This window comes from Pristis pectinata, chromosome 28, assembly GCF_009764475.1.
Source record: "Pristis pectinata isolate sPriPec2 chromosome 28, sPriPec2.1.pri, whole genome shotgun sequence".
NCBI lineage: Eukaryota > Metazoa > Chordata > Chondrichthyes > Rhinopristiformes > Pristidae > Pristis > Pristis pectinata.
Window position 1 is genome coordinate 11,066,560 of NC_067432.1, and position 71,938 is coordinate 11,138,497.

Sequence of the window (71,938 nt, forward strand, 5' to 3'; positions counted from 1 at the left end):
CTCTCTGGGTAAAGCTTTTCTGTACCTGATAATCAAAGGCAGCCTCTCATCTAAACAATTTGTAGGCTTAATTCTTCTTAGCTTCTGATGTTAGACAGCATGTCCCGACTAATACCAAAAGGCAACTCTCCCACTTCTGGGAAATGTTATTCTTATAGATTTCCAATGAAGCTCTCAAATAATCAAAGACCCCACCCATCCGGGTCATTCTCTCTTCTCTCCTCTTCCATCGGGTAGAAGATACAGGAGCCTGAGGGCACGTACCACCAGACTTATGGACAGCTTCTACCCCATCGTGATAAGACTATTGAATGGTTCTCTTATATGATGAGATGGACTATGACCTCACGATCTACCTTGTTGTGACCTTGCACCTTGGTGCACTGCACTTTCACTGTAGCTGTGACAATTTACTCTGAAATGTTATTGTTTTTACCTGTACTACCCCAATGCACTCTGTACTAACCCAATATAACTGCACTGTGTAATGAATTGACCTGTACGATTGGTATGAAAGACAAGTTTTTCACTGTACCTCGGTACAAGTGACAATAATAAACCAATACCAATACCAATACCAAATGCTCCTCCTTTAAAATAACCTTTTAAAAAACATTTTACAGGGTAACTTACGCAAAGTTCATTACATTTCTCAGTGGGAAGCCAGAGACTGAGCCTTGAAGGTGAAGAAAAACAAATGTTTTTGGTGCAATGGTTATTGAAGTTAATTAAAACCTGTATTGTGTTCCTTGGTGTCTGAGCCTGGCTCAGGTAGTAACTCTCACCTCCATATCAGAAGGCAGTCATCTAAACTGGCTCCTCACTGTAATACTGGGAATGCCGCATTGCATTGCCTTTTGGAAGACTAATTAAAATGCATTCCCTCCTGCCTGCTTAGGTGAGCTGCAAACTGTAAAGGCTAAGACACAAATAAGAACTTCAATTTATATAGTGTAGCGGCTAGCTACACTACTATAGAATAAAGACACGGAGTCTGTTGCTTGGAGCCAGAAGTCGATTGATCAACAGGGGCGCGGAGCGCCTTTTAATACCGAAACTCTTCCCGCGCTTCAGTTCCCACGCTGACATCACGCACAGGTCACCTGACCTTCCTGCGCGCGGGCTTTCCTAGCCCAACGATGGAGAAGAAGGAGGGCCCCGCGCCATCTTGGGTCGGGGCCTCCGACGACGCTCGCGATCTCGGGAGCTGGCTTGATACCGGTAAGGTGAGTCGCCACAATAGCATTCTCGATGTGAAAGATGCTTCACAGGGGCAGGGGAAAAAAAGTCAATCAAAGAAAAATTTGGGTGAGTAAGGGCAAGTATTTGGTCAAAGAGATAAGGTCTAAGGAGATCCTTTAAAGGGGAAAGTTGGAGTGGCCAAGGGTTTATCCAAGTAATTCCAGGGCAATGGGTTGAAGATGGGTGGATGTAAGAATGATGGAGCTTGCAGGACTGGAGGGATTGAAACAAATGGACAATTTTAAATTAACGACTTTGGGAGATCAGAAGCCAAAGTTAGCCCAGGAGGACTGAGGAGCTGGGTTAACTGGTGTGGTGGCATCCGTTCGTGGTCCAGATCAGTTTTGTGATATCTTCATTTATGAGCCCGACTTTGAATCATATTAAAATATTTTGCTGTGGAACAGGACAGCCAAGTCAAATTTTGTCCTCATTGTGATAGGCAAATGTACATGTTGTCTGTACTAACTGGGTTGCTTCAAACAGTCACAGATGGGGAAATGGACATGTTACGTTATAGTCTTACATTATGGTTTAGTGGCTTTATCAGTTGAATAGCTGAGAGGTTAGGGTGATTGGTATTGGTTTATTATTGTCACTTGTACTGAGGTACAGTGAAAAACTTGTCTTGTGTACTGATCGTACAGGTCAATTCATTACACAGTGCAGTTATATTGGGTTAGTACAGAGTGCATTGATGTAGTACAGGTAAAAACAATAACAGTACAGAGTAAATTGTCACAGCTACAGAGAAAGTGCAGTGCAATAAGGTGCAAGGTCACAACAAGGTAGATCGTGAGGTCATAGTCCATCTCATCGTATAAGGGAACCGTTCAATAGTCTTATCACAGTGGGGTAGAAGCTGTCCTTAAGTCTGGTGGTACGTGTCCTCAGGCTCTTGTATCTTCTACCCGATGGAAGAGGAGAGAAGAGAGAATGACCCAGGTGGGTGGGGTCTTTGATTATGCTGGATGCTTCGCCAAGACAGTGAGAGGTGAAGACAGAATCCAAGGAGGGGAGGCTGGTGTCCGTGATGCGCTGGGCTGTGTCCACAACTCTCTGCAGTTTCTTGCGGTCCTGGGCAGAGCAGTTGCTGTATATTACTCTTGATGGGAGACTAGCCTGAGCCCATCTAAAAGTAGAGGTTTCCTTACTTCCAGGGATTCTCTTCTGTTACTTACCCAGTTACTGTATTTCCAGTCAGGAAGGGGAAGGAGGGTGAACATGTGCCAGTCTACATTGGGGGATCGGCAGTGGAGAGAGTCAGCAGCTTTAAATTCCTGGGCGTTATTGTATCGGTTGACCTGTCCTGGGCCTAGCACTTGGATGCAATCACAAGAAAGGCGTGCCAGTACCTTTACTTTCTTAGAAAGTTAAGGAGGTTCGGCATGTCAGCAAATGGTCTAACAAACTTCTACAGATGTATTGCTGAAAGTACCCTTACTGGTTGCATATGGTGTGGTACGGCAATTCAAATGCCCAGGAATGTAAGAAGCTGCAGAGAGTAGTGGACTCAGCCCAATATATCACGGGCACATCCTTCCCCACTATTGGTAGTATGTACATGAGGCGCTGCCTCAAGAAGGCAACATCTATCATCAAAGATCCCCAACATCTGGGCCACGCCACCTTCTCGCAGCTACTGTCGGGCAGGAGGTACAGAAGCCTGAAGTCCCACACCATCAGGTTCAAGAAGATCTAGTTTCTTTCAGCCATCCAGTTCTTGAACCAACCTTCACAACCCTAATCACTACCTCAGTATAGCAACACTATGACCACTTTTCACTACAATGCACTTTGCTTTTTTTGTTCTAAGTTCTTTCTTGTATAATTTATGTTTTTCTTGTGAATGTGTATCTGATGCTATGTGCCTGTGATGTTGCTGCAAGTAAGTTTTTCATTGCACCTGTGCACACATGGACTTGTGCATATGACAATAAACTCGACTTCAACTTTGAGTTAAAGACAACAAGTGATTTATCCTGGTTCAACTTACCAAAATGCAACACTTTGTACCTGTCCAAGTCTGCCATTGCTTGACCCACTTTCCCAGTTGCTCTCGATTCTGCTGTAACCTTCTTCACTCTCCACTATACCAATTTTGGTGTCCTCTGCAAACTTACTAGCTATGCTAACTACATTCTCATCCATATTGTTAATATAGATGACATACAACAATGAACCAGCACTGATCCCTGTGGCACGCTGCTGGTGACAGGCCTCCAAGCTGAAAAAACCTCCACTGCCGGCCTCTGATTCCTACCATCAAGCTCATTTCATATCCAAATGGCTAGATCACTCTGGATCCCATGTGACATTATCTTCTGGACCAGTCTACAATGCGGACCTTATCAAAGGCTTTGCTAAAGTCCATGTAGATGTCTACTGCCCAGCCCTCATCACTCCCCTTCATCACCTCTTCAAGAAACTCTTATCAAATTTGTGAGACACGATTTTCCACGCACAAAACCATGCTCTCTATCCCAAATCAGTCCTTGCCTTTCCAAATGCAGTTAGATCCTGTCTCTCAGAATCTCCTCCAATAACTTTCCCACCACTTATGTTAGGTTCAGTGGCCTGTCCTTCCAGACCTTCTTAAATAAGGGCACTCAATGTATTTTGTTTAAATGATGAGAGACCGGGAAAGGTTGATGTTATGTAATGGACTTGTAATAGACATTGTCCGCGAATCCGTTCCTGAGATGGAGATGTAGTTGAGGAAGGGACCATTTGGAAGTGAGAGCAGGGCAGAAGTCGGCAGTAAAGGCCACTCGCTGGCCCTTAAATGTGTTTGATTTCTGACTCCTTCTCTGTTGGTGTCATCAACCTGAAACACCGACTCATCTTCACCAACCAGCTCCCCAGTTCTGAAGTAACGCTCCCCCTACAGGGAGAGAGGGGGTAGTGCAGGTAACGCTCCCCCTACAGGGAGAGAGGGGGTAGTGCAGGTAACGCTCCCCCTACAGGGAGAGAGGGGGTAGTGCAGGTAACGCTCCCCCTACAGGGAGAGAGGGGGTAGTGCAGGTTAAGCTCCCCCTACAGGGAGAGAGGGGGTAGTGCAGGTAAAGCTCCCCCTACAGGGAGGGAGGGGGTAGTGCAGGTAAAGCTCCCCCTACGGGGAGAGAGGGGGTAGTGCAGGTAACGCTCCCCCTACAGGGAGAGAGGGGGTAGTGCAGGTAAAGCTCCCCCTACAGGGAGAGAGGGGGTAGTGCAGGTAAAGCTCCCCCTACGGGGAGAGAGGGGGTAGTGCAGGTAAAGCTCCCCCTACAGGGAGAGAGGGGGTAGTGCAGGTAAAGCTCCCCCTACAGGGAGAGAGGGGGCAGTGCAAGTAGAGCTCCCCCTAAAGGCAGAGAGGGAATAGTGCAGGTAAAGTCCCCCTACAGGCAGAGTGGGGGTGGTGCAGGGTAACGCTTCCTCTCCGGGCAGAATTACAGGGAATGCGGCTGAAAACCTGGCTTTCCAGAAGTTCACAAGATCTTTGCGCGTTAAATGACGGGGAGGAGGCAGCACCGACCGACCAGCTCTCAGCATTACCATTGCACACAGAGCAGTGGGGGACAGGCCGCCGGTCCGCCGGCTGAGCGCCGGGAGCGGTGCAGTGTGGGATAGGCCGCCGGTCCGCCGGCTGAGCGCCGGGAGCGGTGCAGTGTGGGATAGGCCGCCGGTCCGCCGGCTGAGCGCCGGGAGCGGTGCAGTGTGGGATAGGCCGCCGGTCCGCCGGCTGAGCACCGGCCCACGGATGAGCCCCGGCTGCCGGGTCGCGGTTGCGCCGGACATGGAGCGCACGGATGCCCCTGGCAACGGCCCCGGGTTGCTCCTGTGAACAGGCCGAAGGGGTCTGGCATTAGGGACCGTTGTCCGGGACCACAGTGACAGCCGGATCTGCAGCGGTGTTTGGGCATCATTGTGAACGCTGACATACAGGTACTGAGGAAGGCAGACGATAGAAAACAGACAACGCTGGAAACATTCAGCAGCAGCTGTGATTTTTCTGGTTAATGCTATTATGTTGCTTTTATTGCAAAGAAAGTGGTATTGGTTTATTATTGTCACTTGTACCAAGGTACAGTGAAAAACTTGTCTTCCAAACTGATCGCACAGGTCAATTCATAACACAGTGCAGTTACATTGGGTTAGTACAGAGTGCACTGAGGTAGTGCAGGTAAAAACAATAACAGTACAAAGTGTCACAGCTACAGAGAAAGTGAATTGTAATAAGGTGCAAGGAATTGGGAGTGCAATTTCGTGAGGCCTTGCTGAGACCACATCTGGACCATTAGGCATCACTTTGCACTCCTTTATCTAAAGTTACGGAGGGAGTGCAGTGAAGATTCATTAGACTGGTTTGTGAGATGGCGGGTCAGTCATATGAGGAGAGATTGAGTTGGTTCGGCCTCTGTTATCTGGACTGCGAAAGAATGAAAGGTGACTTCATAGAGTTATACGGCACGGAAAGAGTCCCTTTGGCCCAACTCGTCCATGCCAACCAAGCTAGTTCTATTTGCCTGCATTTGGCCCATATTCCTTTGAACCTTGCCTATCCATGAATCTGTTCAAATGTCTTTCAAATGTAATTGTACCTGCCTCGACCACTTCTTCTAGCAAGTCGTTCCATATACCCACCACCATCTGTGTGAAAAACTTGCCTTTCAGGTCACCTTTCAATCTTTCCCCTCTTGCCTTAAAAGCATACAAAATTCTTGGGAGGGCTTGACATGATAGATGACGGGAGGGTTGCCTGGCTGAGGAGTCTAGAAATAGGCATCACAATCTCAAAATAAAGGGTAGGTGATTTAAGACTGAAATGAGAAATTTGTTCACTGAGGGTCGTGGACCTTTGGAATTTTCCATCTCCTACGACTGTGGAGATTCAGTCATTGATTACACTCAAAGCAAAGATCAATAGATTTCTGGATATTAAAGGAATCAAGAAGTATGGGATATAGGGATAGGCCAGGAAAATATTGTGTGTGGTAAATAATCAGTCACGTTATTGATGCATGGCAGAACATTCTTCAGGGGCCAAATGCCTTACTGTAGCTTTTATCCCTTTCGTCCTGATTGATTTTTATGTTATCCATTAGGACAGAATTAAAGAATGTTTATATAGTATGCTACAGTTTGCCATTTCTCAATGATCATGTTTCCATAGTGCTACAGTAGACAGTATAAAGTAGCTGTCTCATTAATTCCCTTACAATGACATAATGAGCCATACGTTGTTCCTATAGCTCCATTCCGCAGCACAGAATAAAATGTACTTCAATAGTGAGATCCATATGTCACAAAATAATGTCATTATTTGGCGTCACCTGCTGTCTTTCATGAGTAGTCTCAGTGTTTGGGTGTCTGCCTGAATGTTCATTGCCATCTGATTCACATATTTCCTTCAGCTGATCTTAGCTTTAGTCTAATTTTTCAGCAAAACAGAAAATGCTGCAATGTATCCATCATGGAAATTCAATTGAATGTGTGGTTTGAAGGAGGTACTAAACAAAAATAAAATGTAATATCAGGTTGTAAGTCTTTGGTCAGGATGATAAGTTGTCAGGCCTACATGAACACAACCGAGGGCTATCATCAGAAACAAGAACAGCATTTATGGATGGGAAAGCACTTCATATGACACCAATTCCCTAGAAAGATATTGGCCTGAACACCCCTGATTTGTGCCTATGAGCTGACAATTGATGTGCTGAAAATGTGGATGATTTTACCAACCCATCTGTCATTAAACTGACAGGAATGGGAAATGCTGGCTTTATGCTTCATCTGCATTCTCCTACTGTTACAAGAAATGGAAAGTAATACTACACAGGGTATAAAACCAGAGATTCACCTGAACTTGTGGACTTCCTCTCTTATTCTGTCTACGGTTAATTTAAACACATGAGATAAAAATAAAACAAAAGGAGAAAATTCATTAGAGTCTCAAGTCTTTATTCATAACTATATAATTTCTTGTTTCTCAGATCATACTAATAATTTATGCTTTAAACTCTTATAGTTTGTTGTGCTTGTTATTAATGTGGGTCAGGGGAAACCTCTTACAAGTAGTGTAATATTGTGTGAGATGCTGCATATGCAATATTCTTAGCCAGTCCTCCAGTTGCATTTCTAGAGAATGCAACATGATGTGGTCATTTGGTGTGCCTGGTGAGGCTCCTGATAGGACAATTTAAGCTGGGTAGGTGCAAGAGTAGGAGCCAAACAGAAGACAATTCCCTTATTTGTCTTGGAGAGGTTTTTGAGTCAGGCAAATGTATTGTCAATGATGAATTGTTTTTCTTTTTGGAAACCAGTCCACTACACGTGTGGGAAGATATCACCTTTACCATTTGGGTTTACAACTTTTAACTCCATTTAAATCTTCTGTGCAAGTCTACAGTTTAGCTGGATGTGGAGCAAGAGGTTAAAATTATGTCAAATGTCCTTCTCTGGACAGGTGGCAGTGAATGGAAATGGTTTGCACCATGGGTCAGTCAGCACAGGATTGCTTCCATTACTGCTGCCTTAAGTGTTAGATCTTGTTTTACAATTCAGTGTGCAATGTTCAGAAATTTGCAATATCCATATATAACTTCATTCAATTCCAGCAATAACATTAAGCATGAAGTTTGTATGTTAGGCCATTGTAAGTCTGGCCATCATTCACGTAAGCATCTAGCTTATGATGTTGTAGTGTCCTCCTCCACTGCCAAATTGAGGCTAAATGCAAATTAGAAGAACAGCACCTCATATTCCACCTGGGCAGTCTCCTGCCCACTGGCATGAACATTGAAATTCTCAAACCTCCAGTAACTGCTCCCCCTCTGTCTTTTTTCTCTTTTCTCTCTCCTCCTGATGGACCTAGCCACCATCACCCTATCTCTTTCCCCTTCCCACCTTCTCCATCTCCATCTGCCCATCACTCCCCCATGGGTTCCCCTCTCCACCTCCCTCCCTTTATTCCATGCTACACCTTCCTCTCCTACCAGATTCCATCATCTTCAGCCCTTTGTCACTTCTACCTGTCACCTCCCAGCTTCTCACATCGTTCCCACTCTCTCCCCTCCCTCATCCGGATCCACCTATCACCTACCGGCCCTTGCTCCATCTGTCCCCTCTATCTTTTAATACCGGCTACCTCCCCTCTTTCAGTCCAGATGAAGGGTCTCAACCCGAACCATTGTCCATTTCCCTCCATAGATGCTGCCTGACCTGCTCAGTTCCTCCAGCTTTCTGTGTGTTGCTCCAGATTCCAGCAATCTGCAATCTCTTGTGTCTCTAGCTTGTAATGTTTTTGACATTTCTGTCAGGATTCTCGACCCAGTGAAGGACTGACCTTGACTGCTTTTCGATGTTCTATGTGCAGTTGCAGAGACAACACGTGATGGCTGAGAATGGATGATGACGACCCGACCATCAAACCTCGTCGAATTGAGAATCAGAATGTGGTTTACCGTCTGGAGCGGCGGAGAATCCATTCGGGCAGGCCAGGCGCTCACTGGTACATGGTGCGATGTCTGCACCAGAACGTATTTCCCAACTTCACTGTTGTCAATGTGGAAAAGCCACCATGTTTCCTGCGCAAGTTTTCTCCTGATGGACGCTACTTCATTGCATTTTCCCTGGACCAGACCTCGCTGGAGATCTACGAGTATCAGGGCTGCCAAGCAGCTGAGGATCTCCTCCAGGGGCACGATGGGGAGATCATGTTGAATGGCACCAGTGACCTGCAGTCCGTCAATATCCGCGGCAAGCTGTTTGAGCGCTTCTTCGTTCTGCTGCACGTGACAAGTGTGGCATCAAACGGAGAGCACCTGAACCGTGAGTGCAGTTTGTTCACTGATGACTGCCGATATGTCATCGTTGGGTCTGCTGCTTACCTTCCCGATGAACCTCATCCCCTCTTTTTCGAGGTTTATCGAAACAATGAGTCGGTTACGCCAAACCCTCGTTCTCCGTTAGAAGATTATTCTCTGCATATCATTGACTTGCACACAGGGAGTCTCTGTGATACGAGGTCCTTCAAGTGCGACAAGATCATTCTCTCACACAACCAAGGGCTCTACCTGTATAAAAACATCTTGGCTATTCTCTCTGTACAGCATCAGACTATCCACGTGTTTCAGGTTACGCCTGAAGGAACCTTCATTGATGTTCGAACCATTGGACGCTTCTGCTACGAAGATGACCTCCTGACCATCTCAGCTGTGTATCCTGAGGTGCAGGGTGACGTGCAGACCGCCACCTCGCGTCCCTTTAAGGAGAAGACCCTGAACTCGTTGAAGCACCGGTTGCTGGTGTACCTGTGGCAAAGGGCAGAGCATGACGGTAGTGCAGCAGCTAAGCGTCGTTTCTTTCAGTATTTTGACCAGTTGCAGCAGCTGCGTATGTGGAAGATGCAGCTTCTGGACGAAAACCATCTCCTGATAAAGTACACGAGTGAGGACGTGGTGACACTCCGGGTCACAGATCCTTCTCAGGTACGGAGCCAAATGTATTGATGAACAGGTTACAGCCCCCCACTTCAAAGCCTCTCCCCTTCCACCCAAACCAATAATGGGAATCGCAATGATCATTGGAAGGACTTGTTGAATTTTTTAATGCTGATCTCCTGAAGTACCACAATAAGATTAAGGTTTTGTGGTGAAATGTTTGCATTGTTGGACTAGAGAGCAGGGAATGGAGGCCAGTTCCTGCTTCAAAGACCATTTTGTCCTTTATAAGTAAATCCTCTCCAGATATATGTAGGTGCATTGTAAAACATACAGCTTTAGCAGCATTGGGCAATAGGGACATCTTGGACTCCAGCACTTAGTGTTGGGATTAAGGGTCTGATTTTTCAACAATGCCCCAATGGCTTCTGTTGGAGGTTATAAATTTAGAAGAATAAGATACTGCTCAAGAGTGAGGTAACTTAGAGTTGAACAGCTGGCCAACGCTTAACTGTTGTGGCTCACTTGAAGAACAGATGTACCAGTCACAGTAGGTTTTCTCTCTCCCAGACTTAATAACTGAGTAATAGAGGGATCTGCAAGATATGCTCAGAACTCAACAAGAGAGAATAAAGTTCCTCTGAAAATATTTTCCAGAGTTCATCTTTCACATGCTATGTGCTGGAAAATTAACATCTAATGATATCTCTTGGTACAATTGGCAGATTCAGAAGAGAATAGTTTTTAAACAAATGGAGATAGAAACATTTCCTAACCATAAAATAAAGCTTGCTTGCTGTAACAACATCTGTGATCATGAATTAAAATCTCTGCATTGAATTGCCTCTTCCTCCTCTTCCAGGCTTATATTCCTCTGAGATATCTGTGCTGCTTTAATTCTGGCATCAGATTTAATTATTCCAACATTCGGAATCATACCTGCAGCTGCCAAGTCCTAAACTCAGGAGTTTCACTCCTAAACCTCCCTCCCACCTTTTAACTTCTCTTTCTATTTAAAATGTATCTTAAAATTTAGCTTTTTAATCAAGCTACTTTTTTTTCCTTAACCTCTCCTTATGGGGCTTGGTTTGATAACACTTCCTTTGAGGTCCTTTGGGATGTTTTCCTATGGTAAATGGAAGTTGTTGTTGATTTGAATTATGAAAGATTGGGATCAATATTTTTCATTTAATGTTCACCAGTGTGTACCCTTGTAGTTAAATATTCAGAATAATTCAGCCAAATGCTCCTCCATTTGATAGAGAAAGCATTTTTTTATGTTGAATTCTAAAGGAAAGCATGGAATGCTGGAGGTGCAAAGTAGCTCAGTCAAAATCTTATGGGGGGGACGATTTAAGATTTGTTGCATTGGATGTTAGCTTTCCCCTGGATCTGCCTGGAAACACCCCAGATGGGCTGCACAGTGGCATAGCTCCAGAGACCCAGGTTCAGACACAGCTGTCTGTGTGGAGTTGGCACATTCTGCCTGTGACTGTGTGTTTCCTCCAAGTGCTCCTGTTTTCTTCTATGTCCCAATGACATGCAGGTTGGTAGGTTAATTGGCCACTGTAAATTGCTCCTAATGTGCAGGTGAGTGTAGAATTTGGGGGGAGTTGATGATAATGTGGGGAGAATAAAAAATGGGGTTGATGTAGGATTAATGCTAATGAGTGATTGATGGTTGGCATGGACTCGGTGGGCCAAAGGGCCTGTTTGCATGCTATATCTCTCTACGATTCTAACTGTGCTGAGTTAGTTAGTCCCAGTCAGGTTAGAACATAAACTACTTAAATCAAGATAAGATATCTTTATTAGTCACATGTACATCGAAACACACAGTGAAATGCATCTTTTGTGTAGAGTGTTCTGGGGGCAGCCCACAAGTGTCGCCACACTTCTGGTGCCAACATAGCATGCCCACAAATTCCTAACCCATATGTCTTTTGGAATGTGGGAGGAAACCGGAGCACCCGGAGGAAACCCACACAGACACGGGGAGAATGTACAAATTCCTTACAGTCAGCGGCTGGAATTGAACCTGGGTCCCCATGGCTCCCAGAGTTGAAAAGTTTGATTGATGTCAGATTAGTAACATCAATCAAAAGATGTAGATTTTCTTGAAACATTTCATGACTGGAGTCTTAACGTGATATTCAATTCTGACATTAACCTAGCAATTTAGACCTCACCAGAACTGTCATCACACACGGTTTCTTGAAGTGAATCCTTGCACTTCCAAGACTTGAGCATTGAAAACTAGCCTGACACTGCAGTGCAATACCAAGGTAGTGCTGAGTTCTTAGAGGTATTATCTTTAGGGCAAGATGTTAAATTGAGGCGGATTCTGCTCTTTTGTGCAGATGTAAAAATGCCATAGCTCTATTTTAAAGGACGGTGTAGTTATTCCTTTGCGCCTTACCAATATTTATCCCTTGGTCATCATCACTAAGTGAGATTGTCTTATTATTACCACATTGCCATTTGTGGGAACTTGCTGTGCACAAATTGACTGCTGTAAAGCCATTTGTGACATTCTGTGGTCATGAAAGGCTTCAGATGAATGGAAACATTTTTGCTACTTGTGGTTTACCATCTTCATGGCTGTTATCAGAAGCCCCAGAATTGTCCAAAACTCTTAACATTTATCTTGTGTCCCATGTTAATTTTCAGGTAACCATCACCTTGTTGCCTAATGCAGTAAGTTTAAAATTCATGGCTTTCTTTCAAATGCACCATCTTACTTGTGCAAATTACCTGTTCCGCTGACTCAAGCTTTTCTTTGAACACCTCTGGTCTTGGAGGCTTCAGTTATGTTCGTCCTAATTTCTGTTTTTATTTTGTGTATTTCCAGCATTCTTTCTGTCACTAAAAATCTTTTCCAAAGTTATCTCTGCACCTACACTTTCCACGCTCTTTCTGGGTCCTTCAAACATTCATCTGTTCTTTGCTCATTTTCTTTGTAGTTTGTACATTCTGTTGAGAGGTCATCAACCTGAAACAATAAGACTGTTTCCCTCTTCACAGATGTTACCTAAACTGCTGAGTATTTCCAGAATCTTGTGTTTTTCTTGTACAAATTGAGTTTATTATAGTTCTTTTGACATAAAAGGAGACCATTCACCAAATTGCATTCATGTCTGTTCTCAGAGGACTCCGATTAATCCCATTCCCCCAATTATTTTCCAGTAACCTATTCTCTCTCACAAGCCCAGCAACATGCCACCCCCCCCCACCCCAAATTCTCATCCCACTCACCATGTGAGGGGCAATTTACATTACGCACTGACTGGGCCAACTTTAGGATGTGGGAGGAAACTGGAGCACCCAGGGGAAGGCCACATGGTAATGGGGAGACACTAGAGACTGCAGATGCTGGAATCTGGAGCAGCAGGCAATCTGCTGGAGGAACTCAATGGGTCGGGCAGCATCTGTGGGAGGAAAGATACTGCTCGACCAGCTGGGTTGCCCCAGCAGATTGTTTGTTGCTGGTAATGGTGAGAATGTGCAAACTCCAAGAGATTGTACCCAAGGTCGAGATTGAACCCAGCTCCCTAGAGCTGCGAGGCAGCAGCATTAATGACTCTTCTACCACATCACCCTTGTTGGTATCCTATTGACAGTGATTTTCATATTTGTACCAGATGGGTTCCTAGGGGAGGAAAACAACTTAGGCCAGGGAAGGCGGAGAAACAGTTTTTAAAATAGCATTTGAAAATAGTTTCAAATGATTGAGACCCTTCCCCACCATCCTGCTTCCTCTCAGTCTATCATACACACAATTCATTAAGAGGCAAATGTTGTTGAGCTGTTTCCCTGCCCCCAGATGCTGAAGTTTCCTTCAGACAGTGACCTACATAAATCATTGATTGTGAATGCTCATGAATTAGTATCTCAAATTAATCTTTCCTTTTTGTGCATTGTTTCCTCTGCTGTCCGCAGCCGTCATTCTTTGTTGTTTACAACATGGTTACCACTCGGGTTCTGGCTGTGTTTGAGAACACTTGTGACGAACTTTTACAACTGTTTGAAAATTTCTGTGACCTCTATCGAAATGCCACACTGCACAGTGAGGCAGTCCAGTTTCCCTGCTCTGCATCTAGTAATAACTTTGCCAGACAAATCCAGCGAAGGTGAGTGTTCCTTCTGTTACCCAGAATATTTTATCTTCTATTTCACTTCCTGGCTGCATTTTTTGGCTAAAGAAAATCTAACAGAATGAATTGATGTGTTGAAGGCTTAGGGTTGAAAATGTTCCATGTCATTGCAGGGTGATTTGCCAGATGAGTCCAGGTAAGAAGTGAAAACTGAAAATGTAAGAAATCTGAAGCAGAGATAAAAAATGCTAGAACCTTTGATTGGTCAGCATGACTAAAGGGTTAACACAAAAACAGGTCATCTTTATGTGTTACCTATTCTTTAACTTTTTTTGAGGATGTTTGCAACAGGGTAGAAAAAAAGAGAGCCAGTAGATCTAGTATATTTGTATTGTCAAAAGGCCTTTGATAAGATGCCACATAAAAGCTTGTTACATAAAACAAGGGCCTGTAGAGCTGATGTAATGAATTGGCAAGGATTAGTTAAAGAACAGAAAATAAAGAGGAGGAATTAATAGGTCTTTTACAAGTTGGCAGACTTAATGGAATTGCCCAGGCAAGCAAGGAAAGACTCATAGTACAGTATAACCAGAACAGGCAACCATATAGTCCTTCAAACCTGCTGCAACATTCATTTGTCATTTTCCTATCTAGCTTTGTATCATTAGAAGACCTCGATATAGATTACATTTTGTTTTTTCCATTAACAAGACTTGTGAAAAGCTGAGGGATTAATACTGAACCCTGTGGCACCTCTCCAGTCACAGTTGTGAGGGGTTGGCCAGAGTCAAAGTGAGACATGAGGCCAACGGTAATTGAAATCTATGGTTCCAAATTGAAAGCTGTCAGAAAGCACCATGTTTGTGTGAGCAATTGTTATCAGTGCTGAGTACCACCTCATTGAAGAGCTGCACGCATCAATCTGGAGGTAGATGGGATTAGAGAGAGAGGGATAATATGTCCCATTGGTTGAGGAAGTCTTAGTCATCAGAGAACAGGAAATTCTTATGATGTCTTGGCCAACATGCAAAATAAATGGTTGGATAAAAGGGCTGGTCCTGTGATATTATTTTATTTAACTTTGCTTTTTTTTTAAATTTCCATTATATTTCTTGTCTTATTTATGGTCTGGTAATCAGAAATTGTCTCCTGTTCATTAGAAGCAATTACATATATCACTAATGTTTACCTTTAAGATGAATTATTCTTGATGCTTGCATATGACATATTTATGTGACAGTAAAGACTGATTCATAGTTTATGGTTGTGAACCTTTGTTACGTTAAATGGCTACCTGTCTTGGACATATATTGCTTTGGGTTATAACCCCTGAAGACCACATCCATGCTGAATCAGCTTGCTTTATGATCATGAGCATATATTACAGGACAGAATATTGAAGAATACTTTGTTTTTAAGTTGAGTTTGGCCACTAAAGCAGCAAACATAAATATGGGAATATTTTCTTACTGGTAGCATTCTTGAGGGCAATCATCTATTGTAGGAGGGTTGGCAGCCCTGTTAACTGATCATTAATCTCTTGTTTGTGCAGTCCTGCTGTCATAAAATGGCTGAAGCATTTGCTACCAAACAGTCATTTCTAAATGATTCACATTATGAGGGCATTTGAAATGTAACGAGGAGCTGTTTTTCTCATTCCCACCCTTCGTATTATTATTGTAAACTGCAGTCCTGCTTGTGACTTTAATTGGCCTTTCTGTGTCTAGTGGTAAACCTGAGGATGTGCCACTATCAGCTTCTCAGCAACAGAGAGTTCACATACACACTTTCAGAGTTTTGTGCTCAGTGCAGTTTAAAATCAGTTCGGAGAGGAACTGAGAAGTTCATCACCCAGTGCAGACTTTGTTCGAACTGTAGCCCCAATTCCAATCTGTGAAACCTTGTCCTTTATTTTCAGGTTTAAAGACACTATTGTGAACGCCAAATATGGGGGTCACACTGAAGCGGTGAGGCGACTTCTTGGGCAGCTACCCATCAGCGCACAGTCCTACAGCAGCAGCCCGTACCTTGATCTCTCACTCTTCAGCTATGATGACAAGTGGGTCTCAGTCATGGAGAGGCCTAAGACTTGTGGGGATCACCCTATCAGGTAATGTCATTGGTTACCTCAGGTTAAGGGGTAAACAGGCAGCTTAATTGATACTTACTGATTCAAATTTTTTTGTCAAGGGTACTAATTGAAGTCCATAAGCTGTGGGCGGTTGATAGGAGAAAAGCCTGTGCCTCCCTCTCTGAAGGAGCATTTGAGGCCTGGGGCAGATCAGCTATCATATTGGATAGTGGGACAGGCTTTAGGGACCAGGTGACCTCCTCCTGCTCGTACTTTTGTCCTATCTACATACCCATTCACATATTGTTTCCCAAAGCCATTTCATAGAGTCGTAAGTTGTACAGTGCAGAAATGGGCTTTTCAGCCCACCACATTTATGCTGCCTGTTTGCCTACCTACACTTATCCCATTTGCCTGCTTTAGGTCAGTCGCCTTCCATGCTTTACCTATTCAAGTGTCTGTCTAAATGCCTCTTAAACATAGTATCTTCCTCCACCATCTCCTCTGGCAGTGCTTTCCAGAAATCAAAAGAAAACTTTCCCTTCAGATCCCTTTTAAAACTTCTCCTTTTCACCTTAAACCTATGCCCCTCTTGTTTTTGACGCCCCTACCATGGGAAAAAGATCCTGACCATATCTACCCTATCTATGCCCTTCATAATTTTATTTATCTCCATTGTGTCATCCCCCAGCCTCTTTTGCTGCAGGAAAAAATACTTCAAAGTTTTCTTTTCAAATATTTCACGTCCCTATTAAAATATAGATTATGCTCCAATCACGTATCTGGATGTGTGATTTACTTTCAAACAAAGTAGTTCCCTTACTTGCTTGTTTTGTCCCTTTAGATTTCGACAGCTGCTTCTGATCTGATCTTAATTTACAGTTCCATAAAACAGATCTGCCCTTCCTTTAACTTTACATGTGATCATGCTTCACACGTGAGCTTAGCCAGTAAGATATATTTATCTTAGCTAAGCCCTATCCCATTCTCATCTGATGTGCAAACTTGTACACCTTTTTTTTGTGTGTGTTAACAATCAGGACAGGAAGCCTTGATGGATTGTCTGCTCTCTAACCCCAAGAAGCAGGTAGAAAAATTAATTCGGCATAGATGATAGAAAGAAACCGACACATCATTCTCCGCCATTTCAAATGGGAACCCACCACCAAGCATATCTTCCCCTCCCCACCCCTTTCTGCCTGTCGCAGGGACCGTTCTCTCCTCAACTCCCTAGTCCATTCCTTCCCCACCCCACCCCCCCCCCCACCCCTGGAAACTTTCCACTGCCCCTGCCATAGGTACAACACCTGCCCCTACATCACCTCCATCCAGGGACACAAACAGTCCTTTCAGGTGAGACAGAGATTCACCTGCACCTCCCTTAATATCGTCTACTGCATTCAGTGCTCCAAGTGTGGCCTCCTCTACATTGGCGAGACCAAACCCAGATGAAGTGACTGCTTTGCAGAACACCTGCGCTCTGTTCTTAACTGCGATCTGCATCTCCCCGTTGCCAGTCACTTCAACTCCCCCTCCCTCACTATTACAGATATGTCAGTCCTCAGCCTCCTCCTCTGGAGGCAGTAGATGTTGTGTATTTAGACTTCCAAAAGGTCTTCGACCAGGTGCCGCACAAGAGACTGATTAATAAGGTGAGAGGTCATGGAATTACAGGTAGGATAACAGAATGGGTGGAACATTGGCTGGTTGGCAGGAAGCAAAGGGTGGGAATAAAAGGATCTTGTTCTGGTTGGCTACCGGTTACTAGTGGTGTTCTGCAGGGGTCGGTGTTGGGGCTGCTTCTTTTTACCCTGTACATTAATGATTTGGATGATGGAGTAAATGGTTTTATGGCTAAGTTTGCGGATGATACCAAGATAGGTGGAGGAGTAGGGAGTATTGAGGAGACAGGTAGGTTGCAGAGAGACCTCGATAGTTTAGGAGAATGGGCAAGGAAATGGCAGACAAGATTCAATGTTGAGAAATGTGCAGTTGTACACTTTGGAAACAGAAATAAACGGGCAGATTATTATCTAGAAGGGGAGAAAATTCAAAGTACAGAAGTACAAAGGAACTTGGAGGTACTCGTGCAGGATACCCTAAAGGTTAACCACCAGGTCGGATCAATGGTAAAGAAAGTGAATGCTATGTTGGCATTCATTTTGAGAGGTATAGTGTATAAAAGTAAGGAAGTGTTGATGAGGCTCTACGGGGCACTAGTGAGGCCTCATTTGGAATACTGTGTACTGTTTTGGACCCCATATCTTAGGAAGGATGTGCTGATGTTGGAGAGGGTTCAGAGATTTACGAGGATGATTCCCGGAATGAAAGGGCTTACATATGATGAGCATTTGTCGGATCTTGGACTGTACTCACTGGAGTACAGGAGAATGAGAGGGGAGCTCATAGAAACATTTAAAATGTTGAAAGGACTGGATGTAGACAGAGTAGATGTGGCCAAGCTGTTTCCCTTGGTGGATGAGTCCAGGACCAGAGGGCACAATCTTAGAATTAGAGGGTACAGGTTTAAAACGGAGGTGAGGAGAAATTTCTTTAGACAGAGGGTAGTGAATTTATGGAATTCCTTGCCACATACAGCAGTGGAGGCCAGATCATTGGAGGCGTTTAAGGAGATAGATAGATATCTAATTAGTCAAGGTATCAATGGATATGGGGATAAGGCTGGAAATTGGGGTTAGAATAGTTTCTTTTTCATTGCCCCCCCATTTCTCATCCTTTTTCTTTTTTTTCCCTTTTCTTTGGAGCAGACTTGATGGGCCGAATGGCCTACTTCTGCTCCCTTGTCTTGTGATCTGCCAGGGGAATTCCAAGTGCAAATTGGAAGAACAGCACATCATTTTCCGTCTTGGAACCTTGCAGCCTAACAGCATGAACATTGAATTCTCCCACCCATGTCTCTTCTTCTCTTTCGTAGCCTATTTCTCTTTTTTATACCCCACTTTTCTCCTTACCTTTGACCCACCCCCCAGTGGATCTGCTCTCCCCTCCTCCCCCGCACCTATCACTATCTCTTACCTGCATCTACCTATCACGACCTTGTGCCCACCCCGCCTCCCCTCTTTTGTCCACCTATCACTGCTCTGCTTTTCCCTCCTATATATTGGGCTTCCCCTTTTCCTATCTTCAGTCCTGACCTAAAACGTTGACCTCCTGCTTTTCTCCACGGATGCTGCCTGACCTGCTGAGTTCCTCCAGCATCAGCATGTTTCTCATCTAGATTTCAGCATCTGCAGTCCTGTTTCTCTTTCTGGTTGGTGCTATTAATTACCTTGATGCCTCTGTACCTTTTTCCCCTTTTCCAACTCTCATGCCAAAGCTTCATTTGTTGGGGAACTCTTGAGTGTAACAGGTTTGTTTCTGTGCTCATAACTTGTTGGAGTTGAAGTTTACAAAATAATTTTTTTCTGTTTTTAGATTTTATGCTCGGGACTCGGGTCTACTTAAGTTTAAAATCCAAGCAGGGCTGCTGGGACGGCCAATTAATCACACGGTGCGCCGCCTGGTCGCTTTCACTTTTCATCCTTTTGAACCGTTTGCCATATCGGTGCAAAGGACCAATGCAGAGTATGTGGTTAGTTTCCACATGCGTCACACGTGTGTGTGAAGACCATGTAATACAAGAACCATTGTACCTCTTAGTTTTACTTTGTACTTATTGTGGGGCCTCATGAAGAGATCCAAATAAAACCCTGGAACAACCAAAGGCAGAGCAATCAAAGGCAACTACCCCTATATTCAGTATTGTAATTCATCTTTGACCCCTAATCCGCTGAATGACCAGGAACTTTAAATGGATGGCCAACTCAGCTAAACAGGTAAACCTTATGAGAGTGGTATGTCTAGAGTGTTGTCCCTATTTTGTTTTTCAACTGTCATTCATTTTCAGTTCATTGCAGATGATGGCAGACTCGATCATTGAATAGTTAGTTGCTTGGTTAGAAAATGGAGTCTGTGCTATAAACTCAAGTTCATTGTTTTGCCATTTGGGGAAATTTAAGTCCCATTTTAAATTGGGAAGTATGGATAGATGAACCTCATGATGATCCACAGATCATGTGGGAGAGGATGGTGGTGAGGACCTGGAATTGCTAATATTATTAATAAAAAGAAAAATTGCTGGAAGTATGAAGCAGCTTTAATGCTTACAGAATACAGAAAATCCATATTAAAAATCTTTCATTGGAATCTTGGAGTCATTTGGTGGATTCTCTCCAAAATATTAACCTGCTTATTTTCAGTAGTTTTAGTTTTATTTTTATTCCTCTGAATTGATTTGTTTTGATCAAAATTGGATATTAAGTACTAGCTCTGTCCACTTTAAGGTACTGTTGCCTAGAAATGTATCCCTGGTTGGGATTACTAAATTAGCTATATAGCTATATCTGAGTGTTGTACTCTGCTTCCAAATTTATTCCATTAATGTTGATATTGTGACTGGGTATGAATTTCTGGGAGTATGTTCCCTTTTTATTTCACCAGTGATGTGAATTTATTGTACCAAATTTTATATGGAGGTTTGCTTGGTACAATGCAACTTCATTTGCATTTTGCTCTTATATGGAAGAATTACTGTATGATGAATTTCTAATTTTACAAGTGGAATATTACACGGGCTTTAAACTTTTTTTCATCTGAACGGTACATTTTATAAACACCTTTTTACTTATGAACATTACATCTACTTGGTCAATAAAATTTTTACAGAATAGTGTTTGGTTATGCAGTAATTTATTTACCTCCACTCATAGTTGTTTACATTATAGATGCATTATTGCTGGATGCATTATTGGAATAGAACAGGAAACACAGGAACAAGTGCCTTTCGGCCCACAATGTCTGTGCCAACCATGATGCAAAATTAAACTAGTCCCATCTGCTTGCACATGAGTTGTATCCCTCCATTCCCTGCATATTTATGTGCCTGTCTAAAAAATGTCTCTTAAATTCCACTATCATGTTTGCTTCCACCATTGTCCTGGCAGGGTGTTCCAGACACCTACCAATCTCTGTGTAAAAGAAAAATACTGCACCTTTCCTTAAAACTTCCCCCTCTCAAAAGTATGCCCTTTAGTATTTCACATTTCCACCTTAGGGAAAAAAACTCTTATCTACCCTATATATGTCTCTCATAACTTTATAAATTTCTATCAGGTCTCCCCTTAGCCTCCAACGCTCCAGAGAAAACAATCCAAGTTTGTCCAACCTCTCCTTCCAGCTACAACTCTCTAATCCAGACAGCATCTTGGTGAATCTCTTCACTGTGTCTAAAGCCTCAGCATCCTTCCTGTAATGGGGCAACCAGAACTGCACACAATACTCTAAATGCGGCCTAACCAAAGTTTTATACAACTGCAACGTGACTTCCTGACTCCTGTACCCAATGTCCTGACTGATGAAGGCAAGCATGTCATATTCCTTCTTTACAGTCCAAGAAAATCTCACGTTCCAATTCTATACAGTAATTTTGTCATCCTCAAAATATGTATGGACTTGTGTTTTTGTAATCACAGGAATGCCTGGCACCAGGCAACTATTGCGATTAGCCCCAAAGTACACTAATTTCATACCTTTGACTTGCTTTACCAATAATTTATTGAATTACAGAAATTTATAGCACGAGGAGGTCATTTGGCCCATTGTGTCCATGCCAGTATTCCTTTATAAAAATTGCCGATTACCTCACTGCTGTCTTGGGCAGTCTTGTGTGTGAGGTATTAAACGTGTTTAATACAGTCTGTATTTTCCTGTGATTTTATAGCTCCTGAAATTATTTTGTATCTTTGAGAAAGACTCAAAGTCCTCATGTCTTTGAGTCTTTCTCTACAAAATATGGTTTGTGTGCATCATGGCAAAGGCATTAAAAAAATACTTGTGCAACAGCAGTTTTTTTGTGCTGTGTGGAGTTAAGAATGACAAAAAGCTGTGTTCTGCTGACAGGCATAATAGAATCTAATGACCCGAGTGACTAGCTGGACTCATCTTCTCTTTTCAGAATTGAGTATCCTACTAATTGCTGCTGTCTTGGCAACCCAGAGTAGTCTAATGGAGATTGTTGAAATAATTTGTATGCTTCAGATTCGTCCTCCTGTATTATTGTAATAAAACAGGAAATTGACAGAAATAACCAGCACCTGAAATAAGAAAAGACAGGCCAATATTTTCGATAGAGATTTGTTTCCTGAAACTGATGTTCACTTAATTTTTCTAGATGGAAACAAAGCTATGTTTTTCTGGGATTCTCGATGTTAAAATATACACTTACTTTAAACCAAATCTTTTCACCTTCTCAATTTGAAATAAACATACCACAAAATCTGGGTCCCAGTGTTCCTTAGAAATAATAGTATCCAATGAATCAAAGTTTGCTGCACAGTGGGAGGCCATTCATGTCATCATGCAACTATTGATGCAAACGCTTCACTGCAAGCAATATACTCCCAATCTCCCAACATACTGTGACTGGGAAGAGATCATACTTGAACATACTGAGTCATACAGAACAAACAGGCCCTTCAGCCCAACTGGCCTATGCCCAACCAGGATGCCCATCTAAGCTAGCCCCATTAGCTCACATTTGGTCCATATCCCTCTAAACCTTTCCTCTCCATGTACCAGTCCCAAGCGCCTTTTAAATGTTGTCAATGTACCTGCCTCAACCACTTCCTCTGGCAACTCATTCCGTGGTGTAGGGGTAGACATGGTAGTGTAGCCGTTAACATAACACTTTATAGAGCCAGTCACCCGGGTTCAATTCTGGTCACAGTCTGTAAGGAGTTTGTACGTTCTCCGTATCTGCATGGGTTTCCTCCGGGTGCTCCGGTTTCCTCCCACGTTCCAAAGATGTACGAGTTAGGCGTGCTATGTTGGCACTGGAAGCATGGCACTTGCGGGCTGCCCCCAGAACATTCTACGCAAAAGATGCATTTCACTGTGTGTTTCAATGTACATGTGACTAATAAAGATATCTTATTTAATGACCCTCAGGTTCCTATCAAATCTCTACCCTCCTACCTTAAGCCTATACCCTCTAGATTTTGGTTCCCTCACCTTGGGAAAAAGGGTACATTCATCCTATCCATGCCCCTCATGTCTTTATACACCTCTATAAGATCACCCCTCATTCTCTTACATTCCAATGAATAAAGTCCTATTTTGCATTCAAAAAAAATTCGAATACAATAGAAATAGAGATGGAGATAAAAAGGAATGCTGTTGATACTGGAAATCTTACATTAAGTACATGTGCATGAAATAGCTACAAGTACATGAAAAGCTTTTCTATATCAACCACATTCTTTAGTGGATAGCTAAAACTAAAACCTACTCTGCAATTTCATGCACCAGCTACTAAAGTGCCCAACAAAAGCTGAATAAGTATCCTAATTAAAAAGAAAAATGCAGACCATGAAAAGTCCTTAGTGATTGTAGGAAGTATGAATGGTAAGTTTGCATTTGACATGAAAGTTGGTGCTGTGGATAGCAAGGAAGGTTTTTTATGGTAACAGCAGGATATAGATGGAAAGTTGGATAGAGTGTTGGCAGATGGAATTTAATCCCAATAATGGCAAGGTTAGGCATTTTGGGAAGTAAAATAGGGATGGGACAGAGACAGTTAATGGTAAGGCACTAAGGAATGTTGATAAACAGAGAGACCTCGAGGTTCAAGTCCATAGTTCTCTGAAAGTGGCAACACAGGTAAATAAGGTGTTTGTTTTCCCCGAAGTGAAGGAGGCTGAGGGGTGGCCTGATGGAGGTATATAAAATTATAAGTCATAGATGGGGTAGATAGTCAAAATCTTTTTTTTTACAAAGGTAGGGGTATCAAAAACAAGAGGGCATAGGTTTAATATGAGAGGGAGAGATGTAAAGGTTTTTTAATGTACAGAAAGTGGTTGATACCTGGAACACACTGCCAGCAGAGGTGGTGGAGTCAGATGCAATCACCAGTTTAACAGTTGTTCAGACAGGCACTTAAAAAAGCAAGGCGTAGAAGGAAATTAATGTGGGCAAATAGGATTAGTGTAGGTGGGCAAAAAAGGCCTGTATCTGTACTGTGTAATTATGCGACTGATTTTATGGTCCATGTAGATTATTCTTTACCATATTATTTTATTTACTTATAGAAATATATATTCTGAGGGACTCTGGAATATCAAATATAAAGAGCATGATTAAGCTGCTGTTCCATTATGCCACTGGTTGTTCATCAATCCTTTCTAAAGTGAGCACCAAGTATGCAAACATAATGTTAAGTGAACAGAGCTTAATGTAAACATCAGAAGGAATGATTGCAATGAAACTCCTCCAGAACACCTAAATAATTTCAGAATGCTCTCTCTGAAGAGGTGTAATCATAAAACATGTCATGGAAAAGTTTCAAGATGTAATAGGGGAGGGAAGGGTGTGTTTGCTTTGTCCTGTGACGGCTGTGCATTCTGTGCAGATAACCCTGTATACATTGCATTAGTTTCAGGAGACTGTTCAAGTGTACTCGACTGCCGATTTTCCTGTCTTCCACTATCGGACTACTGCCAAATTGGGAGGACTTGCAATTACCCAAATTATTCCTTGAAGGAACATTACAGCCAATAAAATAATTCTCAGGAGAGCCTACTAAAAGGATAGTTATGATTAAACTACTATTCCAGTGAAGCACACAGCATATATACCAAGTAGATATTTCTGGAAAATTATTACAGTAGTAATAGTTTTCCTTTGTTTTAGATCCCCACTTATATAATCCCAATAGGGGGCTGTCCATGGACCCTTCTACAGCTCAATTAGTGTGTGGCAGCTGTGTCACCTCACAATCAATAGTCTTATAAGGTTAGAAGTTTGGTACCAACCCTGCTGTCTTTTTCTTCATTTCAAATATCATCCCAACTAACCTGCAACTGAAATTATTGCCCAAGAGTGATTTAGGAACTGGAGGAAATGTTCATTAATATCTTTAATGTATTCGTGAAGGTTGTGGATGTAAATTACAGGTTTACTGGGATAGAATGAGTCTTTGCATTCAGCAGCTCCCTGCTGAATGGAAAGTAGGGCTTTAATTAATATTAACGAATTTTGATGAACAATAATTCATTCATACTACAACCCAAAATCAGTCTAAATGCAGCAGCTCTGAGGTGAATTAGCTCATTATACTATTCAAACTGCACTGGGAACACATTGGACATTAAAAGATTAGAGTGGGGAACACGTCTGGCGTGGTGAGCGGTCAGACTTCTGCATGCATCTCATTTTAATCTATTTCTAATTTTTCTCTACAATTATCACGCTACCACATCAACTTTTTAAAAAAGGCAGTGGAGTTCAGTTTTAAGGTAATGAAATAATTTTTAAAAAACCGGCAAGAAAAAAGGATGCTTTTGAGGCAAAAAAGTTGAATTGCCGTATTTTCAATATTTTATGACACTTCTTGTAGCTGTCTATGATCATTAGGATGAAGAGTCTTGGTGCTGTGAAAATGAACACCTGATCAGCCCCTTCAATGGGAACACACAGAATTAGAATACATCTCATCATTTACCTAGCATGGTCCACTTTAGCTGGTACACTCACTTTTCTGACAAGCCTCTGATAATCAGAGTTCAAACATTTCACATTGCTGTTGTTGAAAAGACGACATTCTAGAACAAATGACTGGTCCTGTTGATTCCTTTAGTTGCACTATGCAAGGTTTACATCCTGCGGACTTTCCGTGGTCGGCAGCCGTTGTGGGGGATCGGAGTGTTGTCTGTAATTGAAACCACCTGGAGGCCACCCATACTTAATCCTTTTATGGCAGACTGCAATGGAAAAATAGCAACATTTTTTCTTACATCCATATCCACAAATGTATTCAAAAGGCATTGGACAACTTTTTAATCAGAAACTCTATGAACTTATCCTGTCAATATCTGTGTTTAGCTGGTCAAAAGTTCAAAATCTAGTATTCACTTGAGGTGGCAGTAAAGACACTAATTGGACATCAGTCTCCTTGAGCTAGGAAGTGAAAGAAACACCACCTGGATCCATCTACCCAGCGCTTTCCAGTGACTTCTGCTTGAAAATTCGTACAATTATCAGTTGAAGACATGATTAGTTTTGAACCTCACCATAAACGATCAGCATATTTTCACAATGTCAGGGCTTACTGGTGAATATTCACATGAGGGACTGAAGGTCGACTGCCAACAGCATAACTGTACCCCAGTGGAGAAACTACCTTCAGGAGCGGAACGAAAACCAGAGAGGGGCAAGTGTTTCAAAGGACGCAGTATGTAGAGTATCACCAGATACCAGACAATAGCAATTTAAAGAGAATAAACAATCAGACAAGAGTCATAACCAATAATCATGTTATCCCATTGTTCGGAAATCCCAATGGTACATCATCTGATTCACTGGAGCCCCATTTCATGTGCTTCCTTTAAACTCACTTGAGCCCCATTTCCAGTGCTTGCTTTAAACTCACCAGGGCCCCATTTCATATGCTCCTTTTAAACTCATCATGTTCCTTGGAAAGTTTATTATACTACTGTCTAATGTTAACAAAAAAGGTAAATTAAAAGTGTGTTGATGTATTAATAAGAGTAATATCTAAAAGTTTGGAATCTGCTAATCCAGTACTACCAAAGTCTCGAGGGCACCAGATTATCAGAGTTTCACTGTAATTGGACAAAGTAGAAATAGCCAGTAAAAAATGCAATAAACAACATGAGGAAGGATCATTGAGAAAATTCTCTACTTATTCAGAGACCTCAACAGTAAATTGTTTACAATCACATAAAAATCATTTATGGAGGTCAGGAGAACACCTGAGCCATTGAATAATAGCCAAGTTAGACGTCATGCTTCACAGATTCTTGATAAGGGACCTAGATTGGTGAGCCATTAACATCTCATCCAATACATGTACGTTTGTTCTCAAGTGGCACATTTGTGTTTCTTTCTCCTTTTTCCTGCCATTATTGGGCCTGAAGCTTCACATTCTTTCAGAAAAATAAGAGGCTAATAGTTGCAAAGTTTTAGCATTGTCAAGAGAGATTCAATAGCTACAAAACAAGCAAGAGGAACATGGAGAATGAAACCTCACATCATGTGTATAATATACATGCCCACATGGCTACCCATCCTTTCCTTTTAGTCCCTTATAAAATGCAGGGAACAAACTCTTTCTAGAAAAAAAACAGCCTAAGGTTGCCTTTTTATCAATGCTACAAGTATACTTCCGAATAGGACACCTCTTCAATTTTATCTTCTTTCATATGGCTTCACTGCACTCAATGATGTTGATACATAGCTAAACCCACAGGGAATTAGAGAAACACTTGCAGAAAAGGATTATAAAGGGAAATGGGATCAGACTACAAAAGCATAAATACAGGCAATGGGCTAAATAAATACCCTCTCCATACACCAATATTTCTATAACTCTACAAATGTATATAGTGCTAACTCTCTCAAATTAACCATTCAAACAAGTCTGAAAAAACTAAACACTTACAGATTAAAGCCAAGAGGAGGAAAATATCAGCAATGGAGACTAACAGCAGTGAGATCATAGAGCAAATAGGCTAATCCCATCAGTATATGCAGCATCAGGTCTGCTTTACCAAATAAATGTTTCCGTAAGTTAATTTGCTAAGAATTAATCTCTGAGCAGTCTGGGGTATAATGATGAATAATGTTTATGTGCAGTGTTCTGAGAAGCCATCTCTGGGGTGTAAAGGCTTATTTTTTTTCCCAAAGCACTGGGGACAGAGGGAATCAGTTTGGTGAGGTAAATGCATTTTCTGTTTCATGCTTTCTTAACCACCCATGGCATGTTAATATGTTTCAGAATACATGGTTAATATTGGTTAACTGCAAGAGTGATTCCACACCCTCCCTGTCCAATTAATATATTTTAGTTTTATTATTTCTAGTGAAATGGTATTCCAATTGTAATATAGTGACCAGGGAAAGTGAACTTCAAAGGCACAAAACTAATACTTGGCTTAGGTAAAGCTCTTATTGCAGATTTGCCTGTTGTGTGGAGATCCATCTTTTGTTCTTCCCCCAATACCATCCCTTTCTACCCAGATCCCACATCACTGTCGTCATTTAATGATTCCAGGAAAAAAAACTAATTCAAGTCACATTAAACGTAACTCTATTGATGGGAATATTTTGCCCAAAAGCTGACAACTTCTCAATGTGGTGGAGCAGTAGTTAAACTACCGGACTAGAATTCAGAGATCTGAACTAAAAATAATGCTGTATGAAAATAAAAACACAACTGGTTCATCAATGACTTTCAGTGTAGGAAATCTGCTGACCTCACTTGTATCTAATTCTCATCTTACCCCAGTATGGGTGGCCCTCAATTTTGTTCTAGCCAACTAGAGCATTTAGTTGTACCCCCCCCCCCCCCCACTGTCTTACAATATGACTAACCATATTATGGAAAGTCCAATAATAGTAACTTGTGCCACGGTAGTGTTTTCAAACAAAATTTGACACAAAACCATTTAAAGAGCTACTAGGGATAGGGGTTTTAAGAAACAGCTTAAAGAAAGTTGAAAGGCAGTAGAAATTCCAGCATCTAGGTTCTGGACGTTGAAGGCATGATGACAATGAAAACCAGGGGTGTGAAGGAGGGCAGAATTGTGGAGTGTCAGGGGAACTCAAATGTAAAAAAAAATCACTTGACACCCAGGTCCATTCCAATTGTTGAAGGTTTATTGTTTTACACCGGTGGGAGAAAACTACTGAATGTCTCAGGCAACTGCTCTGCTGAACAAAGAAAATCATGCAATTTTTATAGCTTTTTCTCCAGCCTATCCTGATTGGCTACAAACCTATCACAATATTAATTGATTACATACACATCCAACCAAGTTAACAACCGGGCATGATGTGGCGACTTCATCAGATTATGGACAGCTCTGAGCTGTCCAATGATGTTTACCACACTCTTTATCTACTGTCCCTGGGCCTATATAAGAGTCCCAGAGTTCAAGATTCCTCTGAGCTGATAAGAGGGGCAGTCTGCATTGGAGTACGCACAGGAAGGGTGAAAAATCAGACAGAACTCCATAATCTAATGTCTTCTGTATTTGAATACTCAAGTTCAGTCCTGATGCTGCCCCACTCCCTGGTGAGCACAGTGGCAAGCTCAACATTATGGTTGCTAATTATAAAAGCTTGCACATGGAGAAAAAACACTCAGACAAGGTAATAAAGGACTCAATTTGTTATGAAATCGATACCTTCAGTAGAGTGGGGGAGGGAGCAAGGCTGTGATGAGATTTAAAATATATACCTGGAAATTTCGAATGTAATGCATAATTTACTTTTTCAGGATTAAGGCAAGTTTCTGCTCCATCTTAGTATGAAGTAAATTGTTTCAAAGTTCTTAAGACTCAATAGTTTTCAAAGGATAGGCTTCTAAACAACCTAGTGTTGTCCAGCTGGTAAGGACCTGTGGAATCATTTATCTGAATTAGTTTGTGTGATAGTACATCTTAAAATAAACACTTAAGGAGATATTAATACAATAAATACTCGAGATATTATTCAAATTACACACAACTGGTGGCTGAGAAAATACATGTGGAGATCTCAAAAATGTGTTTGATAAATGTTTTCTTTCACGTTGGGACTGCTTCATGAGACACAAAGGCAACAATAATCAGGTGATACAAAAAGAATAACAGAAACCACTTCAGCAATCTGAACACTATAACTCACCATCCTGCCAGGTCCCAAACCTTTCACCATCACACGAACAAAGGTTATTCCCCGGTCAGTTGCCTTCTGTCCACAAAACAAAAATTGCAAAACTTTATTTATGATTTTATTTCTTCTAGAAGTAATGCTAAGGTTAAATAAACTAATTCTCTTTTGCCTTCTGCACTTCCTCATCATTGGTGCTATCTTTTTTAAAGTTTGCTGATATTATCAATTGTTATTGAAATGCTTTCCCCCGATTTTCCTTCTTATAATAACCATTATTACTGTCTCTCAGCCTAGCTACTGATGAAAGATCCCATGGTACTGTTAAGAGGAGGTGCATTTGTATAGTATTTATTTGTCTGAAAGTAGACTGCCCCATTGTTTCTGGCATTAACTAATTAAATTGATGGAAAACTTCCAGTGTAATAATCATCTCTGATAGGAAGCTTTGCATTATCAGAAAAATTTACACCACTGGAGGCTGCCATTCACCCCATCGTTTCCAGGCCTGGAGGGAACTAGGAAGCAACTTTCTTCACATCTGAAAGGTCTACTTCTTCACACCTAAAAGGTCAACAAACACGAAACTGTTCAGCCAGGAAAACCTAAACCTTCTGAAAGAAGGTCTGTGAGATCTGTAGCAGGATACAAAGTTTTATGATTCAGAAACAGTGCTTCATTACGTTTGGCAGAAAAGGAGGAAGTTTCAACAGAAGACTGTCAGCCCCAAGAGAAACATGGTAACAGGAGTCATGGACACTTTGTCCCAGTGCAACCCGTTTCTGTTGCTGAAGCTTACACCTTGAACATGTACGCCTCAAAAACATGCCACTGAAATTTGTCTTCATTACTACATAACAGACCTGAGATGCACCAATTACACAGCAAAGAAACATAAAGCATACTTAATTTTAATTAATGCAACTTGTCAGTGTATACTTTCCCATATAAAATTACTTGCCTAATTTTCCTCGTGAGCCTGGAAAAAGCTACTCCTTGCAACTTCCCATTTTAAATCTTGTTTGTTTTCTCTCAGTCTCTCAGTGGTGGAAGGGGCTGCGCCAGACCGATGAATGCTCAGACAACATTCAAGGTAATGATTGGTGCTATTGGTTAATTATCTGATGTCACAGTACTTTATGAAAAAGAATCTTAAAACACAAATCTTAAATATCTCCCCCCAAATTTATATAAGAGGAACTGATCAATAACATTTCAAAATTTGGCATGTTTGCAAATAAAGTTTATATACCCTTGATCTAGAGTAACACGTTTGACTCTTGACTGGTCACTAAAATGGGATACCAAGTCACTCTGTTCAGAGGCAATAAGGGTGGGCAAGAAATTCTTGATTTGGGAGCAAAGGTCAGATTCCATGAATAATTGACAGAAAATAGTTATAGATAAGCAACAGAATGGTGGATCTGCAGAGGTATTGCTCATGGCATTTCTGGTGACACACTAACATCATAAGAGTGTTTGCTACATAATGCACAATGAATAATTCAAATAATAAAATGAGGATATGTCCTTTTACAGCCACAAAGTCCAACCATAAAATATCTAGGTTAATCAGCATTAGATGAGTGAATAAAGTGAAATTAAAACTGAAATGCTGTTTAGATCCAGTTTGAAAATCTTTCTTCATAAATGATTACTTTTGACCAAGATGAAACAATTTCTGTTAATGGCATGGTTTTGATGAATAATCCAAATAACAAGTCCTAAACAATAGCAAACCATTGTTGGAACAAACTTTGATTATTAAATCAGATACAAACACAAGACAGGAAAGGTAGAAAAAACACTTAAAACAAAATATTGAAATTACCAGTGATCATTCCAAGCTCACATATCAAATCAGAGGATGTAATATTACTGAGCAACTCAAACATCAGATCAAAGTACAAGTTTCACGATAAAGCACAGCTTTGGTTCATTGTGGTGCTGGGGATAATTGTGAAGACAGTTCAAGAAAGGGCATTAATCATGACATTAATTTTTTGAGTTGGCAAATGAGACTCAGTGGAGCTTCTTGCAATGCAGTGCTAATGAAAGGTCATTGATCTGAAATGTTAACTTCACTTCTATCTCCGCAGATGTGGCCTGATCTGCTGAGTGTCCTCAGTGTTTTCTGTTCTCATTTGAGATTGAACAGAATACGTTTTACTGGGGCGGTTCTCAGATATCTTCAAGAAGGTTTAAGAAATACAAAAGGGCATGGACAGAAGATAAGCAATACAGTTTTTATTTAAGGTACTTTTAGAAACAGAAAAACTACAGCACAATTCAGGCCCTTTGGCCCACAAAGCTGTGCCGAACATGTCCCTACTCTAGAAATTACTAGGCTTACCCATCTCCCTCTTTCACATAAGTTCATAAGCATCCAATCTCTACAGCTGGGGCCTTTGTGACAACCCAGACCATCAATGTAGCCAGTCACAAACCAGAGAACCAAATTTTAAAGAATCCAAGTCCTTTTTAAGTGCGATGAGGGTTTCTGTCTTGACCACTCTGGCAGCCAACAAGTTCCAGACCCCTATTATCTCTAGGTGAAGAAGAATTTCCCCATCACCCATCTATTCCTTCACCAATTATAATGAATCTATGGACTCTGATTTTTGACTCCGCTGCTAAGGGAAATAGATCCTTCCTATTTACTCTTTCAGCTCCTTCAACTTTACACACCTCAATTGTCTCCCTTCAGTTTCCCCTGTTCCGCCTTAACCAATCTCGCTGGCTGCCAGAGTAGTTAAGGCGGAAACCCTCATCACACTTAACAAAGACTTGGATACGTACTTGAGCGTTGAGCTGTAGGTCTCTGAACCTAGTGCTGGAAGGTGACATTAGCTTGGGTCAGCCCCTTTCCAACTAGTACAGACACAGTGGGCTAAATGTCACCTCGTTTCTCTTTAGTTATGCAATTGTTAGTAGTGCAATTTTTCCTCATAGCTCTAACTTTTCATTCCTGGCAACCTGCAATTACTTCTGGTCTGCAAATGTGGCAACTAGAATTGCCTGTCGTATTAAAGCTGTGGCCCAAGTAATGTTGTATCAGTTCAAGCATAACCTACCTGCTCTTACATTATATGCTTTGGCTAATAAAGGAAAACAACTCATGTGTCTTTCTAACCACCTCATTAAACTGCCCTGCTACTGAGGAGGATCATATTGTTAATGACCGTCCAGTAAGTTCAGACTACAAGAATAATGTATGGCTGGCAAAGAGGCAATTGCACGGCTTGGCTATAACAAATCTTCTGATTGACCGATTGAACCAACCTTGAGTCACATCATTATAAAATTAAATATTCAAAAAGAATGGATCTTCTACTGAACATCAAGGCTGAGTGCTTACTGAAATGAACATTATCCTACCAAGATGTTCATTACAGATCTGAAATTTGTAAAAACACATATGGCTCATTGTGAATCAATATTTCTGCTTTGTGATTAGTATGTGTGCTTTTCTTCACTGTTAGTGCATGGTGATAGCACCACCTACTGAAGCTATTCTTTAATGCGCAATATTGCAATTATGTCATTTTCAAAATGCATGAACAATGCACAACAACATTTCTTTGTATGTCTGCGTCTCTATTTATAAAAGCAAGCAGAGGCACAACCAGGATCCGTTTTCTAACTTCTGCAAGACAGTGCCACTTCATAAGTATTGCAGAATCATGACCAGTGGAATTGGTCATTTACTAATGGAATAGACTACAGTACAGTCAATGCTAGAAAGCAAGCCCAGATGTAGTGATTTTATAAACTCAGTATAACTGGAAACAGCAATGTTAATTTGATGCAATATTATGTTTGGTGTCATTTTTGCAACAGATATTAAATGTCTTCTTAGAAAACGTGCTATTGAGGATCAGCAGCCTATTTTGCAAACAGATAGTCTCTCAGGAATACAACAAAATTAAATAACTGAGGGTACAGAAGCAAGTTTTTTTTTCAGTTGATCAACCTGGTAAATGAAGCTTAATTGTTATTTTGAAGCATTCACCATAAATTTACCAAAAAATATGATGACTACAGGTAGGAACAGCATCCATTTCTAAATGAAGTTCTAATTAAATTGCAGACCCATCTCATGTTTCCATCTGAACAACTTAATTGCTTCAAGAGATGTTTAGAATTGTAATTCAAGTTGCAGTGCATTTGGATGGTTACAATGAATGTGAAAATATCACCTTACAGCTGAGTTTAATTCCTTCCCATCTGTCAACTTTTTACTATGGACTTCTGGTCCTTTGCAACTAGGTTCAGATTTCCTTGCTGTTTTGCTCATCAACACAGTTAAATTCTGTAGGGTTAGTTTATCAGAATAATTATTCATAGTAGCATCACAACTTTGTGAGGAGCATATTCCAGCCATCAGTGCAAATTTAGCCATCTTAGATTTTAAGAGACTATTGTACAGGACAAATATACATCCCGTCTTGAAGTACATCAGTCAAGACCGACAAGAGTGCAGAATCTGAGAGAAATGGAAATGAGTGAAAGGAAATCTAATAAATGGGCACAACACAGAACTTGTAGATACAGAATGGAGTGATATGGCACCTGAACTGTTGTTTGGTGGCTGATAGGTGAGAGTCCCATTAGCTGGGTTCAAGAGGGTTTTTCCCTTTTGCAGTTTTTGGACAGTCTCTCCAAAGGACAGATCTGCATACTATGTCTAGGACCTAGGACTAAGTGTGGAAAGTGAGAGTTTACTTCAAGACTCTGCCAAGATAACAACTTCAGTGTCATGTGTGTTTAGAGGCCCTGGACTGTTTGTCAATTATTTTGATATTTACAGATCATTCAGGCTAAGCCTTTAAAGTACGTCATGCTTTAAAGTACCTCATGCACATGAGATGGAGTAGAGAATAAATAAACTGGCTGGCTAAGTAATCTACAGGTCCTCCCCAGGTTATGAATGGCCAACTTATGTATAGCCCATACATATGAATGAGTGTTTGAGAGGCCAATATGACAGATTTGCTGGCTGCTACAGGGCTGCAGGCACCTTCTGTCGAGTGGGGACTAGGGTCTGTGGCAATATCATTTTATCTTACAGTGAAATCTGAATGATTGAGTTAAATGCACTGCTTCGACTCTATATTGCCCTTTGTTGGCCTATGCCTTAATTTAAATACATTGCTGGGACACTATATTTCTGACTTACAAACTGTTTGGCATACGAACAATTCTCAGGAACGGGATGTTGTCATAACCTGGAGAGGACCTATATTTCCATTTTGTAATTTCTAAGTAAACAATAAAACACACCTTTTAGATGCAAAAGTACAAATGGAAGCTTGTTGCAATCACACCTTTCAGAGGATTACATCTCAAGGTATTTCAACATGGCCCACAACTAATGCAAAGTTGGCCTTTTGGCTACATGTGCTCCTATGGATGCCAAAAACGATTCATTTTGTCCAAGGGGTCAAAATCCAGATCTGGTAAAAAGCTTGCAAATCTTCTGTGCCATAAAAGTAACTGCCACCATCTATAGACTAGCATCCTTGGTTGGAGTCAGCTTGGGACAGATCATATCAAACACAGGCTGACCTGGTTGTATACATTCCTACGGAATACATTCCTCAACTGAGGGTTTGAAGAATTTCCAGGAAATTGCTCATCCCCAAGTTAAGGGTTCTGAAAAAGACTTCATCTCCTTGTTATTGTAGGAGATGAAAAAAAAATCAAATTATCTAAAAAAACACACAATAACACAGATTGACTAGAGGAAAATAATGTAGCCTTCTTGAAGTGCAACAAAAGTTTAAAACAGATCAAGAAATGCTGCACGTCCCAAATTGAATAGTACACCTCCAATAGAATTCATCATTTATGCCAATGACACAGTTTGAAGTGCACCTAATCTTAACTTACTCAAGGAATGAACATTAGTTCTTTGGGACAAACCACAAAGAAACTTATACTTCCATTGCAACTATTTTTATTCAAGTCTGTAATGCCATCATCAGCTATATGTCCTCGAAATTATGCCTAGTCTTATGCTAACATCAGGTCCAGCAAATAGGGCCCAGAAAACAGATTTGATATATCTTGCTTTGAGAAAAAAAGATAAATTGTGCGAGGATCAGATCTTCTGCTTCTTAAACACAAAAATGAAAAATTCTCAGCAATGTTTCTAATTGATAGTTTATTATTTCCCTGTAGACAAAACAATGATGCAAATGTATAATGCATGGATATGTTGGCTGATACCACTAATTATTGTTGAGATCCAACCTGCCATCAATCAGAAAACTGAACGAGGACTATTGTCTGCCAGTCTGAAGAGAATATCTTGTAGAATATTTACAGATTCTCGCTAGGGAAAGGGCAAATGTTATTGATGAATTTGTGTTTGCTTCATGGCAAGGGACATTAATTCTTAGAAATGGAGCCAGTATCAACATTGAGTGCTCCCCAGTGAGGCAGAGAATGTGTTCAATGCAGAGTGAAGTTCCCTCTACAATGTTCAATCAAGTATTCCCAGGACACATCAATTCTATCTCTCCTACAATATCAATGAACCAGTGCCAAAAAAAAAGTCACATAGCAATCTGTACTACAATAACATGGCATTTTCATTTCTCACACCAACCATCTCTGTAGGCTCTCTAAAGTTGCAATCAGAATGCTTGGTCCTGTGAGACCATGTTTACTATTAATTAAACTAACACTGCCCAAACTTACTTCATGTCAAACCCATACAGCCAGCAGAATGCAAATATGTTATATCTGTTTAGATTGATTGAAGTCTTCAGCAGAAAGGACCACTGTGTAATCAAGTCCCTAAAGGAAGTTTGGTGAACCGTGGACTTAAAGATTAGTGGATCTTATAGAAGGTGTCAAAAGGTTGCACAGTTTCTCGGATGCAGCAAAGATAGGCTGAGCTCATTCATTATAAAGATTCAAGTTAAATATCTACATTAAGGAGAAAAAGTGCTGCTTTACCGCTGCTGCTGAAATGCCGGCCGTCTGAGCAGCAATTGGGGTTCCTTTCTTTGTATTCTTAAACCCTTCAGTACCACATGAAGTCCGCACCATACTTTGTCCATCGTGGGTAGTAACCTGAATGTGTGTGCTTTGAAAAATACAATAGTGAGTGAGGGATGGAAACAGATAGAAAATAATCAATAGAAATTTATTTTAATTGAGACAAAGAATGTTAATTGCCGATGCACAATCCCATGTCTACTATAGCAGAGTTCACAAAGACTAAAAGATCGCTCCTTCCTATCTGGGCTGCAAGAGACCCTGACTTCAGACTGTATTGTGGTGCTTTTTCTATTTCCTGCAAAATTCACACTAGGACCTCCTGGATAAGATCTCTAACTGGTATCAAACTAGGGATAGTTTAGTGGTTCGTGCCTGAGATAATGCAACAATCACTTCAGCCAGCAGAAGAAACTGCCAACCGGAACCAAGGTATCAGAGGCAGATGGACTATGGCAGTCAATGTAATGAAGGTAGGGGGAGAGGGAGAGTGAAAGAACAAGAACACAGGGTGAAGCTGGGATTAAAGAGAAGGTACAATGTTGATAGACATTACATTCTGTATTGACTGCCTTGAATTATTATTATTATTGATTACATTTGGTTGTTCACGCTAGTGTGTGCAGTATTGATTTTGTACTGCCATTTCTTCTCCTCGCACCAGTCTGCTCCCATCAAACTTTGCTCCTAAGAGCATGGGCTTTGCCAATGACCCTGAATGAGTCTTAACAAAGTGGATTTTTTTCCCCCACATGGGCAACAAGTGTTTTGAAGTTTTGATTGTGACAATTCTGTCCCCAGCTAATACTCAGGTACACATTTAAAAGTAAGAATCAAGGCAGAGCAACAGGAATCCCAGTTAATGTTTTCTCTCTCCTAACCCAGAGCAGCAAAGGTAATAATAATGTTGCAACCAGTATGTGGCTTGGCTTCGAAAATCTTGCTTTATTTATAGATTATCATGACTTACTTATTATATGTTGCCTTGACATGCACTATATGTAGATCTTCATAGTTTTTGCCTTCCCAGTGCAAAGAGCTCTCCTGTCCTGGCATTGGAGGTAGGATACTATAAATAACACAGAAATAATATTAATTTCACTACGCAAATAATTAATACACAAGCAAAACACTACCTCAAATGTTATCTCCCCCTCCCTCCCCCCCCCAAATCACCTGTAATAAACAAAAGCCATTTAGTTCATTATATTCCTGCCCAATATTATTAATTATTCATTATTATTGCACAATTGACACTGTACTGAACTTCTGCATTCACGATTCGCTATTGATAAGTAATTACAAGCTCAGAGTGATCAATAATGAGGATCATTACTTTGAGAGGACAAGTGGAAAGAATTCATTTCACAAAGTCTTTCGGAGGAGATTTTAAACCAACCCCATCTACCTATCCAGGCAGATGTAAAAGGCTAATCTATCTCCTCACAGTTGGACTCTACAAGATGTTGTGGAAAAATCAAAGGAAGGCTAAATGGTCACTTTCAAACAAGGATCAGTAGATGGTGAACTTGGATAATTTTTCTGCTCTCTAGTCATACTTAAGTCTGTGGTGTCAGCTACAATGCATGCCAGATAGATCACAGAACACTAAAATAATAGGATATTTGGTGAAGTTCTGTGCTATTATCAGACAGAAAAATTTGATATCTTTTGCCCAGTTCAAAGCCAGATTTAGCAATTTAAAAAAACCTCTAAACTATGCGAACGACTTCAGCTACCATCGCACAAAATGGGGCTGGCTCCACGTGAAAGGCCAGATCATTTTGCAAATGGCCTTTATCAAGATCCTGTTCCAAAGCAGAAGAACTATTGTTCATTTTTTAAATGTTAGAATTTCTTGATGGCTAAGGAAATTGTACTATCTGGATCAAAATCAAGCAATTGGTTACCCTAATGCAGCTGGTAAAGAGACTGAATACCTGAAATCTGCTGACTGCCTGGATTGTGTTAGCTCTGTAGAAGCTCCCTCCTTTTCTGCTGCTTCCTGTTGCTTCTGTAAACTTGTTTGTATTAATCGGCACTGGGCCGCCAATGAATTAACATGAGAACTAGGAGAAGAAAACATGAACAAATTAGCACTGACATAACTAGAACTCCACACTGGAGAGATATAGAAAATGAACTGAATTTACATTAATATTTGTAACTCATGTCAGTGAACCATGAGCATGTCTGCAGACCACCTTAACACACTCATGGATTCCTGATTTTACTGGTTCCACTCTGATTAAGTATGTGAAGACCATCTGCTATAAAGCAGAACTGAAAATTGCAGTATTTTCAGAGATTTCCTTTTCGAATAAGGCATTTTATATAATGTATCTCATAAACAGATTTAGGCAGGTGATAAAAATCTCATGGTTCAATTACAAGAGGTCTCCATGCCCTGGCAAACATTCTTCCTCAGCTGCTAATTAAAAATGGATTAGTTGGCCATTCAACAACATCTTGTTTGTAAGTAATAGATTGATATGAAGCCAGGAAGGAAAGTCTGGACAAGGAGATGCAGAGCTTTGTACAATCAGTTTTGAGATTTTTCAACTTATGGCTTTAGGTGTTTCTACAAACAATGGAGGAAAAGACTGGGGGATGCAAAGATGACTTCAGTCACAATAACAGCAAGTTTTGTAGGTGTTTGGAGCAGACTGTAGACTAAATCTCAGGTGTGGACTTGGAAGCATTTATGGTCAGAAATGCTGTTTCACAGAGCAAAGGACAACATAGACCAGAAAGATCAGAATCCTTGAAGAATGTAGGACAACATGTTTTTCTTTTACGAACGAAACAAAATTTATCGCAAGTAGTAAGAAAGAACAGTGTACCTTTCATAACTCAGGATATCTCAAACCAATTAACATTTTTAAGTATTATTCATTGATGATATATAGAGGAGATGACAAACAATTTGTTCACAGCAAGCTCCTGCAAACAGCAGTGATATAGAGACCAGGCAATCTAAAAGCAATAACCTCCAGATGTCGAAAATCTAAAATAACAGAATGCTGGAAATACTCAGGTCAGGTAACATCAATGGTGAAAGAAATAAAAAAAAACAGAAACTGCTGAAACACTCAACAAATCAGACTGCATCTACAGAAAGAAAAAGAATTAATGATTCAGGTTGAAGACTCTTCATCAGAACTGGGAAAAAGAGAAAAACAAGTTAGATACAAGCTGCAAAGAAGTCAGGGGAAGGGATGATTAGGACAAATGGAATACGTTGCAACATCAGTGCACTCTGTACTAACCCAATGTAACTGCACTGTGTAATGAATTGATCTGTACGATCGGTATGCAAGACAAGTTTTTCACTGTACCTCAGTACAAGTGACAATAATACACCAATACCAAATAGGTTAAGGGGGACAGTGATAGGGTGATAATGTAAAGAAAGACTGGAGGACATCTACAACTTATCCCCAAGGCATTCCAGGTCTCAGTCTATCACAAATATTCCCTCTGTCCTATCCAACGCTCCCTCTACCTTCTCTGCAACCTAAATCTAACTTGTCTTTCTTTGTTTTCCAGTTCTGACGGAGGAACTTCAACCTGAAACGTTAACTGTTTCTCTTTTTACAGATGTTGCCTGACCTGCTGAATGTTTCCAGCATTTTCTGCTTTTATTCAGATTTCCAGCGTCTGCTTTTATTCAGATTTCCATTGTGTTCAGTTCTGGTCACCTCATCATAGGAAGGATGTGGAAGCCTTAGAGAGGGTGCAGGGGAGATTTACCAGAATGCTGCCTGGATTGGAGAGCATGTCTTATGAGGATAGGTTGGAGAGGAGGAGGATGAGAGATGACTTGATAGAGGTGTACATGATGATAAGAGGCATAGATCGAGTGGACAGTCAGAGACTTTTTCCCAGGGCGACAATGGCTAACACGAGGGGACATAATTTTAAGGTGATTGGAGGAAGATATAAGGGGGATGTCAGTGGTAAGTTGTTTTACACAGAGAGTGGTGGGTGTGTGGAACGCACTGCCGGCAGAGGTTGTAGGGGCAGATGCATTAGGGACATTTAAGAGACTCTTAGAATAGACACATGAACGATAGGCAAATGGGGGGCTATGTGGGACGGAAGAGTTAGATGGATCTTCCAGCAGGATAAAATGTCGGCACAACATTGTGGGCCAAAGGGCCTGTACTGTGCTGTAATGTTCTATGAGTTTTTTTTAAATTTCATTTACTGATAAAATTTACCACCAGCTCCAACAAGATTCCACCACCAGACACATCTTCCCCTCCCCTTTCAGCTTTTCAAAAGGACTGTTCCTTCCATGACCACCTGGTGTGTTTTACTGTCCCCAACAGCACTTTCCCATGTAATGCAGGAGATGCAATACCTGTTCTTTCACCTCTTCCCTTCCCACCATCCAGTGGCCCAAACAGTCCTTCCAGGTAAAGCAGTCATTCACTTGCACTTCTTCCAATTTAATGTACAGCTTTTAGCATGCACAATGTGGTCTACTGTACGTTGGAGAAATCAAACAGAGATCAGATGACCACTTTGTGGAGCACCCATGCACAGTTGACCTCGAGCTTCTCTTCCCACTGAGTATTTCCAGCATTTTCTGCTTTTATCATAGAGTAACTAGTTTTCTTTTTGATTTTCACATTAATTCTCCATCCCACTCCAATCTCTCCATGGGTTCCTGTAATGCAATAGCAAGGCCCAACACAAGCTTAAAGAATAGCACTTCATTTTCCACACGAGCACATTGCAGCCTTCTGGACTCGATTTGGAACTCTCTAATTTCAGGGAATTTGCTTTTTCTGTTAGTACCAGAACTGGTCATTTCTTCTGCAAGTCATAGAGTTGTACTGCACAGAAATGGGTCCTTCAGCCCAACTCATCATGCTTATCTTTTTTCCCCTCTACATTAATTCCTTTTGCCCACATGAGATCTGCATCCTTCGATGCCTTGCTTATTTAACTGCCTATCTAAATGTTCCATAAACATAATGATTGTATCCACCACCACCTCTGGTAGCAGATATCAATCACTCTCTCTGTAAAAACTTTGCACTCAAACCTTTAAAACTCCTTCCTCTCATTTTAAACCTATGCCCTCTTGTTTTTGATACCCTCGCCATGGGAAAAAGATTCCGATTATTTACCCTACCAATGCCCATTATAATTTTATATACTTCAATCAGGTCACCCATCAGACTCCTTCAGTCCAGGGAAAACAAACTCAGCCTATCCAATCTCTCCCCATAACTAATGTCCTCCAATCCAGACAACAGCCTGTTGAACCTCCTCTGTACTCTCCCCGATGCAATCATATCCTTCCTAGATTGTGGTGACCAGAACTGCACACAATATTCTAAGTGCAGTCGAAACAGAAGTTTTAGTAAAGTTACAACATGATGTTAAACATGACATATACCTTCATCGTCACTCTCTCTTCCTGTGTTGAAACTTTCAGAGAACTTGGGATGTGAATCTCTTGGTCCCTCTGATCAACATTCCTTAGTGCTCTACCATTTACTGTGTACATGTCCTACCCCTACAAGACTTCCTAAAACGCATTAGTTTGCACAAGTCAGGATTAAATTCCACCTGCCAACACTCTGCCCGTCTTTGATATGGGCTCTGTTTTTCTCTCTCCATCAGCACTGTCTGATCTGCTGGGCACAAACCAAAGCTCTGCTATTGCAATTCATTCTGCTTCTTTGTATGTATTATAACCCTTTGGCTTCCCCCATTAACCATTTTGTCTGGAGAACTCTTATAACCTATCCCCATGTTAACCCTGGCCTCATCCTATCACGGATATTTCCTTTATCCTATCCTCTCCCCTGCTTCTCCATAATTTAAAGGACATCAACCTCAAAACATCCTGATGCAGGGTTTTGACCTGAAATATCGAAAATTCCTTTCCCCTCTTCCATAGATGCTGCTCGACCAGATTGTTTGTTGCTCCAGATTCCAGCATCTGCTTTGTCTTGTGTCTCAACCTCAAACATTAATTCTGCTTCTCCCTCCACAGATATTGCTTGAGCTATTGAGTATTTCCATCATGTTTTTAGTCATAACAAATAATCAGTCATCAAAAGGCCAAATGGTCTCAGCTGTTAAATTGGGAGGAAAGAAAGATCTACATTTCAACAGCACCTCCATTGTCTCAGGGCATGCAACGTCTGTAGGGCATCATAAAATAAAACTTTACAGTCAATAAATAACTTTGGAAGCAGCACACAAAGGTGCTGGACGAACTCAGCAGATCAGGCAGCATCTTTGGAAGGAAACACGCAGTCGACATTTCAGGTCAAGACCCTTTATCTGGGCTGGAAAGAAAGAGGGGGAGATAGCTAGTATAAAAAGGTGGGGGGGGGCAAAAGAGGGTTGGAGTAAGAACTGGCAGGTGGATGAGGTGGGGGGAGAGTGGGAATGATGTCAGAAGCTGGGAGATGATTAGCGGAAGTGACAAAGGGCTGGCCAGCTTCTGACATTGTTCCCTCTCTCCAACCTTACCTGGATCCACCCATCACCTGCCAGCTCTTGCTCCGCCCCTTCTCATCTTTTTATACTGGCTACCTCCCCTATTTCTTTCCGGTCCAGACGAAAGGTCTTGGCCCGAAGTGTTGACTGTCCACAGACAGACGCTGCCTGACCTGCTGACTTCCTCCAGCTCCTTTGTGCGTTGCTCGATTCCCAGCATCTGCAGTGTCTTGTGTCTCCAAACAAGTTCTGAAGTATGGTCCCAGGAAGCCAAGATTCCCCATTCCAAAGACGTACGGGTTAGGAAGTTGTGGGCATGCTATGTCGGCGCCGAAAGCGCGGCGACACTTGCGGGCTGCCCCCAGAACACTCTACGCAAAAGATGCATTTCACTGTGTTTCGATGTACATGTGACTAATAAAGAGATCTTAGTGCAACAAGCTCCCACAAACTCAGTGACATTGCTAGGTTAAGCCTTATGTTGATTTATGCTTGTATTGTACTGTGCTGGCGCAAAAAGCTAATTTTCATGGCACTTACACCCTGAGTATGTATCCCCATGATAATAAACTTTCAACTTGAATAAATGAGCAAATAAACAACAAACTTCACGCCACGTGAGTCAAGGATAATAAATCTGATTCTGACGACCAGACCATCCACTCCACTGGCCCAAGGCGCTGGGGGTTCATTCCAGTCCCTCTGCATCCGCCAAGAAGGCGCGGACTCACCGGCGACCCGCAGCAAGCAGCGGGCCAGCGCCCAGGCCCCCTCCGCGCCTACTCACCGGCCGCCGGTGACCCGCAACAAGCGGCGGGCCAGCGCCCAGGCCCCGCTCCGCGCCCGCTGCATCCTCAGCCCGGCCGCCCGCTCCTCAGCCTAGGCCCAGTGACCCCGAGGTGAGGGAGGGGGAGGCTGAAGGGTGCAGAAGGAGAACGTCGTTATAACTGTACATCATTTATTCTCAGGATTAACAGTCCTATTGGAAATAACACTAATTTTTAGAGTAATGTTGTATAAAGATCCTCTTTTCTGAGTTAGCAGAGTTTAAAGTATTTGCTATAAAATAATCCCCCCCTCCACCTCTGTTGGTCCCGCTCAACACAGACTGTTCCAATGTTCATTGATGGGGGTGGGAAAAATAACATTCTCAAGAATGTGGCAGGATTGTTGTGGTTTGGTGATGGTCAAACATTACTAAGCCGTTTGATTTTAGATGTGTAAATGCTGCAGTGTGAGATAGTGCTGGCAGCGCCGGGAGATGATCAGTGTTTGTGGATTGGTTTCCCCCCCCCCATCCCAACGTCCCGACGTGTGGCAGCGCCGAGATGGCGGCTGCGCTGCGCCGGCTGCCCGCGTTCAGCGGCCCCGTCACCGGAGCCCGGCTCAGCCCCGCGCTGCGGGCGACGGCAGTGCGGGGCTTGGCGCAGTGTTCCCCGGAGGGCAGCCGCGCCCCACAGCCGGCGACGACCGGTTGGCAGCTGTGCGGCGCCGTGTGCCTGCAGCGGGCCGCCGTGGTGTCGCGGGCGATGAATCCGACGGAGAGCGCGTTCGCGCGGCTGCTGCAGCAGGTGGGCGCGCGCGCGTGGGTGTCCCTCGGAGCGTGGGGGAGGGGGTGCGCGCGCGGTCGCTGGAGGGGTGGGCGCGGGCACGCACGGTAGTCGGAGCAAATGACGCGCGTGCACGTGGCCTTGCGGACAGATGGGCGCGGGCACGCGCGCCGAGGGTTGGCCGACGCTGGGCAGAGTACACGCATGCGCGCTGCTGTCAGCATCAATACACGTTTTTCTTCAACCAAAACGTTGTGTTTTTACAATAAAACCTTTGGGGATCTGTGCGTGGAATGCTGCCCATCCCTAATTTCCCTGGAGAAGGTGATGCTGAGCCGCCTTCTTGAACTGCTGCTGCCTTTCCATTCCCCCAAAGGCATTCCCTTGGTCATTGGGGACGGAGTTCCAAGATTTAGACCCAACGCCAATGAAACGGCAATAAGTTTTCCTGTCGGGATGGTGTATGACTTGGAGGGGAACCTTAGTGCATTCCCATGTACCTGTTGCTCTTCCCCTTCTTGGTGGTATGAAGTACTGTCGGAATAGCTTTAAGTAATTGCAGTGTATTTCTGAGATGGTACACGTGGATTTGGTAGTGTGGTGGTGATTTAGGGTGTTTGATGGGATTACGGGCAATTGGGCTGCTTTGTCCTGAATGATCATAGAATTGTATAGCACAGAAGCAGGCCCTTTGGCCTACCCATCTGTACTGATGTCATTTCCATTAATTGACCCCAGCCTATTCCTTGGCGATTCAAGTACTCTTCCCGTGTTGAACTACATGAGAGTTTTTGGAGCTGTATTTGCACAGGCAAACAGAGAGCATTTCGAGGTGTTCCTGCCTTATAGAAATCCTTTAAGGCATGATACCCTTCAGAAATGGGACCGTGAATGTTCACTGGATTGATTTCTGTGATGAATGGGTTGTCGTGCGAATAAAAAAAAAATTAGCAGAATGGATGTAAACTCTCTGGAGTTCAGAAGAATGAGAGGAGATTGCATGGGGGGGGGGGAGTTTTGAAGGGATTATCCTGATAGATACTGTGTTGATGTTGGGGAGTTAAATTGGGGGCACAGTCTCAGGATAAGGGGTTTAGTGACTTAAGACTGAAGTGAGGAGGAATTTCTTAGAAGGCTGTAAATCTTTGAAATTTTCAACTCCCGGAGAGCTATGGACACTGATCTTTGGATATAGACATTCTTTTCAGGGGAATCTAATTTTTTATGAGGATCAGGGCAGAAAGTACAGTTGAAATCAAAAATCAGATTAGCTAAGATCTCATTGAACGGCAAAACAACTCTAGGAGTTGTATAGCTTATTTCTGCTATTTCTAATGTTTTGTGTTCACATTAGGATCTAGGATCTGTCAAAGAAGTAGGTTTTCAGGAGCATTTGGAGGAAAGAGGTTGTAAGACCATAAGATATTGAAGCAGAACTCTGGGTGAAGAAATTCCTCCTCTGCTCAGTTCTAAAGGGACATCCCTTTATTCTGATGCTGTGCCTTCAGATCCAAGACCCTCCTGTTAATGGAAATATTCTCTCCACGCCCATTATCCAGGCCTTTCAGTATTCGGTAGGTTTCAGTGAGATTCCCCCCCTCATCCTTCTGAACTCCAAGTACAGGCCCAGAACCATCAAATGCTCCTCGTACGTTAAATCTTTCATTCCCGGGATCATTCTTGTGAACCTCCTCTGGACCCTCTCCAGTCCCAGTATATCTTGCCTTGGATACAGGGCCCAAAATTGCTCATAATATTCCAAATGCGATCAACGCCTTATAAAGCCTCAGCAGTACATTCTTGCTCTTATATTCTAGTTCTCTTGCTAACATTACATTTGCCTTCCTTATTAGTGAGACAAAGAAGTTTAGGGAAGGAATTAAGTTATAGCTGCTAACTTTGTAGTGCTTAAATTTGGGGGGTCAGTAAAGCTCCAATTTGGAATAGTACAGAGAGTTATGGGGTGGGGATAGCTTTTGGTGAGGGCATAGATACACTTGAAGTAAGTCATTTATTTAGCTTTGAGCAAATCATTTATTTAGATTGTCTTTGATTAAAATTATTTATCTGCCCTGAACATTTCAGTGGCTAGGTTACTGTGATGTTCTCTTTAAAAGCCTGAGGACACATTGCTATGTTAAGAGCAGTATGAAATGGCTGAGGAGACCACAGTGGATGCTAAAGATCTGAAAGAGAATTGTCACTTGCTAAAAATACTCAACAAGTCGGGCAGCATCTGTGGAGAGAAAAATCAAAAGTTAATGTTTCAGCTCAATTAAACTTGTGTCAACACTGAAAATTGTTGATATTTTAAGCAAGTACAGGCAGAAATAAGGCGGAGAGGAAAGAAAGAACAAACACTATGAAGTTGTATGATGGAAGAGACAATGGTGCAAGCAAAAAGGGGATGGTAAAGGAACGTGAGAAAGGAGATATACCGGGGAGGTGTAAATAGTGAATGATTAGTCTGGAAGACTAAGGTTTGCGGTACTAAAAGATATTCCTTGAGCTTGCATTGAACTTCATTGGAACAATACAGGAGGCTGAGGTCAGAAAAGTCAGTGTAGGAGTTGGGTGGAGAGTTCAGATGACAAGCTGGAAGTTCAGAAAAACACTTGTGGACTAAACTGAGATAATTCTCAATGCAGTTATCCAGTTTTCATTTAGTTTCCCCGATGTAGGCAGGTTGTGTCATGAACAGCAAGAAGATACAAAATTAAAGAAAGCTTCACATTGGAAGAGTTTTGGGGGCCTTGAAATTTTCTGCTTCCCATTATTCAAGAGCAAATATTATATCTCATACACTAGCAAATAAAGATATCATGGGAACCAGAGGACATGTTGGGGATGATTGAGGAGTGGATCAGGGTGTCAAAGAAGGGATAGCCCCTTCACAATGCAAAAAGGGTAGGCAAGGGGAAGATGTGTTGAATGTATTAGAAATGGCTTTTGAATCTAGAGGTGAAGAGGGTGAGAAAAGACTGAGAATATTGAAGAAAAAATGTTGCGATTATTCTGTCTTAATCTTGTTTACTAAATTTTCCTTGTTTTTGCCTGATACATTTATCAGTTGAACCAGTATCCAATAACTTAACTGATTCTCTAAAAGTGATTATCTTGTCATAATCACTGATGTTTATAGAGCCTTGTACAAGTTGGCGGATTTCCTACACTGCAGCATTGTAGAAGTTATTTTGGCTGTAAATCACTTTTCAGTGTGTCCTGAGGTCAAAAAAGAAGCACTATAAATGATCTCTTTTCTTTCCGTTCAACACATTACAAAAGGTCTTTGGTATAGAAGGCAGGTGAAGTTGAATGATGGAACAGACAATGAGAGTTTTGACCAGATGGTCTCTTTTAATGATCTTGGTTGTGGGATGAATATTGTGATCAATATTTAATGGTGATGTTGCTGCAGGGTACTTTTATTGTGAGATCAAAAGTTCTTATTTTCTTTCCGGTAATGTATAAATAATATAAGATTCTTATAAATAATCACAATAACAAAAAAAAATTGTTTACAAAGAGTATAAATTCCCAGTGGATACTGTATATGCACTGCACATTAATTTACTTATGTTGATATAGTTCATCCTGTTGTGAAAAATATTCATGACCCCTAGTCACTGGCAAGTGGCAAAATAATCAGAGCATCACTAACAGAATGGAAAAAATGTCTTGTGTACTGATTGGTAATGGCTCAAGACTACACAAACATTTAAAAAGAAATTGTACCAAGAAGACTCTCCCATAGAAGACAGGGTCGTGGTAGATGGAGTGTATTCTGCCTGGAGGTCGGTGACCAGTGGTTATCTGAGGGATCTGTTTTGGGACCCCTGCTCTTTGTGACTTTCATAAATGACTTGGATGAGGATGTGGAAGGGAGGGTTAGTAAGTTTACTGATGACACGAAGGTTGGTGGTGTTGTGGATAGTGTAGAAGGTTGCTGTAGATTACAACAGGACCTTGATAGGATGCAAAGCTAAGCTGAGAAGTGGTAGATGGAGTTCAACCCAGAAAAATGTGAAGTAATACACTTTAGAAGATCGAATTTGAAGGCAGAATATAAGGTTAGTGGCAGGACTCTTAGCAGTGTGGAGGAACAGAGGGATCTTGGGGTCCACATCCGTAGATCCCTCAAGGTTGCAGTGCAGGTTGATAGGGTGGTTAAGAAGGCATATGGTGTGCTGGCCTTCATTAGTCGGGGTATTGAGTTCAAGAGCCACGAGGTAATGTTGCAGCTCTATAAAACCCTGGTTAGACCACACTTAGAATATTGTGTTCAGTTCTGGTCGCCTCACTATGGGAAGGATGTGGAAGCTTTAGAGAGGGTGCAGAGGAGATTTACCAGGATGCTGCCTGGATTAGAGAGCATGTCTTATGAGGATAGGTTGAGTGAGCTGGGACTTTTCTCTTCGGAGAATGAGAGGTGACTTGATAGAAGTATACAAGATGATAAGAGGCTTTTTCCCAGGGCGAAAATGGCTAACACGAGGGGACATTATTTTAAGGAGATCGAAGGAAGGTATTGGGGGGAGATGTCAAAGGTAAGTTATTTTACACAGAGTGATGGGTGCATGGAATGCACTGCTGGCAGAGGTTGTGGAGGCAGATACATTAGGGTCATTTAAGAGACTCTTAGATAGTCACATGAATGATAGAAAAATGGAGGAGTATGTTAGAGCGAATGGTTAGATAGAACAATACAGCACAATACAGGCCCTTTGGCCCACCATGTTGTGCCGACCCTTAAACCACGCCTATCTAACCCCTTCCTCCCACATATCCCCCTCGAGCCTGTTTTGCCACTTAATAAGATAATGGTTGATCTGACTGTAACCTCCGCTTTGCTTCCTGAAGGGTTATTAAGTCCAGATGAAAGGTCTTGACCCAAAATGTCGACTGTCCATTTTCCTCCACAGATATTGCCTGACCCGCTGAGTTCCTCCAGCATTTTGTTTGTTGCTCCAGATTCCAGCATCTGCAGTCTCTTGTGTCTTTAGCTTGTCTATGATGTGTGTCTAGGTGCACATTTGAGGAATAACAATGTGGGAGGGCAACTTGTGCGTGTGACACTACTCATCGTGCCATTTTCATCGAAGAGCAAAGTAATTCTTTTGATGATAACTGATTGCAGTTGCTGGAAATGTGCAGACTGTGGATTTTGAATCTTGAGATTGAAACAGCAGGGGTCCCAGTCTCATCTTTTAAATGTAGCAATAGTCAGCTTTGGATATAGCAACCGTTTTAGAAAAGAAATATTGCACACCGATTCACCGAGTGCACCTTGAATCATTCTCATTTTCTAATTTTAATTCTGCTTGTTTGTGAAACACCAGATTTGGAGGCTGTGTTTAAAATGCCTACTGGTAGGGAACCGGTAGGATCTTGGGGTAGTTGATGGGGATGTGAGGAGAATAAAATGGGATTAGCATAGGTTTAATATAAATGAGTGCTTGATGTGGATTTGGTGGGCAGAAGGGCCTGTTTCTATGCTGTATGACTCTGATACTATGGTACATTCAGTGCATTTCTGGCTTTGCAAAATGCAGATGATTTTTCCATTTTACAGATGGAGCTGGAGAAAAGCCTCTATTCTGACCATGAGCTTCGAGTCTTTGAAGCTGAAGAGAGAATTCGAAGAAGGCAGGCATATGATTATGATTCAGATGAAGAGGAAGATGTTGGCCAAGACATTGTGACTGGCCAAGATCTGGAAGATATGTGGGAACAGAAGCTCAGACAGTTCAAATCTGCTGATAGAGTACAAGGTCCGTGTCTGTTACTGCTTTGTACCTAGAGTGTAATATTTGTCATAATGTACCCTCAGTTTTTGTGCTGCTTAGACACTGTGTTTCCTGCCAGAGATATGATTCGAAGCTTTTCATAAAAATATAAGAAATAGAAGCAGAAGTAGGCTATTTGACCCAATGTGTTTTCTCCACCATTTAATAAGATTATGGCTGTGTTTTTTTTAAACTTTAGAGCCACTTCTTTACTCAAACCCAGGTTACAAATGATCTGACTTACAGAAATCCAACTTCACACAAATTCTCCCATACATTTTTAAAGTATTTCTCAGGCTAGAAATAATTAAAATGTTTAATAGTATTCATTAATGACTGGATACAGTATATATTCCATTAGTTTAATTATGGGTAGTGTTAGGGTGACTACTTTCCTCTATACTGATTTCATTAGCCGCCTTTTACCTTTTTTAATAGGTAAGTAAAACACCCAGCACATGGGAATATATTCTTGGAATTTCTTATGTTTCACTTCTATGTGTTAAACATTTTGGCTTTATTAACATTTTCAATTAATTAATTATGGTTTAGAAGGTTATTATCCTGAGTTTAATCTCTCTAAAGCTAATCTGTATATTCATATGTGCTTCACAACACAAATTGATCTTTCCTCTGAGAACTCCCATTTTGACAGATTTCTTACAATTGTACCACTGGACCCATGTGGGTTCTTTTTATCTCCACTTTACAGAGAGAATATAGTTCCCCCTAGTTCTAGTTGCAGCCCTTTCAGGATTTCTCAGAATAAGGTAGAAAGAGTCAGGGCACTATTTTTCTGTACTGTACAGTATTTGGCTTTGAAACTATACTTCACTATTTCTGTAATTAAAAAAAATGATTGACAAGCAGTCTGCGTGTTTTGGCAGTCTAAAATGGCTGAGATTCAGCACAATGTGATTCCTTGTATTCACAAAGAAGTGCATCTTGCTGAGTATGGAATACTTTAAACTGCAGTCTCACTGATCTTTGACATGAGATGCCTTGGGGAGAAGATTGCAGTGTTCTTAAATTTCATAAAGTTTCTATTGGAATATAGTTTTGAGTTGGAGCAACTACTGACAAAAGTAAATTTGTGGATTTGGGAACTCAGCTTAATGTAAAGTTGCACATATTAAATGCTTTACATAAAAAACAACGGCTGGAAATGCTCAGTGCGTAGGGCAGAATCTGTGGAGAAAAGGTGAGGTGGGGGGATTTTGAATGGAGAGAACAAAAGCAAAATCTGTGATAGGGTGGAGACCGAGGTACTTGATGACACAAATGGTAGCAGTGCTGACTGAGAGGAGTATAAGGGCTTGTTAATTGTAACTGTTCTGTCTGAAGGAGGTTTAATTAGAAGACTATGAATGAAAGTGGAGGAGGAGAGAGGAAAGGGAATTAAACAGTACTGAAACTGAGAGGTTCAAAACTACAGAAATCTGAACTAAAAGTCGAGAATTCTAGAAACATATAACAAGTCAGGCAACATCTTTGGAGGAAGGAAAGCAGAATCTTTCATCAGAACTGGCTAATTACAATAGAAATTAGAAAGTGATTATCTGAAATTGTTAACTTATGTTAAGTCCTGGTGGGTGAACTGTGCTAAATCAGAGGTGCTATACCTTGAGCTTATGTTGGGCTTTGTTGGAATAATACAAGAAGTCAAGGGCAGATCAAAGGGAAGGAGAATTAGAGTGGCGGGTAGTTTGAAGTTCAGAATCACCTCTGGACTGGATGCGGATGTTCAACGAAGAGGTCACCAAATCTATGTTTGGTTTCCCCAGTGAGGAGATCCAATTGTGACTGCCTGTGCAGAACTTATGGAGGTTATGTTCATTTCTTATAGCTGCATGGCAAGACATCATTGGAGATGGAAGAATGAACCAGAATTATTTTTTAGAGGAGTGATCCCTTTAGGATAATGAAAGGAGAGTGAAGGAGAGAATATGATGGAATAGAACTGAAGGTGGTGGAAATTGTGGAGGTTGATCCATTGAACATGGAGGCTGATGGGGTAAAAGACGAGGACAAGAGGAACCCAGGTTCTGCTTGAAGGAAGTAAGGGTGGCAGGAGAAGTGTGTGAAATGGAAAATACATGGTTGAAAGCTTTATCATCTATGGTGGAAGTGAAACTATGGTTTAGGAGACAGGAAGGCATCTTAGAAGCACTGAGGTGGAAGGTGTTGTCAAAGGAACAATATGATAGTGCCAGAGAAATTAGAAGAATGGAACAGTTTTTTGCAGGAAAGGAGAGGTGTTGTTAAAATGGCTATGGGAGTTTATGGGTTTGTAATAGATATTGATCGTTAATCTATTCTCTGAGATGGAGGTAGAAACGTTGAGAAGGAGAAGGGCAGAGTCAGAGAGAGATCATGTGAAAGTGAGCGCAAGAAGGAAATGGGCAGCTAAAATGATGAAACATTTGAGTTGTGTGAGATCAGGGATGTAGCGCCATCACAGCCATCTATGTCATAGAAGGATCCAAGTAGGCCGAAACAAGGACTGCTCCATATACCCTGCAAAGAGATGTACAGTTTTGACCCACGTGGGTTTCCATAACTCGACTTTTGATTTGGAGGAAGTGAGTGGAATTAAAGGAGAACTGTACAATGCAAGAACAAGTTCAGTCAGAAGGATGGTGGTGGAAGGAGACTGGTTTGTCTTGTGCTCAATGAAGAAGTGAAAGGTCCACAATCCTTCCTGGTGTTAGATGGAGATGCAGAGGGACTGGATATCCCCATTAAAAGTTGTATTCTAAAACCACTCTGAAACACTGGGATTTTTATTTGCAGCTCAACTCTGCTGACAGCATACTGTTTATTATGGACCCTTTCAGAAATGTATACTGTCAATCATTCTGTGTTTGTAATGTATGGTGCTCAGAGAAAATTTGTAATGCTTTGCTTTTTAAAATTACCTCCGACATCCTTGGAATGCTTTTAATTTTATTCTTCCTTCAAATGTTCTGAATGATTGAAAGGGAGTGAGGAAAAATATTGTCAATATTGTGAAGAACCCATGCTAGAAGAGACACTTGAAGGATTCCAATGTTCTGTGCAATTTCAAGAGGGACCTTTTATAAATAGTTTCAGGTTCTCCTGAGTAACAGGACAGGTAGATAAAGTGGTTAAGAAGGTATGCAGGACACTTGATTAGCTGGAGCAGAGAATATAAAAGTGGCAAAGTGATGCTCAAGCTCAAGATAGCAGTTAATCCACAGTCAGTACTGCAAGCAGTCTGGTCACCCCAGTACACAAGGAACGTGGAAATGAGAGAGGAAACAGAAGAGACTTAGGAGAATATTGGCAGGTGGAGAATTTTAGTTTTGGTGAAAGATGGGGCAGGCTAATGTATTTTTTGGGGGGGGTGTTGGGTAGAAATACAGGATATTGTGGAGGTGAGCAAAGATGATTATCTTTCCCTTAGCAGAGAGGTCAACGAGTTTAAAGCATAGATTGAAGGTAGTTATTTAGAAGAAATCATCGAAATGTTGAAAGTGCTGTTAAGAATTCTCTTTGCTTAATGGATGATGAGAATCTGAACTTGCCTAAAATGGAGGGAGAGGCAAAAGCCTTCAGGACACTTTAAAAACTGCTTGACCATAGGTTATTGACTGAGAACCGGAAAGTGAACTTTGCCTTAATAGCTCTTTTTGGCTGGGAAAGGGTTGAATGGATTTTTACTGAGTTGTTACATTAATTATCGCAAATCCTAAGTGCTTGTAAGCAGTGTTCCTTTATCATTTTTTCCCACATAATTAAAGCAAATAATTTATCCTGAGCTATCCCAACAGTTTCATTATTGGATTTGTAGAAACAACAAAATGTCATGATGTTATATTTGGAACTTTTGTACAATGTGGTAGGAAGTGGACTACAACAAAGGTCACAGAGGGAAGGGAAAGTTTTGCTTGGATTCAACGTTGCATCTTTCTAAAAGTTTATAATGGGTTTCTTGATAACTGAACTGAGTATAATAACACCACAGTGTGGTACTGAGAAATCGATTGGTTAGGTACCGGTTCCATCTTCAGCTTTTGCAGTGTTAACTATTTTTCTGGAGAAGAGTGCAGCCAGTAAATAGCCTTGTGTCTTTGTGTTAAGGAGCAAAAAATTAGCAGGCTGTTGCTCCTTAATATGCCAGAGGATAGAAGTAGACTGCCAGATCGGACTACTTTTGTGATTGTGCTCAACAGCTGAATATTTTAACACCACTCCAAGCATTTGCATTGAATGACCATTTGAGAAAAGTAGTAGATCTGGGAGAATGGGGCAAAAATGGTGAGGAATTGTACATTTTCAGACAATACATTCTGTCTTTCTTCTGAATTGGAAAAACTCACAGCTCAGTCTCAAATGTCAGAAGTGACACAATGGGTTCAATCCTGACCTTTGGTGTTGTCTGCATAGACTTTGTGCTTTCTCCTCTCACTGTGTTGGTTTCCCTTGGGTGCCGCAATTTCCTCATACATCTCAAAGACGTGCAGGTTGAATGTTAATTAACCATTGTAAATTGTTGCTAGTGCGTAGGTGTGAGGTAGAATCAGGGTGGGGGGAGGGGACATGGTGGAATTGAGGAGTGTACAGGGAATAAAATAGGATGAGAGTAAATGTTTGCTTGCTGGTCATTGCAGAGTCAGTGGGCCAAAGGGTCTGTTTCCATGCTCTATGACTCTGTGAGTCTAAGGATCTCAGTTCCCAGGAATGATATTAGAACTATTAATGATTTGTTTGTGATGATTTATTGCAAATAATTCTTTGATAGGGAAATATTCAATAAATGTTGCTGAATCATTTCTTGAACAGTGCCCGTAGTCATTCAGATCACTTTTCAAAATGTGTGTTTCCACATGTATCTTAGAAGCTGACAAGAAGAATGATAGATCAACATTGAACAGGCGATTGGATGAAAAGCTGCTACTGTTAATAAAAGAAAAAGTGGCAGATGAAGAGATCTGGTTGTTGCCACAGAGCTATTGGAAGCCAGGGGAAACCATGAGGCAGACTGCTGAACGCACCTTGTCTACTCTGTCTGGTAACAACTTTTTTGGTAGCTCTTGATTTTGTTAGAATGATAGCATGATAAAGCATAAGAAAAGGGCCATTTGGTCCATTGTGTCCGGGCCAGGTATTTCTCAACAGACAAGTAATAAGTTATCTCTTCAGATATTTATGAACATTATTATTTGTTTTCACAGTCTTTTCAGAGAATGCATCACACCAATTTGTAGTGGGAAATAGAACTTCTTGTATCTCCTCGGGTTATTTTGACAATAATTATATTGTTTCCTGGCGTATTTAAGCTTGCTTCCTCTCATTTAAGGTTCTTGATACTTCTTGGATTTCACTTATTGTTTCCTTCTCTTTCCAACACTCTCCTCCCACCATTACATTTTGTAGGAAATGAATTGCAAGCTGTTTTTCTGGGCAATGCTCCATCCGGTTTCTATAAATACAAGTATCCCAAGGCTGTGCGAACTTCCAGTAGCATTGGAGCCAAAGTATTTTTCTTCAAAGCCTTGCTGATAAATGGAGATCTTAAGACGAGAAAGAAAGAAGACCATGTGTGGGTAACCAAGAGTGAGCTGAAGGACTACCTCAAACCAAATTACTTGAAGCAAGTTCATCGCTTCATCTTTGATAGCTCGACAATAAATGTGTAGAATTATGTTATTTTGTTAAAATAGAATCATTGTGAACATTAAATTATAAATCAAATCTTGTGTGTCACTGTTTCTATTGTACTTTGGATAGCTCTTGGGTCTTTAATGTTAGTTCTTTCAGTTTCAAAAACTTGACTGGGAATGTCCCATGTTCAAACCCACCTAACACTTGGTCCATTTTATTTATACATTTTTTTTGGAATACGTTCATCACAGGCAAAACCAGCATTTACTATCCATCCCCAATCACCCTGGCGTCTAAGGCATTTCAGGGTCAACAACATTGTTGAGAGTCAGGAGCCGTGTGTAGGCCAGACCAGGTAAAATTACCAGAGTGGCATTAGTGAACCAGGTGGATTTTTAATGGCAATCAGTGGTTTAGTAGATATTATTATTAATGACTGTTCCAGATTATTAACAATTAAGTTCCACAACTGTTATGGTAGGAATTGAAGTCTAGTCTCTGGATTGCTAATCTGGTAATTTAACCACTGTACCCTTGTACTCTGTGGTACTCTGTGTATTTGCACATATGGAAATCAGTGTGAGAACAGGATTGAATTTGACTGTAGCATCCTGAGAGTCAAAAACAAAACAAACTTGCTGCTAAGCCACTTGAAGATTTGTTGCTGACTGTTAAACTGTGTCCCAGTAAGGAACTGACAATTTTGGGAATATGGGTATAAACTCTGAGTGGGAGAATCTCAAATCTAGGGCATTGTTTGCTTTCATCAGTTTATCCCCCAGTTCACACTATCAGGGAGCACTGTTCCATTATCAATCATTGTCTGTTACCAGCCACCAGGTAGTAAAATGAGAAGCCTTTGGACCAATTACAAATGAAAGCCAATTTTAAGCCACATATTGCCTAACTATTGTATTTGTTAAATGTTTATCAATGACAATGAATTTTGGCTTGGAAGATGCAAATTAGCTTATTATTTCTAGATCTCGCTCAACTTCAGTGTACTGTCGCTGTGTGCCCAGATCTTGTAGCTGTACTTCATAGGCTTCTGTTGTAAGTTACTTTAGTTCATGGCATTTTCCCTTTAACTTTGCTTTGTTTGAAGATTCATTCAACATCATTCATGCTATATAGTAACATTAATTATGTATTAAATAATTGCACGCATCTTGCATTCTGTTTCAAGTCTCCAAAACATTTCCCTGTCACATTTTGTTGCTTGGTGCAATGTTAGACAGTTGCAAAGTGTAAATAACCTGGGCATGATTGAAACAAATAAAAACTGAGCAGCAATTAATAAGGGGAACCTTTGATTAAATTGTCCCAGAAACTTGCTAGTCCTTTCTGCTATTTTTCCTTCATGTTCTAGACAAAATAATGTTAAAATGCAGGTATTTTGCAGATCAGGTTGAATTTACCAATTGAATTGTTTTAGCTGATTTGTAATATTTTTCACTAATGTTTTAACACTGGTCTGACTTGAGGCAGGTTTTTTTTCTTGCCTATTGAAGCAGTTGTGAATATTTCCTGCTACAATTTGTAGTTGTCTCATTTTCCTAGCTTACGTAACATGGTCATGGAGCTGAGGTCTCTTTATTTTGTAGTAAATGTTAGTGTTGTGATTGTTCAGAGTTTGAATTCTCAGAACTATGTTTCAGAAGATTTTCTTCATTAGAACTGTTGACTGTTCTTCCACTACATGTTGCTAACATTCTCGATTTCTCAGTCAAACAGCATTTGTCATCGCTACCTTTTCCTGATCTTTTGAAAGTGAAAAGCTGGATTACTGAGCCTACATCTCTGTCTCTGTGAACAGTCAAAATATTTTGATTTGATCTTCTCTCCAAAGAAGGAAAGATTGAATCTAAATTATTGGTTTCTCCTGATTTGCTACTACATAATGGCAGTCAGAACAAAACCTTCCATCTCCTTTGTTTCTAATTCTCGTGCAAAAATCACTTCTGCTTTATTAGGGAACTGATTTATATTAAATATAAAAGTAATTAAATAGATTTGAATTAAGAACAGGAGTGGGGCTTTCAAATCTGTTTAATCAAATCATTTAATAAGATCAAAGCTGATCTGATTATAACTCAACTCCACATTCCCTCTACCCATGGTATTCTTTCACCCTCCTGCTCTTTGAGAATCCATGTCCCTCTACTGTAAAACTATTCAAAGACTCTGCTTCCAATACTCCTTACAGCAGAGTGTTCCAAAGACTCGCTGTCATGAAAAAAATTCTCTTAAATTACTCATTCATTTTTAAGAAGAAATTCCAGTTATTGGATTTCCTCACAAGGAAACATCCAATCCACTTCCACCACGTCAAGCCCCCTCTCAATCTTTTTCTTTCGAAAGATCATCTCTCATTTTTCTCAGTTCCAGTGACTAACCTATCCAATTTTTCCTTCTCAGGCGACTCGCCCATTCCAGCTATTGATCTTGTAAACCTACTCTGAAACTTCCCTAATTACTTGCTTATTAGCTTTTTGCGAGTCATGCAGTCTCTCATCATTTAGATTCTGTTTTTGTATTTTTCCTGTCAAAGGGGACAATCTCATGTTTTCCACAGTAAACTCCATTTGCCAGATCTTTGGCTACTCATTAATCTATTTTATATAGCCTCTTACTTTCCTACCTACCTTTGTGTCGGAAAATTATTCAACTATACTTTTGGTGCTTTCATCCAAGTCATTTATATCAATTGTGAAAAGTTGAGGCCCCAACACTGATCCCTGTTACACACCATCCATTACATCTTGCCAACCAGAAAACGATTGTTTCCTGTGGGCAGCTAGTCTTCCATTTGCACCAAAATATTACAGCCTCCTCCATGAACTTTTTAAAATAATCTTCGATGTAGCATCATATCAAATGCCTCTGGAAATTGGTTGGTATACCAATACCAAATGCAAGTATAGTACATCCACTGGTTTCCCTTTTATGCATGGTAATTTTTACAATAAATTGGTCAAACTTGATGTCCCTGTCACAAAATCATGTTGACTTGTCTAATTACCTTGAATTTTTCTAAACACCCTACCATTATATCTTGAATCATAGCTTTTACCAATAAAAACTGTTAATCTAACTAGCCTATAGTTGTCTGATGTCTTTTTCTCTCTCTTTTTGAAAAATGGAATTACATTTGCTTCCTTAACAACCCCCCCCCCCCCCGCGATCTCTAGTGGGACCTTCCCTGTATCTCTGTAATTTTGTAAGATTAAAGCCCCAAGAGACTAGGGGACCAAGTCTGTAGTTCCCTGAAAGTGGCAACACGGGAAGAAGAGGTATGGCATACTTGCCTTCATAGGTCAGGGCATAAGAGAGTTAGGACATTATGTTGCAACTTTACAAAACACTGGTTAGGCCACATCAGGAGTATTGTGTGTAATTCTGGTCGCCACGGTATAGGAAGGATGTGATTGCACTGAAGAGAATGCAGAGAAGATTCACCAGGATGTCTGGATTGGAGGACTTTAATTATGGGGAGAGATTGGATAGGCTGGGTTTATTTTCCTTGGGGCAAAGGAGGCTGAAGGGTGACCTGATGAAAGTATATGTGATGAGAGGCACAGGTGGGGTAAATAGTCAAAACCTTTCTCCATGGTAGGGGCATCAAAAACGGTATAGGTTTAAGGCGAGAGGAATTTTAAAGTGGATCTGAGCGTTAAGTCCTGTTTTACACTGAATGGTTGATATATGGAACATGCTGCCATAGGTGGTGGTGGAATCAGATATAATTACTATGTTTAAAAAGCATTCAGATAGACACTTAAATAGCAAAGGTATAGAAGAATATGATTCCAATGCAAGCAAATGGGATTGGTGTAGATGGGCAAAAAGATCGACCTGGACGTGGTGGGCTGAAGGTGCTGTTACTGTTCTGTATGACTGTGACAATGCATCAACTATCCCACTTAACCACTTTTAAACTCGATGAAGTCCATCAGTACCCAGAGATTTATCAGCCTGCAGATCCAACAATTTGCTTAGTACCGCTCCTCCTTTCCAATTCCTGATCTACAGCTAATTCTGGGGTGTTATTTTGTCCTTTTACAGGGAAGACTAATGCAAAATAGCCATTTAATTAATTCGTCCTTGTTTTCCGTTATAAATTCCCCAGACTCACTTTTTGTTCCAAAAGTACTGTGTTAACTTCTCTTTTTTAAGGATGCATGGAAACTCTTGCTATCTGTTTTTTCTTGCTATTTCTGGCTAGCTTTATCTCACACTCTAACAGCAGCATCACGGGCATGTAGATTCAGACAACACACTGAACACAAATATACATAAATTATACCAGACCTGAAGAAAAAAGACTGCGCAAAACAAGACACTCGAGCAAAATGCACTCGGAGCCTTTAGATTGTTATTTGCTATATCTATTCTGCTCAGACTTTCCCTAATCCTTATGTGCCTGGGGCTATGGGATAGCAGAATGGCATTCTGCAACCTGTGCAAAATGTAAGTAAAAGATCTGGAGCATTAGAGGAGACTTTTAATCTATCGCTATGATTTTCTCAGATTTAACAGTTTTGTGCCCTAAGTATGTTAAATCCCTCCAGCATTTCTTTTCATTAAATACACTGAGCGGTCATGCGTACCTGAGGTGTATAAATATAAAAGAGTAATAAATAACTCCAGAGGGGATTTCTGGAAGAATATATTTATTCAGAGAGCAGATATAATGTGGAACTTGCTGCCTTAGGGAGTAATGGAGCTGAGTAGTTCCATTTAAAGGGAAGCCAGAGAGGCACCTGAGGGACAACGGAACAGATGGCATTGCAAGTGGGGGGGATGGGGTGGGTGTGGTTCATAAGGAGTATAAACACCAGCAGGGATCTTTTGGCCAAGTGGTCTTTTCCTGTGCTGTAAGTACTTTGTGGACTCCCACGTTGCAAGGTGAACAGTGTGCATTTGGAACATCTTAAACTGCTCTTTCACCTTTGTCAGCCTTCAGTGGCACCATGGCTCCTTGTGTACTGATCTTTAAAATCCCCATTCTTCCTCAGAGCACTCACTCAATGAAGGTGAGCAAGGTTGGAAATCTTATTGCAAGCAGTTTTGACAGACTTGCTGAAGATGAGAATTGGAGCAATAGTTATTGACATTGAAGCTGTCAGGTTGTGGTACAGGAGGAACTCTTTGCTGGTAATTGCTATTAAGGTTAGTGTAAAAAAGAGCCAAGAAATTAAATTGTCAGCCCTTTCAGTATTACATTTATCTTCCCGAGTTAGTGGAACAGTTTGCTGTGGTGGTAATAAATGTTATCAAAGCTCTTGTTTCTAAAGTTCCAGGACTCAGGCTGCATTCACAATAGCTTTTAATGATCTGTGATCTATTGGGTACTGTAGCAAGGTGATTAAATTATTTGACAAGCAGGCAAAGTCCTGAACTATTGATCTGAGTATGCAAGTTCAATTCCCGCCAGGTCAGCAGGGGAATTTAAATTCAATAATTAAATAAATCCAGAATTAAAAAGCAAACAACCATGAAACTACCAAACTGTAGTAAAGGCCCGTGTAGTACTCCAATAACTTTCAGGGAAGAAATCTGTCATCTGTACCTAGTCTAGCCCAGACATAACTTCAGACTCACCAATATAGTTGACTCTTAATTGCCCTCTGAAATAGCCTTTGAATGGACCAGCTATGAATGGACACTAAATGTCAGCCTTGCCTCTAATGTCCATGATCTGTGAATAAAAAAATTGCTGAGTTGTAGCTTATGAAACTAATAAACCACTTGACTGAATTATTCCCTGTGGTAAAGGCTTTATATCATTTGGAAGCACTCTCACCTCTGGTCAGAGGTTATGCAGAATATTCTGCACAACCTCTGGTCAGAGGTTATGCAGAAAATTCTGCACAGAAATGCCATTCAGCCCAATGAGTAGATGGTGATGTTCATGCTCATGCTCAATATGAGCCTCCTCTCACCATCTTCATCCAACCCTATCAGCTTAACCTTTTTCTTCCTCATGTACCTATCTTTTCCTTAAATGCATATATGCTACTAACAGCAATTATTTCTGATACCAAATTCCACATTCTGACCTCTCTGAGTAAGGAAGTCGATACTGGATTAGAATTACTAGGGATTATTTACATCATCTAGTTTTGGTTTTGCTCAAGTGAAAATACTTTCTCTGTCTTTTCTATTAAACTCTTTCAATATCTTTAAGAACCTCCACGAGGTATTGGTTCAGGGGCTAGTTTAGTGACTTGGGTACAAAATCTAGGCTGACATTTTGATGGACTGTACTGTAGGGGCAATGCTCTAGGGGTGACATCCTTCAGATGAAGTGCAGAACCAACATTGTTTGCCTTCTATTAAAAGATCAAATGATACCACTTCAAAGACCAGGAGAGTTATCCTAATGTCTTGGTAAATATATATCTATCAACCAACATTATTAAAACAGATGATCTGGTCTTCATCTCATTGCTGTTTCTGAAACCTTGCTGTGCATAAACTGGCTGCTGTTTTTCCCACTTCACAACAGTAATTACATTTCAAAATACTCCATTGACTGTAAGATGCTATGGGACAGCCTGGGGTTATAAAAGGTGGTTTATTATTTCAAATCTTTCATTTTTCTTTTTAGCTTGTCATTTTGGCAAACCATTTCCTTGTTATACTCCCTTGTGAATCACAAGAACAGCGATTTTCACTCCCGGTGATTTGATTGTGATTTGTTAAAATGTATTTTTTCTCCTGCATTATCACTTCTCTTTCTCTACTGGGAAAGATGAAAGAAAAGTAGAGCATGAATTAATCAAGCACATTTCATACACTCAGGGTTTTCCAAAGCACTTCACATCAAATTATTTTCAAGTGTAGTCACCTTTTTGTTAGGAAATGCAGCAAGCAATGTATTATGCCAGCAAGATCCCACAAATACGAAGGATTTAAGAAAAACTGGTTTATCACTTTAAATAGTGCTGGTTGAAGGAGGAATGTTGTCCAGGACACCCAGGAGATGCTATACAATCTTTCATGTTCATAAGTAGAGACAGTTTAGTATCTCATTTAAGAGGCAGAACCTCCTAGAACTAAGCCACTGCTCCCTCAACTCCATTTTAATTTAGCATTGTTGAGTCAGCCTAGATTAACTGCTATATTCGCAAACCTTTGACTCAGAGCTAAGAAGGGTATTACTGAATTGAGCTGGTATTTAATGTTCTGCAGATATCATCAGACCTTTGGTACTTTGCTCAATTGACCCATCTTAGCCAGAAATAGCTCCCTGTCCAGTCTAGAAATGATAGGCAGGGAGCTATTTAACTACAGTAGTGTTACAAATAAACCTGATTCTGTTCTCCCCTAATACAATGTCTATTAATGAACTTCTTAGCACACAAGACAAAAACAAAATCTCTCCTATCTGCCATTTAAACACCATAACGTAGATCAGTACACTGAAGCCTCTCAGATCTAGTGATGTAGTGACTTGTAGTATGATATGAACCAAAGCTATTGTATAAAATACGTCAGGCTTCCTGTGATCGAAGATACGAATTTTCAATTCCCCTTCAGTGCTGGAGATTATGGGGATGCTCACTTCCTACACAAGCCTCTTGTTACCAAGCAGGTCTAATCTATTCAGCAAACACTACATTAGGACAATAACACACATTGAGTAATGTGTAGGGATGTGAGAAGTGGCTCTGGAGTGAGTTGAGGGAAATGGAACCGGGAAGTGTGGTTAATGAATGGTTGAGCCAAAATGGTTCATTTTAGATGATCATTAATAGTCAAAGGAGCCTCAATTCAAATGATGCCTGCTACAGAGCTATTTATTTCCATTACCCTCCCATTATAATAACATGTTTTTACAGAATCAGAAATCACAATGCAAAAGTAGGCTAGTGTCAGGTCTAATTCCATTTCCCTATACATTCCCTATCCTTTTTGATGATGGTCTTCAAGAATTTGATTCCTTCTTAAGGATCATGCTTAGCACCTTCAAATTCCATCATTCAATTGCACTAAAAGTTTTCTTTTTCCTCTTTTATACTTCTAATTTTTTTAAAATCAAAATAAACTTTATTCATAATAAAAGAAAATATATACCGATTCCAAGTTTATTCTCCTTATTACAGATTCGCAAATCATTGCTGTATCCTTTTCGACTCTCTTAAATCCTCAACACTCTTCAGTTCTGGTGAATAGAGCCCTTGCTTTTTTAACCCTTGTTCTTGACTAAATCCACTCAGTTGCAAAATCATAGGGTGGTAGTTCTCACAATGTGTATGCCAGACATTTATGGATGAGGTTTATTTGGGATTCATAGGGAAAATGATGTATTAGTGGCGAATAATGACATTAGGTTCTCATGATATTTTTCATGTGTGTTACTGAATAGCTGCCATAGTCAGAAGGTAATACAAAAAAGAACCAGCCTTCAAACTACTTCCAAATATAACTTATAAGCAGTAAGCAGTTTTGAAACAACAAAGGCAACTGCATAATAAAAACATTGCTGTCTGTGAAAGGAGCAGGCTACCAGCTCACAGCAGAACATCGTACTTAATAGATATGTTTTAGAAACTGGCAAGTCAATCTCAACAGATATCTGCATAAAGATAATCTGTTTAAATAATGTGACAACTATCGATAATATGAAAAAATACATGAAGTTCAAGGCATTAGAACCAGGCATTAGAACTGGGACACCGTGAGCTTTGAACCTAATTTGCACCATTATAACATAGACAAGAGAGAAAATATAGATTTCTTTTTACAACAGACTCTTGGCTAACTCAGAATTACAAACCATGTTCTGAACTGGAAAATAAAGAGCAAGCAAATATTCCATAGAACAAGCTCAGTGCTGACCATCTTTCCCAGCACTCCTTTTGCCTGTGGGAGATATATTACAACAAAAGAACATACAAGCCACTTGTATATTGACAAATGCAAAATTGAAAACTGTCTCCCAATAAAGGTAAAATGATATAGATAACATTCTCCTTAACCAATGACTGAATTGGGTGAGCAGAAGCATATATTAAAATCAAAAGCATAAAAGTAAATCTACTATTATAGTCACATTATAATATGTTTTTGTGTTTTCATACATTTCACCACTCCTCTTGTAGGCTTATTTCTTAGAAATGAGAATCATTAATTGTGTAACTGGTTAATAGGGTGCAATTCCTAATATGGGTTGAATGTGACTCAGGAGCAGTTGTATGATTATGAATTGGAGGAATAGAAGTCAATAAACAAAGTTTGTCGGTGCTTTCTTAAGCAAATGAGTTCAGGGATTGGAAGCGTGAAAGGGGCTAAAATATAAGAGTTATGATGTCGTGGTGCACGGGAAGCTGATTATTCTGGCAGAGGGTGTGGAATAAAGAGAAAAGAAACAAAAGAAAGAGAAAGAAATTGACAGCACAGGAGGGATTAAAATCTGACATATAATTTCAGAATTAATAACATGTGGAGTTACCATTCAGTGCTTATCAAAGGCTTTGCCTTTGAGCACTAGAATAGTACCAAGCCACAATATTTTTAACCAGTTTGACCTTTAAGGAAAACAGCATTTGTGTTAATACATACTTGGAAGTTGGGTAATACACTAAGAATCTTCATGCAAATATTTTGTTCTTTCAAGTCAGACTCAAGGCCAACATTAACTGTCCATCCATATTTGCTCCTGAACTCATTGCCTTGTTAGACAAATCACAAGGCACATTGATATGGATCTGGAATCCCATAAAGGCCTAGTCAAGTTAGCTCATGAGAAAATAGGAGCAGGAGTAGGCCATCTGGGCCCTCAAACCTGACTGGCCATTCAATATGATCATGGCCAATCTGCTCAAAGCTTCTTCTGTGCCAGTTCTCTATTGGTATTGGTTTATTATTGTCACTTGTACCAAGGTACAGTGAAAAACTTGTCTTGCATACCGATCGTACAGGTCAGTTCATTACACAGTGCAGTTACATTGAGTTAGTACAGAGTGCATTGATGTAGTACAGGTAAAAACAATAACAGTACAGAGTAAAGTGTCACAGCTACAGAGAAAGTGCAGTGCAATAAGGTGCAAGTTCACAACAGGGTAGATCGTGAAGTCATAGTCCATCTTATTGTATAAGGGAACCGTTCAATAGTCTTATCACAGTGGGGTAGAAGCTTTCCTTAAGACTGGTGGTACGTGCCCTCAGGCTTCTGTATCTTCTACCCGATGGAAGGGGAGAGAAGAGAGAATGTCCTGGGTGGGTGGGGTCTTTGATTATGCTGGCTGCTATCGCTCTGAATTCTCTGATTTTTCTAAAGGAAAGCATATTTCTTTCAGTAAAGGATATTAGTGAATTAGACAGGGTATTTAAAATGATCACTATTACTAATATAAACATTTTACAAGAGTATTAAATTGACTGAATTTAAATTCCACAGATACCTCAGTCCTATCTTCCTACTGTATGTCTAATTATCTCTTGACCCAATCTATACTGTTTGATTTATACTTTAAGATTTGAAATTCGTGTTTCTAGATCATTAATCCAAATGTCGTAATTATTTAAGTTATGTGATTAAATTAAAACCATAGGGAATGCTAAAATCTGACCAGGTACCCCAACTATGTGGTATTGGTAGCAAGGTGATTGTGGAATCAAATAGATGTTTTCTTTGTTGGTTTGTGCTGCATGAGGCCCAGATATTGGCAGCCAGTTGTACTTATGCAAAGCAAGGCAATTTGTAGACTTGGAGAATAAGTCAAAGGGGAAGGAAGCTGAAACAGTATAGACTGGGTCAAGAGATGATTAGACATAGAGTAGGGAGATAGGATTGAGGCTGGGAATGTGAGCTTAATTGAGCCAAGTGCCCATTTGCTCTTCTGGAATACTCTTCCATGCATATATAACAATATGCAGGGTGTCAACTTAAGCTTGATATCCACATCAATGCTGGTGTGACACTAATGGTCCCTGATTGCGCTGCAACACAATATATTATGTTATAAATAACAGAGCATTACTTAATGGAAAGCACTTAAATCTCCAAGACCAGGGGTAGTGCCGATATCAGCACTCTGTGGGTTGAATCTGCTATCTTCCTGCATTTAACTGAATGATGTTCACAACCCCTTCTCAGGGAGTGTCTGTTTTACTTTTATTCAAAGAAGCAAATTGCCTGATAAATATACTTATGTGTTGAAGAACTCCTGTCCTTCAGGACCCAAGCACTTTTTAAACTGCATTCTTTCTTGGTGCTTTTTGCTGAAGCATTTAATGAATTGTGACTTGAATGGCTGTCTCGCTTCCCACTGCTCTGCGATGACCCACATAGGTAAGAAGAATTCAGATGAAGCTGTCACACAGGGACTGAAGGCCAAACACAAGCATTGATCACGTGGGTGGGTGAAAGAAGCAAAGAGTTTTTCCAACCAAGTGCCAGCTATTCATTCAGGCAAATGTAGAACATAACTTCAGAATAAGATTAGGAGGTAGGAACAGAAATGGAACTAAGTGCAAAGTAAATGGAAAACAGATTGTGGATACAATTTTTTCACTTAAGGCTTGCAGCAGAACTAAAAGGACATTGGGTTATTCAAAGTACAAATGACATCATCATGGTTGAGTTAATGTAGCAGAATGATGAGTCTAAATAGGCTGTCCTTGCACTCATTTACGCATAAAGATTTATCCATCATTTGCATTCTGTTCAGGTGAACACAGGAAGAAAAGAATGAGCCATGACCATCAAGCCCATTCTTTGTTATCATCAGTTAGACAGTAGACCATTTCTGTCCCCCTGCAACCCCTCTCTATCTCCTGTTCAAACGAGTATTCTTGCAAGAAACAAAAGCACAGAAATTCCTTTGGCAATTTCAGAAAATACTTAAGCAAACTCCTGGAAGCTGTGCTTATCTATGATGTATCATGTGACTTATTTAATTAAGCACCACTTCATAACTTATTCAGTGGGCTTCAGAACATCATACTGTACATTCTCCAAGAGCAACCCTATCCACTGCATTGCTCCTAAAGATTACAGATTTCCTACATTACTTTGTCTCTCACACTCACATTATTTTCCACTGACAAGATGGAATTTAGACCACATCAAAGGAGTAATGGATCCTGTCCAAAAGTAGCAAGCCTTCAATAAATGCAATGATTAGGAGACAAATCTCCTTTCCCCATGGGATGGTGTAATCGTGGAACATTTTAAAGGGTAAAGGAGCTAATTTGAAGTTGTGCGTCTACTAAAAGGTTATTCCATCAATCTCTAGAAATGTATTAAATCCTCACGAGCTTTCTAGATATGAAGACATAGATTAACTGGCCATATATCATATATTTTTTTACACACACACACACACACACACCCACACACACACACACACACACACACACACACACACACACACACACACACACACACACACACATATACACATATATTTACTGTATACGAAAAGAGAGATTGATGTCCCCATCATGAATCTTACAAATTTAGTCAATCCCTTTTTACAATCTCAGTACAATCTACCCTATTACAGACTCCATCCAGCCACATACAGTAAGTCTGTCCACAGCACATGTACAAAGTGGGTTCTGTTTCATCTGATCCCTTGAAAGGTTCTGCAGAGTTTCTTCCTGTTCCGGAAAGAGAAGTTTAATCTAATCTCCAGAATCTCTTGTCTAATCCACCAATATTCATCCTTGACTGGTTTGTGACCCTGGACTAATCTTTCCATAATCCCATCAGTACAGGAACCATCATTAAACACCCAAAATGCAAAATGATCACTCTGTACATCACTCCTATCCACAGTTACATTGTAGTTATAGGTGTCCCTTCCATACACCATCAAAGTTGACACTAACCAAGTTCCTTTCCTCATTTCCTTTGTAAAAACAATTGAACATATGTTATCAATTCCTCACTAGCTCTCAGTGCTCCTTCTCAGCAGAGATGGATCCAATATCTTTTCAAGGTATGCATTGATCTTGAATCATCTCTCTAGTTTGTTATAGCATGGGAAAAGGCAGATTTAATTTTTATCTCTGAAATTTTGTGAGGATTATTCTTATGCACAGACAACCTACTCTCCAACATTCATGCTCAAAGTTCAGCGTGGCATTGTCTATTCCTCAATTTTACCAGGCAGAGGTGTAAAACATGCCCTATCTTTTTGCAGTAAAATTGTGGGTGTTTATGAACTGAGTGGACCACATGGTGTGATCTCGGTACATTGTTCTAACAGCCACTGCTGGTTAGTTTGAGAATGGCTGCCTCCAGTAAAGGATAGTCTGTTGTTAATTCTGTCTAGCACAAATAATAGCACTTGCAACCACAGACACTACACTTTTGTTGAGAGATTTTAAATAGCTGGCTGTCTCCTCAGAGAAATGTAATTGTGTTGTGTGATTTTGTTGAGTAAGTGCCTTATGTCAGCCATTCTAATGCAAACTAACATATTTTTTTGGGCACTGCTATCGGACTTCTGAACAAATCACTTCTTTCACATCCCCTTCCCGATGGTGCTGCCAGGTTCTCGAACTCTTAATTCTACCGCTTCTGTTATAGTCAGCATTTCTTTTTGCACTACCTCAGTTTGCACTACTATACTTTACACCATTCAGTTGTTTTTGTACTCCTTGTTGTATTTATAGTTGCATTTATTATTTACTACCATGTATACTGTTTATTCCGAGCAAGAAATTTCATTGCACCTTGGTGTATATGACAATAAACTATACTAACTAACTAACTAGAATTCTAGGATTCATTGCAAACAGTGGAAATGGTTGCATGTGTACAGGGACTTTATTTAAGAAGGGCTGCAACGAAAAATCTGGGAACTGTAGACCAGTAAGCCTGACATCTGTGGTAGGTAAGTTGCCAGAGGGGATTCTGAGGGGTAAGATATTCATGCATTTGGAAAGACAAGGGTCGATTGGGGATAGCCATCCCGGCTTTGTGAGTGGGAGATCACGTCTCATGAATTCGATTGAGTTTTTTGAAAAATTAACCAAGAGGATCGATGAGGGCAGGACGGTAGATGTAGTTTATATGGACTTCACTAAGGCCTTTGATAAGGTTCCAAATGGTAGGCTGCTATGGAAAGTTAAGATCACATGAGGTCCAGGGAGAGCTGGCTAATTGGATACACAATGGGCTTGACGGTAGGAAGCAGTGGGTGATGGTGGAAGGTCATTTTTCAGACTGGAGGCCCGTGACTAGTGGTGTTCCCCAGGAGTCAGTGCTAGGCCCATTGCTATTCCCAGCTTCGATGGGAGTCTTGGTCGGCATGGACCAGTTGGACCAAAGGGCCTGTTTCTGTTCCGTGTGACTCTACGTGGGGTGCGTTACAGCATATGCACAGGACTAGGACACATTTACACCAGCATTAGTGTACAGCGATGAACAGAGGAGGGGGAAATTCAAGTGGGACACAGTTATGTAACTCTGGGGAATAAAAAGCAACAGCAGATGGTTGAGTTGGTATTGGTGTAACATTAAACTGATCCAGCCAATTGTTGTTGTGTAGTACAATCTGTTGAACAGTAGTTTAATCCCATCACATGGGAGCCTGAATATTAGTCAGGTCCTGTTAACCTTGAAACTGATCTCAAAATGCTCAACCCTGCATGGTTTTTGTGAAAGATAACTAAAATGAGATTATTGCTGTACCTGCAATAATAGTACCTATGATATTTGATCATAGCACTAAAATCCACAGTAATTTGAAGAGCAAGGCCTTCAAGATCTTGGGTTATGGTGACCCCATTTTTAAAGGAACATGATTTCTATATTTGCCATTCTCTGCCTCTCAATTGCAGACATTTAATTCCTTCCTGATTTTCTCATTTATCTGCCATTCTTCTTAACTCTTGAGTTTTAACAGGATATTTGACGGTGGCTGGTATTGTATACAAGTTTAAGATGTTCCAAATCATATCTGTCTTCTTAGGTAGTCTCTTGGGCGAGAACTTGACTTACTGAGTCATGGAGAGATACAGTACAAAACAGACTCTGGTCCATCGAGTCTACACCGACCATCAACCATCCATTTTATATCAATGCTCTGTTAATCTCACTTCTAATTCCCCCACATTCTCATCAATTTCCCTCAATTCTACCACTCACCTACACACTAGGGGAGATTTACAGTGGCCAATTAACCCACATATCATTGGTCAGGATATTGAGTACAAGATTTAGGATGTCATGTTACAGCTGGACAAGATGTCGGTAAGACCACATTTGGAGTACTGTGTACATTTTGCTCACTCTGCTATATGGACGATGTCATTAAACTGGAAAGGATATTAAAAAAGATTTCCAAGGATGTTACTGGGACTGGAAGGTTTGAGTTACAAGGAAAGGCTGGATATGCTCGGATTTTTTTCCTCTGGAGCGCAGGAGCTGAGGGGAGACCTCACAGAAGTTTATAAAATCATGAGGGGCATGGATAAGGTGAATATCTTTTCCCCAGGGTAGGGGAGACCAAACCTAGAGGGCATAGGTTTACAGTGGGAGGGGAAAGATTTATAAGGGACCTGAGGGGTAACTTTTTCCACACAGAGGGTGGTGCGTTTATGGAATGAGCTGCCAGAGGAAGCAATGGAGGCAGGTACAATTATGACATTTACCAGACATCTGGACAGCTACATGGATAGGAAAGGTTTGGAGGGATATGGACCAAACACAGGCACTAGCTCGGTTAGGAAACTTAGACGGCATGGACGTGTTGGGCCGAAGGGCCTGTTTTCCATGCTGTATAGTTCTATGACTCTATGTCAGAGGAACCTGGAGCACCTGGAGGAAATCCCCAAATTTAAGGGGAGAATATACAAACTCTGCACAGGCAGCACCCAAGTCAGGATTGAACCCAGGTCTCTGGGTTGTGAAGCAGCAGCTCCACTTGCTGTGCCACTGCTTCCAGTTTATACCTATAGATGCTCTTAGCTACACAGT

General features: G+C 40.9%; 3 protein-coding genes across 4 annotated transcripts; 2 read left to right on the plus strand and 1 right to left on the minus strand.

Annotated features, from left to right (window-relative positions):
• Positions 1-4,762: 4,762 nt before the first annotated feature.
• Positions 4,763-24,649, plus strand: det1 (DET1 partner of COP1 E3 ubiquitin ligase). Of its 2 annotated transcripts, XM_052040369.1 has the most exons (6): positions 4,795-5,166; positions 8,597-9,710; positions 12,333-12,359; positions 13,602-13,792; positions 15,675-15,866; positions 19,263-24,649. In XM_052040369.1, the coding sequence occupies exons 2-6, from the start codon at positions 8,625-8,627 to the stop codon at positions 19,450-19,452; spliced, it is 1,686 nt and encodes a 561-aa protein (XP_051896329.1). In that variant the 5' UTR covers positions 4,795-5,166; positions 8,597-8,624; the 3' UTR covers positions 19,453-24,649. The 2 variants fall into 2 exon arrangements, with proteins under 2 accessions (XP_051896330.1, XP_051896329.1); XM_052040370.1 differs by lacking the exon at positions 12,333-12,359 and having other exon boundaries at positions 4,763-5,166.
• A 134-nt stretch (positions 24,650-24,783) lies between these two features.
• mrps11 (mitochondrial ribosomal protein S11) lies at positions 24,784-43,930 on the minus strand. Its single transcript, XM_052040371.1, has 6 exons — positions 43,819-43,930; positions 38,504-38,632; positions 37,534-37,632; positions 36,522-36,651; positions 29,571-29,636; positions 24,784-25,642 (listed from the first exon to the last, which is right to left on the minus strand). Exons 1-6 carry the CDS (start codon positions 43,881-43,883, stop codon positions 25,535-25,537), a joined length of 597 nt encoding a protein of 198 aa, XP_051896331.1. The 5' UTR covers positions 43,884-43,930; the 3' UTR covers positions 24,784-25,534.
• A 426-nt stretch (positions 43,931-44,356) lies between these two features.
• On the plus strand, positions 44,357-59,089 carry mrpl46 (mitochondrial ribosomal protein L46). The gene is made up of 4 exons (XM_052040482.1): positions 44,357-44,602; positions 50,154-50,352; positions 55,229-55,402; positions 55,768-59,089. Exons 1-4 carry the CDS (start codon positions 44,360-44,362, stop codon positions 56,028-56,030), a joined length of 879 nt encoding a protein of 292 aa, XP_051896442.1. The 5' UTR covers positions 44,357-44,359; the 3' UTR covers positions 56,031-59,089.
• Positions 59,090-71,938: the final 12,849 nt, after the last annotated feature.

What these genes read in the sequence shown, in the direction of transcription:
- mrpl46 (XM_052040482.1), top strand. Translation starts at nt 44,360, where the DNA reads ATGGCGGCTGCGCTGCGCCGGCTGCCCGCGTTCAGCGGCCCCGTCACC. An exon ending in TCGCGCGGCTGCTGCAGCAG is followed by an intron (nt 44,603 to 50,153) that starts GTGGGCGCGCGC and finishes TCCATTTTACAG; the next exon opens with ATGGAGCTGGAGAAAAGCCT. An exon ending in ATCTGCTGATAGAGTACAAG is followed by an intron (nt 50,353 to 55,228) that starts GTCCGTGTCTGT and finishes CATGTATCTTAG; the next exon opens with AAGCTGACAAGAAGAATGAT.
- mrps11 (XM_052040371.1), bottom strand. Translation starts at nt 43,883, where the DNA reads ATGCAGCGGGCGCGGAGCGGGGCCTGGGCGCTGGCCCGCCGCTTGTTG. An exon ending in TTGCGGGTCACCGGCGGCCG is followed by an intron (nt 38,633 to 43,818) that starts GTGAGTAGGCGC and finishes TTCTTCTCCTAG; the next exon opens with TTCTCATGTTAATTCATTGG. An exon ending in GTTTGGGACCTGGCAGGATG is followed by an intron (nt 25,643 to 29,570) that starts GTGAGTTATAGT and finishes TTTCCATTGCAG; the next exon opens with TCTGCCATAAAAGGATTAAG.
- det1 (XM_052040369.1), top strand. Translation starts at nt 8,625, where the DNA reads ATGGATGATGACGACCCGACCATCAAACCTCGTCGAATTGAGAATCAG. An exon ending in GCCAGACAAATCCAGCGAAG is followed by an intron (nt 13,793 to 15,674) that starts GTGAGTGTTCCT and finishes CTTTATTTTCAG; the next exon opens with GTTTAAAGACACTATTGTGA. An exon ending in TGTGGGGATCACCCTATCAG is followed by an intron (nt 15,867 to 19,262) that starts GTAATGTCATTG and finishes TTCTGTTTTTAG; the next exon opens with ATTTTATGCTCGGGACTCGG.